The sequence below is a fragment of the Phyllobates terribilis genome, unplaced genomic scaffold, assembly GCF_046119375.1.
Source record: "Phyllobates terribilis strain yellow unplaced genomic scaffold, ASM4611937v1 Scaffold_175__1_contigs__length_3988992, whole genome shotgun sequence".
Classification (NCBI taxonomy): domain Eukaryota; kingdom Metazoa; phylum Chordata; class Amphibia; order Anura; family Dendrobatidae; genus Phyllobates; species Phyllobates terribilis.
The window spans coordinates 3851711-3923799 of record NW_027362935.1 but is presented as its reverse complement, the minus strand read 5'-3'; the positions used below and the strand labels follow the sequence as shown (position 1 = coordinate 3923799).

Below are 72089 nucleotides of genomic sequence, written 5' to 3'. Positions count from 1 at the left end.
CCAGGAAACAGCCCAGATCTCAATCCTATTGAGAATCTCTGGGCTCGGCTCAAAAGAGCGGTGTCAAAACAGCGGGCTTCACACAAGCAGGAACTCATTGCAGCCATCATCAAATCATGGCTTCATATCATCACACCATCTGATTTACACAAACTGGTAGATAGCATGCCAAGTAGATGCCAGGCAGTCATCAAGGCCGAGGGCTGTCCAACTGAGTATTAACATTTAGTGTTAGATATGAAAATAGGACAAATCAATGGCTTTTCTCCCACAGTCATCTGAGTGACAATAGTGTCCAATTTGTTGACAAATGAACAAATTTCCTGCTAATATTGTGTTTCTATATGAGATTTTATTTCTACTTAAAAACTTTACTGTGAAATCAAAAACATTCATGAAATTTGTATTTGTATTGGCAAAATGCTAAAAATTCATAAATCTTGGGGGTGTTGCCTCAATTTTGGCCACTAGTGTATAGAGTTCCTCAGTATATTTATATGTTATCCCCCATCACCTTTTTCATCTCTCCTTACAAGTATGCCTTGTATCTTAGCTAAAACATGGTAGTAAGTAGCATATTAAACCCTTTTATAATGGATAGTGTAGAATCGCTGCATATTTCAGGGTTATGCGCTCCTGAGGACTCATTAGTGCTGCCCTCCTCAGGCGAAACCTGGTTGTGATATAATATGGGGCTAGCCGGTCTCACCTACCAGTTTGGGTCACAAACCCTTTTTCGTTTGCTTTGATGTTTTACTCATTGTTTATTACGTTTACACCCCAAATCTCTCCTAATCCTGGAGATCAAACCTATGAAAGCAATTTATGAATGATCGTAACACCTCTATGAAGGGTAATTATCATCTCCTTCATAAATATACATTTATATGTATAAATACATATGTGGTCAATGCATAGTACTGGCACATGACTTATCACTTTCCAGGACCTTACAAAGCACCAGGAACATTTATAACAAGCGGAGGTGAAGTGATTCTGGCAACTTAATAGGAAAGGATTCTTTACAGTTAGAGCAGTCAGACTGTGGAATGCCAACCACAAGATATAGTAATGGCAGATAGCATAACAGCATTTATAGAAGGGCTGGATACTTTTTTAACAAAACATGACATTGTGGGTTATAAATAATCTAGTAATAGAAAATGTATAACTTTGGAGATAGACCAAGGACATTAAAGTTCAAACTTTTTCAACCTATGTAACTATGCAAGTATGCAGAATGCACATTAGGAAAATGCTTGAAATGCAATTCCCTATAATATTATTTTACAAGTAATTTCCTCTTAATTTTCTGCTTTGTAAAGTGCTAGTTATAAGCCCAATCTATGGATCTAAAAAGTGCAAAACACTCCTGAAACACTTGTACGTATGTTCTATAATCTTTATTTCTTATGGTGCCTAAGGGAAGCCGTAATGATAAGACTCCTGCTTGGTAACAAGTGCAGTTATTTGCCTCCATAATGAAAGTGAATTACCAATGATGAAAGGGTTAATACTTGGACCCTGCATCAGTAATAGCCCTTGTAGTAACCATGACAACTATTGTGAGGGCATAAACAAGTGTCATAAAGAAGATTCCATAAAAGAATGCCGTGCTGCCATGATCAGCGCCATTACTGATGATGCGCCTGAGGACCTTGAGCTTGACCACCCCACGTAATGTGCCAATGTTGGTGTAATTTGGAGGTTCTAGCAGGGAAAGGGGTTGTCTTCTTAGACACCCCGGGGGGAAGGGAAGGTAACAGAGGGGGGGTCCCCAAAACAGGATCCCCTTCTGTTACTATGTACAAAGAGCTGCTCTTCTTTGGGAGTTCATGGATGGATCCTTGACTTTAATGGGTGATAAATTGGGAGGGGGAGGGGATACTCATCCTATTAGGGGTTATCCATAATGAGCAACCCCTGTAACCAAGTACCCAACATCTTGAGAGACGGAGCTGGATCTGTAAGGGAGAAGTGGTAGATCCACCTGGGAAATCAGATCAACTAAATTCGTTCCAGCAATAAATGTGGTGACAGATATCGCAGCCAGATCTCTCCCACATCCAGTTTATCACATTAATAGTCTATATTTGTTATGTCGTTCTCTGTAAATATGTAGAAATTCTAAAACTCCGTCATATATCGGCACTAACTCTCTAAGCCCAAGGGAAGGGCAGCCCTCCAGCCATGGTTCCCTAGAGGTTTCCTCCACAGGGGGTTTTCCTCTCCTGAGCGCTGGAGGGTGACTCTTCGTGAGTCGAGGGTTGTGCCATTTTCGGTGTCATGTAAATTTAAATAAAGTTGAGAACGTTTGACACCTAATTGCAATGATTTGTGTATTTATTTTGTATGTGTCTGATTCATTTTGTTTGGGAGTCGGGGTCCATCACACATCACTGAGTCATACGTCTGGACATCTGCCGCCAGAAGTTTTGCTCCAGGGGTTGCCCCTGCTCTGGGGAGTTTGATGGAGCAGAGAAGACAAGAATTACAGAACTCATCCTCAGAATAAGGACTTCTATTACAGTACTACAAGCAGCTTCCTCGCCTCATTCACACAGTGAGTATTTTGGGCACTAATTTACATCAGTATTTGTAAGCTGAAAACCAGAGGGGAACAAACACAGAGAAAAATAGTAACTGAAACACTTTCACCTTTTCTGTTTTGGATCCACTCCTGGCGTCTGCAAACAAATACTGATGCAAAATATCGCCATGGAAGTTCCCTAAATTCTTACTGACTGATTTGACTGTTTGAGTAGCAGTCAAGCAACAGAGGTTGCAAGCGTTAAAGGAGTTTTCTGGTATCAAAAACCCCTGTCCCCCTTGCCATTTTTCTCTATCCTGAACCTGTGCTTCCTGCCCTGATCTCAGACTGTCTGACCTAGTCCTTGTCTTCGCTCTCCTGAGTCTGGTACCCTGGTACCTCCGGAATGCTGCTGCAGTCCCGGGAACTGCACTGAAGTGGTACCTGGTGTCTACCGGCGGCCCAGTCTATCCTCACCACCAGAGGTTCTAGTGGAGACCCAGTAGACACCTAGTCACAACCCTCCCGTGGGGCAGTGGGTCCATATCCACCAGGGTTACACCCACATAGCAAATGTGGTACCAATATTCAAGAAGGGGATAACATCTGAGCCTGGAATTTATAGGTCGGTAAGTTTAACTTGTACTGTGGGCAACAACTTTGAGGGTTTTCTAAGAGATACTAACCTGGAGCACCTCAATAAGAATAACCTAAACATGATTATGAGGGATCTGTCCTGCAAACTAATCTGAAAAGATTCTATGGGGAGGTAAGTTCAGGTTGGACCAGGGAAACTTAGTGGATGTTGTCTATCTGGACTTTTCAAAGGCATTTGATACGGTGCCATACAACAGGTTGGTACATAAAAATGTTCAATATATTATATGGTAAACTTGCTCCACGAAAGAACAAGTCCTTGTGTGGTCGATGGAAAAATCAAGGAAAAGATCAGTGATGCGGTCGTTACCTCTTGACAGCTCCATTTCGTACTTGTTCTCTAGTCCCTCCATGGCCACGGTGATAAAAAATTCCCTGAAAAGCTCATTATTCTAATAAAAAAAATACAAAGTAAGGAGCTGACACAAAGGAGAGCAGACAGCTCGTATGTCGGAATAAGCAATTGCAGTTACCGTAATTTTCTCAAAGAAGGTGCCATTAATCACTATGTCGTACGCCGAGCAGCCGCCTCTACCTGTAGGACAAAGTGCACCAGGACTTAGATCCTTTGCGGTGCCGACTCAATCCATTGACCTTAGTAGGGCTGCTATGAATAAGTGGTATAAGTTCTTAAAGGGGAATCCAAGTAGTGGACAATCCCTCTAAGTCCCAAATCTAAACCAAAAAAGTTCAAAAGTCAACAACAAGATGTCAAACTTTATTCCGCAGACTGGAAGTGGACCTACCAGAACCTGTGGAGATGGCACCTTTGACCATTGAGGATTAGTAAGTTGTAATACTTGCTATTTTAACCCCTTTAAGGATATCTCTGGACTATCCCTTTAAAAAGAGAAGCGCTGTATTAAAAAAAAACGTACTATTATCAACTTCAACGTGGAGCTCTCCAAGGCTCATGGGGACTCGATAGCCGGAGGGATCATCAGATTCCAGGATGCTGACTAACTCCTGCTCCGTCAGGTCCAGGGCCGCTGGGATCTGGTTCGACTTGCAGATGTTAATAAAGATTTTGGTATTTTTGGATGTGCGAGTTTTAATGCAGAAACCTAACACAGAAATAAAAACAAAAAGTGAACAAAAACACAATAAAATCGGCAAAAGCCAAGCAGCATTTACATGTAATCAACTGCATAAGAAATTATGTGACCCCCCACGTTGGTTGCATCATGTGACCGTTGCAGTCAATAAGACCCCACTGCCCCACTGTGGTATCTGTCACATAATATGCACAAAGTAATCTGGATAATAATCAGAGGACGCCCATCTCACCCGGCTGGGGTCTGATCTGTCTGCTTTCTGGTAAGTTCGGTATTCTGCTCTGCATCTCCTGTTTGGCCTGAAATGAGGCAACAAGTGAGAATCAGTGAGTAACATGAACAGGATGGTTCTGCAAACTGATTTTTCCTGCACCAAAATAGTACAACTGTGAGGGGTCTAAAGCCAACAATACACATTAGGTAAATGTTGGAGACTGCCGCGCCCCCGGCGGCTGACGGAGGAGACATTCACCCGGTGATTGCTGGCCTCTCCAATTCATCTTTCGTACCTTCATCAGCATCTGTTCATACAGCGCTTCCTCCATGTTTGTGTTCATTTCTGCAGACAGCAGCGACTTGTCAGACGCCATTTTTTCGGTCAAAGACAGAAGCTCATGAATCTTGTTTTATAAGAGAAAACCTGAAAAATGAAAATATGTATTAATTTTCTCCACAGACGACAAGGGGAGAGTGCGGGAGCCAGACAGCCCACGGCACGAGGGGGTGCGGGAGCCCGGCAGCCCACGACAAGAGGGGGTGCGGGAGCCTGGCAGCCCACGACAAGAGGGGGTGCGGGAGCCTGGCAGCCCACGACAAGAGGGGGTGCGGGAGCCTGGCAGCCCACGACAAGAGGGGGTGCGGGAGCCTGACAGCCCACGACACGAGGGGGTGCGGGAGCCTGACAGCCCACGACACGAGGGGGTGCGGGAGCCTGACAGCCCACGACACGAGGAGGTGCGGGAGCCTGACAGCCCACGACAAGACGGGGGGCGGGAGCCTGACAGCCCTCGACGCGAGGGGGTGCGGGAGCCTGGCAGCCCACGACACGAGGGGGTGCGGGAGCATGGCAGCCCACGACACGAGGGGGTGCGGGAGCCTGACAGCCCACGACACGAGGGGGTGCGGGAGCCCGATAGCCCACGGCACGAGGGGGTGCGGGAGCCTGACAGCCGACGACATGAGGGGGTGCGGGAGCCCGACAGCCCACGACACGAGGGGGTGCGGGAGCCTGGCAGCCCACGACAAGACAGGGGGCGGGAGCCTGACAGCCCTCGACGCGAGGGGGAGCGGGAGCCTGGCAGCCCACGACACGAGGGGGTGCAGGAGCATGGCAGCCCACGACACGAGGGGGTGCGGGAGCCTGGCAGCCCACGACACGAGGGGGTGCGGGAGCCTGGCAGCCCACGACACGAGGGGGTGCGGGAGCCTGACGGCCCTCGACACGAGGGGGTGCGGGAGCCTGACAGCCCACGACACGAGGGGGTGCGGGAGCCTGGCAGCCCACGACACGAGGGGGTGCGGGAGCCTGACAGCCCACGACACGAGGGGATGCGGGAGCCTGGCAGCCCACGACACGAGGGGGTGTGGGAGCCTGGCAGCCCACGACACGAGGGGGTGCGGGAGCCCGATAGCCCACGGCACGAGGGGGTGCGGGAGCCTGACAGCCGACGACATGAGGGGGTGCGGGAGCCCGACAGCCCACGACACGAGGGGGTGCGGGAGCCTGGCAGCCCACGATACGAGGGGGTGCGGGAGCCTGACAGCCCACGACAAGACGGGGGGCGGGAGCCTGACAGCCCTCGACGCGAGGGGGTGCGGGAGCCTGGCAGCCCACGACACGAGGGGGTGCGGGAGCATGGCAGCCCACGACACGAGGGGGTGTGGGAGCCTGACAGCCCACGACACGAGGGGGTGCGGGAGCCCGATAGCCCACGGCACGAGGGGGTGCGGGAGCCTGACAGCCGACGACATGAGGGGGTGCGGGAGCCCGACAGCCCACGACACGAGGGGGTGTGGGAGCCTGGCAGACCACGACACGAGGGGGTGCGGGAGCCTGACAGCCCACGACAAGACGGGGGCGGGAGCCTGACAGCCCTCGACGCGAGGGGGTGCGGGAGCCTGGCAGCCCACGACACGAGGGGGTGCGGGAGCATGGCAGCCCACGACACGAGGGGGTGCGGGAGCCTGACAGCCCACGACACGAGGGGGTGCGGGAGCCCGATAGCCCACGGCACGAGGGGGTGCGGGAGCCTGACAGCCGACGACATGAGGGGGTGCGGGAGCCCGACAGCCCACGACACGAGGGGGTGCGGGAGCCTGGCAGCCCACGACAAGACGGGGGGCGGGAGCCTGACAGCCCTCGACGCGAGGGGGTGCGGGAGCCTGGCAGCCCACGACACGAGGGGGTGCGGGAGCCTGGCAGCCCACGACAAGACGGGGGGCGGGAGCCTGACAGCCCTCGACGCGAGGGGGTGCGGGAGCCTGGCAGCCCACGACACGAGGGGGTGCGGGAGCATGGCAGCCCACGACACGAGGGGGTGTGGGAGCCTGACAGCCCACGACACGAGGGGGTGCGGGAGCCCGATAGCCCACGGCACGAGGGGGTGCGGGAGCCTGACAGCCGACGACATGAGGGGGTGCGGGATCCCGACAGCCCACGACACGAGGGGGTGCGGGAGCCTGGCAGCCCACGACACGAGGGGGTGCGGGAGCCTGACAGCCCACGACAAGACGGGGGCGGGAGCCTGACAGCCCTCGACGCGAGGGGGTGCGGGAGCCTGGCAGCCCACGACACGAGGGGGTGCGGGAGCCTGGCAGCCCACGACAAGACGGGGGGCGGGAGCCTGACAGCCCTCGACGCGAGGGGGTGCGGGAGCCTGGCAGCCCACGACACGAGGGGGTGCGGGAGCCTGGCAGCCCACGACAAGACGGGGGGCGGGAGCCTGACAGCCCTCGACGCGAGGGGGTGCGGGAGCCTGGCAGCCCACGACACGAGGGGGTGCGGGAGCCTGGCAGCCCACGACAAGACGGGGGGCGGGAGCCTGACAGCCCTCGACGCGAGGGGGTGCGGGAGCCTGGCAGCCCACGACACGAGGGGGTGCAGGAGCATGGCAGCCCACGACACGAGGGGGTGCGGGAGCCTGGCAGCCCACGACACGAGGGGGTGCGGGAGCCTGGCAGCCCACGACACGAGGGGGTGCGGGAGCCTGACGGCCCTCGACACGAGGGGGTGCGGGAGCCTGACAGCCCACGACACGAGTGGGTGCGGGAGCCTGGCAGCCCACGACACGAAGGGGTGCGGGAGCCTGACAGCCCACGACACGAGGGGATGCGGGAGCCTGGCAGCCTACGACACGAGGGGGTGTGGGAGCCTGGCAGCCCACGACACGAGGGGATGCGGGAGCCTGACAGCCCACGACATGAAGGGGTGCGGGAGCCTGACAGCCCACGACACGAGGGGGTGCGAGACCCTGACAATATTGGGAGTGGGATTCTGCACACCTACAGCTAGCTACTTATTGTCCTGTATGTAGTAATCACCTTGGCACATTCCCATCTTCTTACCTGTAGTACAGACGCCAAACACCACTACTCTGCCTGCAATCACCCAGCTACAGCGTCACCACGCCTCAGCAACAGCGGAGCGTCTAGATTGGAGTTGATTTCTTGAGGGGGAGGAGTGATTTCATGGAATCATGATGTCACCAGAAGGGGCGGGGCCTTCTCAGTCCAGTGGACACTATTCCACCTGCAGCTGCAGCAGTGCGCACATTGTGCCGGGACAGGAGGATGGTGATGAGGAGCTCGTGTTCTGCGTTGTGCTGTGAGGACTGAGGCGGGGAGAACACAATATTAATTATAATAATTTTTTTTAGGCTGTGTGCCCACTATGCGTTTTTTAAGCGTTTCCGCGGTGGCAATTCCGCTGCAGAAACGCTTAAAAACGCTTGGTAGAAGGTCTGCCATGTTCCCCAATGATAATCTGCATGTGCTGTGCACATGCTGTGTAAATTTCCGCTGCGGATTATCATTGCAGAAAAATCTGCTGCACTACCAATTATTTTGCGGAAGCACGGCGCTTTCGCCGCCATTGACTTGCATTAGAACACATGGAATCCGCATCACTGCATCTGTACATGCATAATCCATGCGCTTCAATGTGCGGATGGTACCCGGGTTTGGAGAAGAGGAGACTGTCCTCCGGACCCGGGTACCATAGAACCTGTAAAAAAAGAATAAAATAAAAAATAAATATTATATTTACCTTCTGATGGCCCCCGGTGTCTTTATCCGATGCGTCCTGGCTTGCCAGCAGCTCGCGATGGTCTGAAAAGGACCTGCCGTGACGTCATTTAGTCATGTGACGGGTCACGCGACCGCTGACGTCGGCAGGCCATCAGAATGTAATTATATATTTATTTTTTATCATTCTTTTATGGTCACACTATATAAATCCATGCCGGTTGCATGTATTTATATAGTGTGACCAAGTTGTCAAGCACTTTCCAAGTGATGCTAAAATCGCTTGGAAAGCGCTTGTCAACCCGCATGCGGAAATGCAAGTGAAGAACGCTTCACGTCAGCAAGTCCCAGGCAGGAAAAAAGCATGTACAATCCGCATGCGTTTTTTCTGCCAGGTAGATGCGGAAACGGTCAAAAAAAATCCGGAGCATTTCTGCATCGTGGGCACATAGCCTTACATTAATTGTATGACTCAATATTGAGCACACGTAACCATCTATACACAGCAGGAGGCTGCACGTAGCCATCTATACACAGCAGGAGGCCGCACGTAGCCATCTATACACAGCAGGAGGCCGCACGTAGCCATCTATACACAGCAGGAGGCCGCACGTAGCCATCTATACACAGCGGGAGGCCGCACGTAGCCATCTATACACAGCGGGAGGCCGCACGTAGCCATCTATACACAGCTGGAGGCCGCACGTAGCCATCTATACACAGCAGGAGGCCGCACGTAGCCATCTATACACAGCGGGAGGCCGCACGTAGCCATCTATACACAGCGGGAGGCCGCACGTAGCCATCTATACACAGCGGGAGGCCGCACGTAGCCATCTATACACAGCGGGAGGCCGCACGTAGCCATCTATACACAGCGGGAGGCCGCACGGCGCCATCTATACACAGCGGGAGGCCGCACGGCGCCATCTATACACAGCGGGAGGCCACACGGCGCCACCTAAACACAGTGGGAGGCCCACAGCGCTACCCCCAGAGAGAGCAGGAGGCCGCACGGCGCAATCTATACACAGCGGGAGGCCGCACAGCGCCCTTCCCACAGAGACAGCAGGAGGCCGCACGGCGCCATCTATACTCAGCAGGAGGCCGCACGGCGCCCCCGACCCCAAAGACAGCAGGAGGCCGCACGGCGCCATCTATACTCAGCAGGAGGCCGTACGGCGTCACCTATACACAGCGGGAGGCCGCACGGCGCCACCTATACACAGCGGGAGGCCGCACGGCGCCACCTATACACAGCGGGAGGCCGAACGGCGCCACCTATACACAGCGGGAGGCAGCACGGCGCAACTTATACACAGCGGGAGGCCGCACGGCGCCACCTATACACAGCGGGAGGCGCCACCTATACACAGCGGGAGGCCGCACGGCGCCACCTATGCACAGCGGGCGGTGCCACCTATACACAGCGGGAGGCCCCACGGCGCCACCTATAAACAGCGGAAGGCCGCACGATGCCATCTATACACAGGGGGCCGCACAATGCCATCTATACACAGCGGGAGGCCGCACGGCGCCATCTATACACAGCGGGAGGCTGGACGGCGCCATATATACACAGCGGGAGGCTGCACGGCGCGCCCCCCCCCAGAGACAGCAGTAGGCCGCACGGCGCCATCTATACACAGCGGGAGGCCGCACGGCGCCCCCCCCGAGACAGCAGGAGGCCGCACGGCGCCATCTATACACAGCGGGAGGCCGCACGGCGCCCCCCCAGAGACAGCAGGAGGCCGCACGGCGCCATATATACTCAGCAGGAAGCCGCACGCAGTCACGCATACACAAACATATACAGACATATACATACACGCATAAACACATTTGAAGCACAAAAATACATATAAACAGACATCACACAATGACATCTGCTTGCACACACACACACATACATACATACACACACACACACTCACCATCCCCCGACTCGGCTCCAGGTCTTTTCCGGTGCAGCACTGCAGGCCGGGTGCACACTGCGTGACGTCACAGCTAGGAGACACGGCCGCGCACAGGGCCGTGTCTCCTAGCAGAGACGCGGCCGGGCCAGCACAGGGAAGTTAACTGCTGCAGTGCTGGCCCGGCCGAAGAAGCAGCGGCTGTGTGCCGCTGCTGGGGGAGCGATCCTGCCCCCCCCCCCCCACTGCCTGCCGGTATGTGCCGTGGCGCCGCACATATAATGAGGACAATCTGACCATAGACACCCCGGAGCCCCGGGCCCCCTGGAGGTTCGGGGCCCCGGGCGGTAGCCCAGATCGTCCTCATTATAATCCGCCTATGCTTATATACATGTAACACTCACTACCCCCTATTCCTGTGTATTGCTGTAATATATAACCTATACTCGTTATCCATCATTATAAATTAAGAAGATTTTCCACTTTATCCGATATATCCACACTCAATCAGTAGATTAGATGTCTGCTGAAGAGGCAATACACATGAACGTCTCCACATCATCCTCCCCGACTGTATCTATATGTGCCCCGTGACCCCCGATCAAGTGTCTCCATCACGTGCTCGCAGCATCACAGGTCACATAGTTTCCTCGTAGCGTTGGTGCGCGTTGTGTATCGCGCCGCGCCTCCTCAGCACCCATTGGTTGGTGGAGACATACCTCCATCCTGATTGGCTATAGTTGGCCGTTTAACTTTTAGCTCTTTCCGAATGATGCCACCCCCTGACGAAGACAAGAAGCCGAAACATACATCGGGTGGACGCCAATCAGGAGTGGGATCTGCATCTGCTATAGCGTGAGTACAATGCACATGTGGTCACCTTTTTTAAAAACGCTTAAAGTGGATACAAATATATATCTGTCAACAGCACATATGCCCAAGTCCAGGGCCGGCTCCAGGTTTTTCTGGGCCCCGGGCGAAAGAGTCTCAGTGGGCCCCTTTAACACATACCACGATTCATGATGCAGAGATACGGCGGAGAAATATATATATATAGTACAATGCAAAGATTTCACTTCATGAGTGATATCTATTGTAAATTCCACAATAGCTCAGAAACCGGTGAATCGCTCCACACAGAATAGTGGCCACCATATAAGGCTCCATACGGAATACTGGTCCCCATATAACGCTTCATACGGAATACTGGCCCCCATATAAGGCCCCATACGGAATACTTGCCCCCATATAAGGCCCCATACGGAATACTGGCCCCCATATAAGGCCCCATACGGAATACTGGCCCCCATATAAGGCCCCATACGGAATACTGGCCCCCATATAAGACCCCATACGGAATACTGGCCCCCATATAAGGCCCCATATGGAATACTGGCCCCCATATAAGACCCCATACGGAATACTGGCCCCCATATAAGACCCCATACGGAATACTGGCCCCCATATAAGACCCCATACGGAATACTGGCCCCCATATAAGACCCCATACGGAATACTGGCCCCCATATAAGGCCCCATACGGAATACTGGCCCCCATATAAGGCCCCATACGGAATACTGACCCCCATATAAGGCTCCATGCGGAATACTGACCCCCATATAAGGCTCCATGCGGAATACTGACCCCCATATAAGGCTCCATGCGGAATACTGACCCCCATATAAGGCTCCATGCGGAATACTGACCCCCATATAAGGCTCCATGCAGAATACTGGCCCCCATATAAGGCTCCATACGGAATACTGGCCCCCATATAAGGCTCCATACGGAATACTGGCCCCCATATAAGGCCCCATATGGAATACTGGCCCCTATATAAGGCTCCATATGGAATACTGGCCCCCATATAAGGCTCCATAAGGAATACTGGCCCCCATATAAGGCTCCATACGGAATACTGGCCCCCATATAAGGCTCCATACGGAATACTGGCCCCCATATAAGGCTCCATACGGAATACTGGCTTCCATATAAGGCTCCATACGGAATACTGGCCCCCATATAAGGCTCCATACAGAATACTGGCCCCCATATAACGCTCCATACAGGATAGTGGCCCCCATATAACGCTCCATACAGGATACCGGTCCCCATATAATGCTGCATGCAGGCTGTTACCCCCCACATAATGCCCCATACAGGCTGTCCCCCCCTTATAATGCTCCATGCAGGCTGTTACCCCCCACATAATGCCCCATACAGGCTGTCCCCCCCTTATAATGCTCCATGCAGGCTGTTACCCCCCACATAATGCCCCATACAGGCCCCTCCCTTTTAATGCTCCATGCAGGCTGTTACCCCCCACATAATGCCCCATACAGGCTGCCCCCCCCTTATAATGCTCCATGCAGGCTGTCCCCCCCCACATAATGCCCCATACAGGCCCCCCCTTTTAATGCTCCATGCAGGCTGTTACCCCCCACATAATGCCCCATACAGGCTGCCCCCCCCCTTATAATGCTCCATGCAGGCTGTCCCCCCCCACATAATGCCCCATACAGGCCCCCCCCTTTTACTGCTCCATGCAGGCTGTTACCCCCCACATAATGCCCCATACAGGCTGCCCCCCCTCTTTATAAAGCCCCATGCAGGCTGTCACCCCTCCTCTTTATAATGCTCCATGCAGGCTGTCACCCCTCCTCTTTATACTGCCCCATGCAGGCTGTCACCCCTCCTCTTTATAATGCCCCATGCAGGATGTCCCCCCCTCTCTTTATAATGCCCCGTGCAGGCTGTTCCCCACCTTATAATGCCCCATGCAGGCTGGTCCCCACCTTATAATGCCCCATGCAGGCTGTCACCCCTCCTCATTATAATGCCCCAAGCAGGAATCCCCCCCTCTTTATAATGCCCCATGCAGGCTGTTCCCCACCTTATAATGCCCCATGCAGGCTGTCACCCCTCCTCTTTATACTGCCCCATGCAGGCTGTCACCCCTCCTCTTTATAATGCCCCATGCAGGCTGTCACCCCTCCTCTTTATACTGCCCCATGCAGGCTGTCACCCCTCCTCTTTATAATGCCCCATGCAGGATGTCACCCCTCCTCTTTATAATGCTCCATGGAGGATGCCCCCCCTCCCCTCTTTATAATGCTCCATGCAGGCTGTTCCCCCCCACATAATGCCCCATACAGGCCCCCCCCTTTTAATGCTCCATGCAGGCTGTTACCCCCCACATAATGCCCCATACAGGCTGCCCCCCCTCTTTATAATGCCCCATGCAGGCTGTCACCCCTCCTCTTTATAATGCTCCATGCAGGCTGTCACCCCTCCTCTTTATACTGCCCCATGCAGGCTGTCACCCCTCCTCTTTATAATGCCCCATGCAGGATGTCCCCCCCTCTCTTTATAATGCCCCGTGCAGGCTGTTCCCCACCTTATAATGTCCCATGCAGGCTGGTCCCCACCTTATAATGCCCCATGCAGGCTGTCACCCCTCCTCATTATAATGCCCCAAGCAGGAATCCCCCCCTCTTTATAATGCCCCATGCAGGCTGTTCCCCACCTTATAATGCCCCATGCAGGCTGTCACCCCTCCTCTTTATAATGCTCCATGCAGGATGCCCCCCCTCCCCTCTTTATAATGCCCCATGCCTCCATACATTAAAAAAAAAAAAAAAAAATCAAATACTCACCTCCTTTCTCCTCACCTGCTACCTGCTGCCCGCTGCCTGCTGCCCGCCGCTCGCTGCTCGGCTCCGAACTCCAGCGTTGTCGGCGTCTTCCCGCTCAGCGCTCCCTGTGACGGCTCAGGGGAGGGCGCGGTGTAAAGACGTCACCGCGCCCTCTGACCTGAGACGTCACAGGGAGCGCAGAGCAGGAAGACAGCTGATCTGCGGAGGCACGGGGAGAGGTAAGTATCGGGCTGCCGGGGCCCTGAGCAAGCGGCGGAGAAGGGCGGGCGCTGACACCGCTCTCCTCCGCCCATAGCCCAGCGGGGTGCGCGACCGCCAGTGGGCCCCTCTGCCTGCTCAGGGCCCCGGCATTTGCCCGGGTGCGCTGGGTGCTGACGCCGGCCCTGCTCAAGTCAGTGCACTACTCTCTACAGGATTCACACCGACATCCAAATAATAAGGGACCAGCCCTTGTATATATACATACACAGGTGCATCTCACTAAATTAGAATATCATCAAAAAGTTACTTTATTTCAGTTCTTCAATACAAAAAAGTGAAACTCGTATAGCCATAATCATCAGCATTAACAGAAATAAACAATAACTGTTTGATTATATTCTAATTTAGTGAGAAACACCTGTATTTGTTCACATATGAGATATATAATTTATGTAGATTTATTCTTTGGAGGCACTTGCACTTTATGTAAAGTTTATGATAATTAAACAATCATATGTACAGATATATCTAACTAATGATATGTATATATATTTTTATATACTGGATTAATTTGTGGCTTGATTCTCTGTATTCTCCCTTTGCTGTTCTAATCATGATCCATTCCCACTGGTGTTAATTGTAATTCCTGTCTCGACGTCCCCTTTGCGTATAGTTTTTAATTCCCCCCTTCTTTTGCATTTCCTCCTCTTCCACCTGGTTATCAATATAATAATTATTAGCATCACCCACATGCCTGGACTCTTCTGGTCGATGTCTCCTTTCTGCTATACACTAGAGTGGTATACTATGTGCACAGATACATGGAGAGCCATATACTTCTCAGGAGGTGCGCAGCGTCCACCTCCTCACCGCACAGGCCCACAAGCTCCTCTCCGGCAGGAAGAAGATGCATTCAGGCGGCTCCTACCACTGCAGCAGACGGCAGTGCACAAGTATACAGGGTGCAGTGTGGATGTGTCTGCACCACTGGGATGTGGCCGACCTGCATGTATACATATGCCCCTCTGCAGGGGGGACTGGCCCACCGGAGGATCGGGAAAACCCCCGGGTCCCGATGGCCACTCCACAAGCCCCGCCCCTCTACACCTCCTGGGCCCTGTACAGAGAACAGAGGGCCCCCCCCCGGTTCGCAGCACTGCCGATATGATTAGTGATGGGCCCTCTGCCTCCTCTGCGCAGCGCGACACTGCCGGCGCGTGCGCAGGAGGTCAGTCTCAGGGTGATGACGTCATCGCCCTGGGACTGCTTCCTGTGCGCGCTGTGGAGTACGGACCCTGCGTCGCTCCAGGCAGCGGCTGCAGCTCATCTCCACGCGTGAGTATGAAACGGGGAGGGGAGGGAGGAAGGGATAGGGGGGAGGGGTGACTGGGAGGACCCCTGGCCGAGGCTGGCAGTAAATACTACTGGACAATGGGCATGATTATCATCATGCCCATTGCCCAGCATGTCCTGCTGCCAGCCTCTGGTTACTGGTACTATGCCCAGCAGCATGTACTATCACCAGGGGCTGGCAGGACATAGTGGGTGGGCCTGATAGTACCAAGGAGGCTGGCAGGACATACTAGGCATGAATCATGCCCAGCATGTCCTGCCAGCCACTGGTGGTACCATCATGCATGCCCATTACCCAGCCACTGGTGGTACCATCATGCATGCCCATTACCCAGCCACTGGTGGTGTGGTACTATCATGCTAGTACTAACACCAGTGGCAGGCTGGCAGGACATGCCATGTGAGCTTGAATGCTAATACCACAGAGGCTGGCAGTACATACTGGGCAATGGGCATGATAGTACCACCAGTAGACTGACTAGGCGGTCTCCAGGGCTCCGTCTCCCCTTCTCGCTGCTGTTAGGCTGGGTTAACATTGCGTTTATGCTGTGCGTTACAACGGATCCGTTGTAAATCAGCGCAGACGCAATGTACCGTAGACTTGCATAGCAAAAATAGGCATGTGTTTGAAAGTATGCATTATTTGCAACGCACAGCAAAACATGGTCGGCGGCTGGAGGCCAGCTGAGCACTTCTCTGACAACTGGGTTCTAGTGTTATTCTGTGCCTGCTCATCTCTGTCAGCAGGCATATTTGTCTGATGGCAAAGATGTAGCAGAGCTGGAGACAGAAGATCCGTGGATTACGTCAGAGCAAGGGTTTTGTTTTTAATTAAAGATGGAGTCCCTACATGTGTTTTGTGTTTTATTTTTATTAAAAAAAAAATTCTGTGTTGTGTTTTTTTCTGTTTACTAGAGATTCATTGTGGCCATGTCTAGTTTGGCGTGACTCCATGAATTTCAGGCTTAGTGCCAGCTGATAATACAAAGCTGGTATTAACTCCATTATTACCCAGCGTGCCACCCCCCACCAGGGCCGTTGGAAGAGCCGGATAAAGTGCCTGGAAATGGCGCTACGATGAATGCGCCAATTCCAGGGGTGGCTGCAGGCTGCCATTTTCAGCGTGGGGGGCCCAGAATGCTTGGGCCTTACCATGCTGAGAATCCCAGCCCCCAGCCCCCCCGATCAAAATATGGCGGGAGCCCACGCATTTTTTTTTTTTAATTATTTTTTTAAATAATTTAAAAAAAACATTGGGCTTTCCTGACTTTTGATCGCCAGTCAAGGTAAAACCAGGCAGATAAAGCAGACAGCTACGGGCTGCCACCTCTATCTGCGCTGAGAATCAAAATTTCTGCAGAGTGCTATGTCATTTTTGTTTTATTATTTATTTATTTTCACACTTCTATATGTGTGACAGTCCCAACAGCCAATCACAGACGCTGACACAGAGAATGGGCATCTGTGACTGGCTGCTTGAGTAACCTGAAAGCAGCCCATACATAGTACCATACTAGAATGTATGGGCTGATTGTACATTACTCAAACAGCCAATCACAGACGCCCATCCTCTTTGACCGCATCTGCGATTGACTGTTGGGTCTGTCACATATAAAAGTGTGAAAAGAAAATTTTAAAAATGAATTTTTGATTCTCACCGCAGATAAAGCAGACAGCTACGTACTGCCACCCCCAGCTGCCTGGCTTTACCTTGGCTGGCGATCAAAAGACAGAGAAGCCGAATATTTGTTTTAAACTTAACTTTTTTTTTTCCCGCCATATGTTAATCGCTAGCCAGATAAAACCAGGCAGCTGGGGGCTGGGATTCGCAGCATGGTAAGGCCCAAGCGTTCTTGGCCCTCCACGCTGAAAATCGCAGCCCACAGCCACCCCTGAAAATGGCGCATTCATCATGGCACCATTTCCAAGTGCTTTACCCGGCTCTTCCAGCGGCCCTGGTGGTGAGTGGCACCCTGGGTAATAATAGGGTTAGTACCAGGCCATCTTTGCCTTATCAGCTGGTACTAAGCCCGAAATTCATGGTTTCACGCCAAATTAGACATAGCCACCATCAATTTCTAGTAAACAGAAAAAAAAAAGACAGAACTTTTTTTTTTTTATTATTATTAAAAATAAAACACATTTAGGGACTCCATCTTTAATAAAGAAAAATCCTCACTCCCAACGGAATCCATAGGTCTTCTGTCTTCATCTCTCTTAGATCTTTGCCATCAGACAAATATGTCTGCTGACAGATGAGCAGGCACAGAATGACACTGGAGCACTGTTACTGTGTAGTGCAGTGCTATGTTTCTTTTTTTGTCATTTCATGCAGTGTAGAAATCTTGGGAAAAGTGTGGATTGTGCTCTGGAAGTGATCAGTTATAGCTAACTATGTTATTTTCTGCAGAGATAAGTCCTGTATAGAAGATGTGATATATCGGTCTGCAGTTAAAGAACTTCACCTAGAGACATCACTGGTGAGTATGTGTATTACCTATACACACACACACTGACACTATATACAGAGCTCCTGTGCATAATGTCACTGGTGATCACTGTATTACCTGTACACTGACACTATATACAGAGCTCCTGTGTATAATGTCACTGGTGATCACTGTATTACCTGTACACTGACACTATATACAGAGCTCCTGTGTATAATGTCACTGGTGATCCCTGTATTTCCTGTACACACACACACTGACACTATATACAAAGCTGTGCATAATGTCACTGGTGATCCCTGTATTACCTGTACACTGACACCATACACAGAGCTCCTGTGTATAATGTCACTGGTGATCACTATATTACCTGTACACTGACACTATATACAGAGCTCCTGTGTATAATGTCACTGGTGATCACTATATTACCTGTACACTCACACTATATACAGAGCTCCTGTGCATAATGTCACTGGTGATCACTATATTACCTGTACACTGACACTATATACAGAGCTCCTATGCATAATGTCACTGGTGATCACTATATTACCTGTACACTGACACTATATACAGAGCTCCTATGCATAATGTCACTGGTGATCCCTGTATTTCCTGTACACTGACACTATATACAGAGCTCCTATGTGTAATGTCACTGGTGATCACTGTATTACCTGTACACTGACACTATATACAGAGCTCCTGTGTATAATGTCACTGATGATCACTGTATTACCTCTACACTGACACTATACACAGAGCTCCTGTGTATAATGTCACTGATAATCTCTACATTATCTGTACGCTGACTCTATATACAGAGCTTTTTTACATTTTCATTATCAGTCACTATCTGGTGCCATTATGAGCCATGGTCATGGCGTGGCGGTATTTGTCCCTTGTATGTGGTATTATTCAGACAGTCACTATGTTGTGGTAATATGTGGTCTTCTCATGGTGTGGCAGTATATATACCTTGTACTTGGTAGTATTTGATCACTATGTGGTGGTATGTGTTCTGGTCATGGTGTGGCGGTATTTCTCTCTTCTATATGGTATTATTAGTCTAGGTATAGTGGATGGTTGTCAGTCATTTGTTTTTTCGGATATTAAGAATGGGAACATTCTTTATTTGCAATACATATTAAATACTTGGATGTTTAACCTCTCCCTGTGTTGTGACTACTACACAGCAGCAGAGATTTATTGGTTAATAAAGTTGATTCATTTTGAAAGAGTTTGTGGACTTATGTTATTCCTATATACGGTAACTGCATGGTGCTGGTGGGCCCCAAGATTGATTTTTTCCTGGTGGGCCCCAGGTACTCCAGTCCGGCGCTGGTGCCAGACAGTTACCTCCTCATCTGTCCTGCTGCCGGCTGGGAGTCCTGTACAGTGCAGCATGTAGTGTGATGTGAATGCCACACTATGGAGATGCTGCTCCTACTACTGCCAAGTGAGGATCTCACCTCGCCAGTATGGTGCCCTCAGGAGCTCCCACAGGGCATCACAGGCCTTAGTATGAAGCAATTCCACAAGTCTTTTAGTATTGCTTCGTACTAAGGCCTGTGATGTCCTGTGAGACCTCCCTGAGGTCACCATACTGGGGAGGTGTGAGCCTCACCTCATGGGGCCCCATGATCTCTATGTACGATCCCTGACTGGGCCCCATGATCTCTATGTACGCCGCTGACTGGGCCCCATGATCTCTGTGTACGCCGCTGACTGGGCCCCATGATCTCTATGTACACCTCTGACGGGGCCTCATGATCTCTATGTACGCCGATGACTGGGCCCCATGATCTCTATGTACACCTCTGACTGGGCCCCATGATCTCTATGTACGCCGCTGACTGGGCCCCATGATCTCTATGTACACCTCTGACTGGGCCCCATGATCTCTATGTACGCCGCTGACTGGGCCCCATGATCTTTATGTACGCCGCTGACTGGGCCCCATGATCTCTAGGTACACCGCTGACGGGGCCTCATGATCTCTAGGTACACCGCTGACGGGGCCTCATGTTCTCTATGTACGCCGCTGACTGGGCCCCATGATCTTTATGTACTCCGCTGACTGGGCCCCATGATCTCTATGTACGCCGCTGAGGAGGCCCCATGTTCTCTATGTACACCCCTAACCTGATTGGCCCCATGATCTCTATGTACGCCGCTGACTGGGCCCCATGATCTCTATGTACGACTTTGACTGGGCCCCATGATCTCTATGTACGCCGCTGACTCGGCCCCATGATCTCTATGTACGCCGCTGACTGGGCCCCATGATCTCTATGTACGATCCCTGACTGGGCCCCATGATCTCTATGTACTCCGCTGACTGGGCCCCATGATCTCTATGTACGCCGCTGACTGGGCCCCATGATCTCTTTGTACGCCGCTGACTGGGCCCCATGATCTCTATGTACACCGCTGACTGGGCCCCATGATCTCTATGTATGCCGCTGACTGGGCTCCATGATCTCTATGTACTCCGCTGACTGGGCCCCATGATCTCTATGTACGCCGCTGAGGGGGCCCCATGATCTCTATGTACACCCCTAACCTGATTGGCCCCATGATCTCTATGTACGCCGCTGACTGGGCCCCATGATCTCTATGTACGCCGCTGACTGGGCCCCATGATCTCTATGTACACCCCTAACCTGATTGGCCCCATGATCTCTATGTACGCCGCTGACTGGGCCCCATGATCTCTATGTACGATCCCTGACTGGGCCCCATGATCTCTATGTACGCCGCTGACTGGGCCCCATGATCTCTATGTACGCCGCTGACTGGGCCCCATGATCTCTTTGTACGCCGCTGACTGGGCCCCATGATCTCTATGTACACCGCTGACTGGGCCCCATGATCTCTATGTATGCCGCTGACTGGGCTCCATGATCTCTATGTACTCCGCTGACTGGGCCCCATGATCTCTATGTACGCCGCTGAGGGGGCCCCATGATCTCTATGTACACCCCTAACCTGATTGGCCCCATGATCTCTATGTACGCCGCTGACTGAGCCACATGATTTCTATGTACGATCCCTGACTGGGCCCCATAATCTCTGATCTCTCATGATGTTTTTTTTTTATTAAAGATGGAGTCCCTAAATGTATTTTGTGTTTTATTTTTACTGTGTAGTGCGGCACTATGTTGCATTTTGTCATTTCATGCAGTGTAGAAATCTTGGGAAAAGTGTGGCTTGTGCTCTGGAAGTGATCAGTTATAGCTAACTGTTATTTTCTGCAGAGATAAGTCCGCATAGAAGATGTGATATATCGGTCTGCAGATAAAGAATTTCACCTAGAGACATCACTGGTGAGTATGTGTATTACCTATACACACACACTGACACTATATACAGAGCTCCTGTGCATAATGTCACTGGTGATCACTGTATTACCTGTACACTGACACTATATACAGAGCTCCTGTGTATAATATCAATGGTGATCATTGCATTACCTGTACACTGACACTATATACAGAGCTTCTGTGTATAATGTCACTGGTGATGACTGTATAACCTGTACACTATATACAGAGCTCCTGTGCATAATGTCACTGGTGATCACTGTATAACCTGTACACTGACCCAATATACTGAGCTTTTTTACATTTTTATTATTTTAGCATTATTTGTCACTATGTGGTGGCATTATGTGCTTTGGTCATGACATGACGATATTTGTCCCTTCTATGTGGTATTATTCAGTCACTATGTGGTGGTAATATGTGGTCTCATGGTGTGTCAGTATTTATACCTTGTATCTGGTAGCATTTGATCACTATGTGGTGATATTATGTGCTTTGGTCATGGTGTGGCGGTATTTGTGCCTTGTATGTGGCATTATTTGGGCACTATGTGGTGGTAATATGTGATCTGGTCACGGTGTGGTGGTATTTCTGCCTTCTATCTGGTAATATTGGTCTTGGTAGAGTGGATTGTGGTTGGTCATTTGTTTTATCTGATATCAATAAGGGGAAACCTCTTTATTTCCAATAGATATTAAATACTTGGATGTTTAACCCCTCCCTGTCCTGTGACTATTACACAGCAGCAGAGATGCAGTTACAGAGGTTCACCAGAGAAAGCAAGTTGGCATTTGGTGAGATTTTCACCTCTGTATTTATAAGACAAAACCAGGAGTGGGTGAGAAATGCATAAAACATGACCTCGGATTGCTCCACTCCTGGTTTTGTCTTATAAATACTGAGGTAAAAATCTCACCAAATACTCAAAGTGCCACAATCTTCTGACAGTGCGGATTCCACCAATAAATAAGTGATCCCCTTCCCAACCTGTGCATCGCTGAGAACTTGTTTTCACCAATAAAAACCCTTTAATGCAAACTACAGTAATTGTACATCGCAGTTCTGGTGAGCGCACAGTGATGGGCAGGAGCCCTGGAGTCAATGTCCCTGGTGGGCCCCAGACACCCCAGTCCGGCTCTGCCCCCGACCCAGCCCGCCCCTGATTTGTCACGCACGGACCCGAAGCGACTGTGCACTGCGATACACAAATCCTGTTGAAATTTCTGCTGGTGTTTACAAGCCCCAACCCCCCCTGGGCCCGGTCGCAGTGATTGCCACTGCGACCGCGGACATTACGCCCCTGGCTACGTGAATCATATGTCCCATTTTGGTGCTCCTCACCATTTGCATGGCACAGTCATGCATGCTTCTCTATCACCATAGCATGCTGCAAACAATCAGGATGGCTTCTGCTACATCTCTATATAAAAAGATAGTACATCTGTATTTCTATGATACGTAGAGTGGATGGAAATCATACATCTTGCTAATATTTATTATATTACATTCATCTGATGCTCTGTAGTAACAATGTAAATTAAATTGGCGACTTAGTGCAGTTCTATTACTATTAGTAAATGTGGCACCTTGTGTTCCACAGAATATCTGAATATTACCTGAATATTTAATCTCAGCTAATGTTCATTTATCTCTTAAATATCATTGGTCAGATGCTGATCACATGACCAGTGGTGGTGCATGCATGATGATTCCATATGAAATGCACTGAGTGACAGTTGGAAGTGACAGTTGGAATTGACCAACAACAGTGGAGGAGATGTCGGCTAACTCTAAGCAAAGCAATAATATGGATATAAAAGAGGAGGAGATTGTGGTGAGCAGAGAAAGAGTGAAGACACGAAGACCTTCCCATGACACATCTGATGATGAGAAGAAGTCTTCAGTCAACAGGACAAAACCACCAGTCCAGAAGAAAGAAGAAGTAGAGGAGAACGTGGTGAGGAGAGAAGGAGCGAAGAGACTAAGACCTTCCCATGACACATCTGATGATGAGAGGAAGTCTTCAGTCAACAGGACAAAACCACCAGTCCAGAAGAAAGAAGAAGTGGAAGAAAAGGAGAAGGTAGAAAGTCAGAAGATGGGAGCCAAGAAGAGAGGAGCCATCTTCATCTCATCAGGGGACAAAAAGGAGAAGAAAAGAAGAAGGATTACATTAGGACAGAAACCCATGGATCTAAAGCAGAAGGCTGAAGAAGCTGAAGGAAGCAGCGGTGTTCGGCCAACCGGCTCCAAAAGCACAGTCTCTGATACCATCAAGAGGAGATTATTATTCCATCAAGTGCTTGGCCGGGGATGCTATGGAACGGTCCTGCTGGCGGAAGATTCATCTACCCGCAAACATTTTGCTGTTAAGATCATCTGCAAAAGAGCCCTGCTTGCTGACGGTGATGAGCGTGTGATGGTGGAGCGACGGGTTTTACAGCTGGCATCTGGGAGCCCCTTCCTTGTCCACGCAGACTTTGCATTCCAGACCAAGGTACAGTATTGATTGCTCGATATTAGGAAATGTCACACGTACCACACACTGCTCTGCCTCATGGACCCCACTGATATCATCTTACATTTCAATATAGCATGTCCCAAGGTAACCGCTGACAATAAGATGAATGTGATGACTATACACATGGGATATTGTGGCCCCTACTGTAATCAATAACATTTATGGCGGGGCTTGGTACATTGGGAATCATTTATTAAAACAGCCTTTTTACTTATCCCAGCCAATCACAGAACAGCTTTTACTTTTCCAGGTCAGTTAAAACAACCTTAGCTGAGCTCTAATTGGTTAGTATGGGCTACTAGTTTTCTAGTGAGCAGATTTATTAATGAGGCCCAATGTACCCCGCTCTATAAATGATTGAAAATATTAGATGTCATCATAGAGGTCAATGAACTGTAGAAAATCACTTGCCCGGACCTCATGTGTCTAATTGGGTGACTGGTAATATTTGTATCATTTGCAGCATTCGCTGGGCATTATCTTGTTTGGAGGCATCATCGCCATGTAGTAGTCTCTAGCTCATTTCTTTGACACTGTAGAATTTTACATATAATTATCTTGTATAGACATGGGATTTCAGAATAGATTAAATGTATTTGTTATTTTTTGTTATTTCCTGGATGACATTGTATTTTGTGTATACCATGTGGGGGACCCTGTGTACACTATATGTCAGGGCTATTGACTTTTGTGCACTTTATATACAATTTGAGAATGTGTTAATATTTTTGTATACAAGTATTATCTGTATCTTAAAGGCTTTTTTTAATTAATGTTGGGACATTTTTATGCACGTGCATCTACTTGTTTTTCATTGCCATGTTTTCTATGTATAAATATACTGGAATAAAGTACAAAATCCACTGTCTTGGAGTGAAATTTCTTCTAACCTCACCAGCTAATGAAAAAGATGGTATCATATTGACCAGGGGCGAGGTGGGCCAGAGGGGCACATGCCCTCCAAGCCGGTGGCCAAGCAGCTGCTTCTTTACAGACTGCAGGGCGGCCCTGTATCTTTCATTGTGTACATGTGCCAGCTGGGCATCTGCAGCCCAGAACAGCAGGCACAGGCCACGTTCTTATGCCTGCCGGAGAGAAGCTTCAGCCGCTGAGCAGTACGAGAGGGCAGACATCTTTGATTCTTGTAAGGCCACGACCACACTATCAGTATTTGGTCAGTATTCGGTCAGTATTTTATCACAGGAGTGGGAGACAAAACCAGGAGTTGGTGATAAATGCAGAATTGGTGACTTGTTTCTATTATACCTTTTCTCTGATTGTTACTGACCTGGTTTTGGCTCCCACTCCTGAGAAAATATACTGACCAAATACTGCTAGTGGGGCCGTGGCCTTAGCCTGAGCTCCGGATAGTGGTCAGGACAGGAGATTTATACTTTTTGTAGAGTGTGGAAGTGGCAGGATGCTGCTCACCTCCTGACAAGTCCAGGGCCAGATCCTGAATGTTATCTATGGTCGCTCTGCTGAGGATCAGAAAGATTTATTGTAGCAGATGGACCCTTCAAGCAGGTTGGGGTCGTGCTGTCAGTGTGAGATCATCGGCTCTCGATCTGTATGAATGTTCAAATCACATCGGACCTGAGATCGAGACACTTCAGACCTTACTATACAGACCCCTGCCCCAGACTGATCCTGCACCAGCTACAGGGCCAGAGCCGGCATAACCACCCATTGCACCAGGGCAAGTGCCAGGGCCCTGGGCAAGAGGGGGGCCCCACTCACAGTTGGGGACACTGGAACGCTATTGGGCCTGTGAGTTGGGGGGGCCCGGTGTAACCCCCCCCCCCCGTGCTTTACGGTGTTTGAAATACTCACCTCTCGTCATACCCTGCTGGCCGCAGGAAAAATCCGCATCATGGGCACAGTACATGCGGATTTCAATTGGGGAACATTGCTTCCCTTCTACCATGCGTTTTTCATGCTTTTCCGCGGCGTTTACGCAACTGCAAAAACGCCGCGGAAACGCACGAAAAACGCATCGTGTGAACTCAGCCTAATAGTTTGAATTATTTTTGTCCAGAAGGGCTTAATCAATGTACAGTTCCACCACATGTGGAGCATAGTGCCCACATCAGAAGAGCATCTCCAGCAGTTAGGATCAAGTCCTTTGTAACATTTCTGAAGTTTTGATGGAGTCATATACCACCTGGAGAGAACTTTATAGCCATTCTCTTGTACTCTAACACATCTAGAGGAGACTTTAGGTGCTAGTAGTAATCTTTTAATTTCAGATGGGGTGAAAGGCCTATTCAGATCCTGTTCCCACTTCATTACATATGGCAGTTTCTTAGGGGTTCTGGCTAGGCATAATTGTTTTTGTAGAGCTGATAACGTTCTTTTTTAGGGGTTTTTTGCAGCTATAAGTTTTTCAAAATCAGTCATTTCCCTAATATAATTTGGAGTTTTAAAGACTAGTTTTAAGTTAGACATAAATTTCTGGTACATAAAGGGGTGAAAAGAGATAGTATCTAGCATTTGATTGAGTTCTGCCAAGCAGGGCATGACCCCATTATCTGTAATTTTTTGGAGTGGTGTTATCAAGTTGCGAATTGAGTTGTGTATTGTGGCATTATGGGCTGGAGAAAGGAGAGAACTAGGTCTCTAACTTGTAGGAGAGGGGAGGGAAACGGGGAGCATATTTGTCTTATATGGGGATTGGACCAGATTTTAAAAGTAGTGGCGGTGAAAGGGTTTTTAATTGATGTATACCTAGTACTACTTGAGGGCGTGAGGATGAGCTGTCTAAGGGGGAATTTAAGGATTGTTTCTTCTACTTTAATCCATTGCTTCTGTGGTGGGAGCCTGATCCATCCACGACTCTTTGGAGATGAGTGGCTTGTTGAAGTATCTTTAGATCTGGCAGATCTATACCTCCTTCAGAGTGGGGGAGGGATAATATTTGTAAGGGAAGTCTGGGTTTTTGGTTGTGCCACAGAAAACGGCTGAGGAGTTTTCATATGTCAATGAAAAAAGAATTAGGTAGGTGGATTGGAAGGGCTTGCACTAGATAAGTTATTTTTGGCCATATCATACATTTAAGGAGATTTTTCCTACCCAACCAGGAGATGTATGAGATATTCCAGTTGGGGGTAAGTTTCTGGATTTTCTGCAATAGCGGTGGGAAGTTTAACTTATAAAGTTCTTGTAGGTTTGGAGAAATCTCAACTCCCAAGAAACGTATTGATGGGGGGGACCAGGTAAAGGGGGACCCGATTGCCATTTGTGTTTTTTGTGGTTCTGGGATATTTATATTTAAGACTTGAGATTTGCTAAGATTCACCTTAAAATTTGATAGTGCACCGTATTCCTTGAGTAATGTCAGGATAACTGGGACAGATATTCTCGGGTTAGAGGTCATGATCAGTAGATCGTCTGCGTATGCTGCGATTTTATGTTCAGAACCAGCTGATTTGATGCCAACGATCCTCCCCTCCTCTCTGAGCTTTTGTAGTAAAGGTTCTAGTGTAAGAATAAAAAGGAGAGGGGAAAGCGGGCATCCCTGCCTGGTGCCGTTAGAAATATTAAAAGATGAAGACATAACATGAGAGAGGATTAGATACACTGCTCAGCAGACAGTATCACACCGGATAGGATTAGATACACAGCTCAGCAGACAGTATCACACCGGATAGGATTAGATACACAGCTCAGCAGACAGTATCACACCGGATAGGATTAGATACACAGCTCAGCAGACAGTATCACACCGGATAGGATTAGATACACAGCTCAGCAGACAGTATCACACAGGAGAAGATTAGATACACAGCTCAGCAGACAGTATCACACAGGAGAAGATTAGATACACAGCTCAGCAGACAGTATCACACAGGAGAGGATTACATACACAGCTCAGCAGACAGTATCACACAGGATAGGATTAGATACACAGCTCAGCAGACAGTATCACACAGGAGAAGATTAGATACACGGCTCAGCAGATAGTATCACACCGGATAGGATTAGATACACAGCTCAGCAGACAGTATCACACAGGAGAAGATTAGATACACAGCTCAGCAGACAGTATCACACAGGAGAAGATTAGATACACAGCTCAGCAGACAGTATCACACAGGAGAGGATTAGATACACAGCTCAGCAGACAGTATCACACCGGATAGGATTAGATACACAGCTCAGCAGACAGTATCACACCGGATAGGATTAGATACACAGCTCAGCAGAGAGTATCACACCGGATAGGATTAGATACACGGCTCAGCAGACAGCATCACACCGGATAGGATTAGATACACAGCTCAGCAGACAGTATCACACCGGATAGGATTAGATACACAGCTCAGCAGACAGTATCACACCGGATAGGATTAGATACACAGCTCAGCAGACAGTATCACACAGGAGAAGATTAGATACACGGCTCAGCAGACAGTATCACACCGGATAGGATTAGATACACAGCTCAGCAGACAGTATCACACCGGATAGGATTAGATACACAGCTCAGCAGACAGTATCACACCGGATAGGATTAGATACACAGCTCAGCTGACAGTATCACACAGGAGAAGATTAGATACACGGCTCAGCAGACAGTATCACACAGGAGTGGATTAGATACACAGCTCAGCAGACAGTATCACACAGGAGAGGATTAGATACACAGCTCAGCAGACAGTATCACACAGGAGAAGATTAGATACACAGCTCAGCAGACAGTATCACACAGGAGAAGATTAGATACACTGCTCAGCAGACAGTATCACACCGGATAGGATTAGATACACAGCTCAGCAGACAGTATCACACAGGAGAAGATTAGATACACAGCTCAGCAGACAGTATCACACAGGAGAAGATTAGATACACAGCTCAGCTGACAGTATCACACAGGAGAGGATTAGATACACAGCTCAGCAGACAGTATCACACAGGAGAGGATTAGATACACAGCTCAGCAGACAGTATCACACAGGAGAAGATTAGATACACTGCTCAGCAGACAGTATCACACAGGAGAAGATTAGATACACAGCTCAGCTGACAGTATCACACAGGAGAGGATTAGATACACAGCTCAGCAGACAGTATCACACAGGAGAAGATTAGATACACTGCTCAGCAGACAGTATCACACCGGATAGGATTAGATACACAGCTCAGCAGACAGTATCACACAGGAGAAGATTAGATACACAGCTCAGCAGACAGTATCACACAGGAGAGGATTAGATACACGGCTCAGCAGACGGTATCACACAGGAGAGGATTAGATACACGGCTCAGCAGACAGTATCACACAGGAGAGGATTAGATACACGGCTCAGCAGACAGTATCACACAGGAGAGGATTAGACACACGGCTCAGCAGACAGTATCATACAGGAGAGGATTAGATACACAGCTCAGCAGACAGTATGACACAGGAGAGGATTAGATACACGGCTCAGCCGACAGTATCACACCGGATAGGATTAGATACAAAGCTCAGCAGACAGTATCACACAGGAGAGGATTAGATACACAGCTCAGCAGACAGTATCACACAGGAGAAGATTAGATACACTGCTCAGCAGACAGTATCACACCGGATAGGATTAGATACACAGCTCAGCAGACAGTATCACACAGGAGAAGATTAGATACACAGCTCAGCAGACAGTATCACACAGGAGAGGATTAGATACACGGCTCAGCAGACGGTATCACACAGGAGAGGATTAGATACACGGCTCAGCAGACAGTATCACACAGGAGAGGATTAGATACACGGCTCAGCAGACAGTATCACACAGGAGAGGATTAGACACACGGCTCAGCAGACAGTATCATACAGGAGAGGATTAGATACACAGCTCAGCAGACAGTATGACACAGGAGAGGATTAGATACACGGCTCAGCCGACAGTATCACACCGGATAGGATTAGATACAAAGCTCAGCAGACAGTATCACACAGGAGAGGATTAGATACACGGCTCAGCAGACAGTATCACACATGACAGGATTAGATACATAGCTCAGCAGACAATATCACACAGGGTAGGATTAGATACACAGCTCAGCAGACGGTATCACACAGGAGAGGATTAGATACACAGCTCAGCAGACATTATCACACAGGAGAGGATTAGATACACAGCTTAGCAGACATTATCACACAGGAGGGGATTAGATACATACACAGCTCAGCAAACAGTATCACACAGGACAGGATTAGATACATAGCTCAGCAGACGGTATCACACAGGAGAGGATTAGATACACGGCTCAGCAGACAGTATCACACAGGAGGGGATGAGATACACAGCTCAGCAGACAGTACCACACAGTATAAGATTAGATACACTGCTCAGCAGACAGTATCACACAGGAGAGGATTAGATACACAGCTCAGCAGACAGTATCACACAGTATAAGATTAGATACACTGCTCAGCAGATTATCACAGCATAGGATTAGATACACGGCTCAGCAGACAGTATCACACAGGAGAGGATTAGATACACAGCTCAGCAGACAGTATCACACAGGAGAGGATTAGATACACAGCTCAGCAGACAGTATCACACAGGAGAGGATTAGATACACAGCTCAGCAGACAGTATCACACAGTATAAGATTAGATACACTGCTCAGCAGACAGTATCACACAGGAGAGGATTAGATACACAGCTCAGCAGACAGTATCGCACAGGAGAGGATTAGATACACAGCTCAGCAGACGGTATCGCACAGGAGAGGATTAGATACACAGCTCAGCAGACAGTATCACACAGGAAAGGATTAGATACATAGCTCAGCAGACGGTATCACACAGGACAGGATTAGATGCACAGCTCAGCAGACAGTATCACACAGCAGAGGATTAGATACACAGCTCAGCTGACAGTATCACATAGGACAGGATTAGATACACAGTTCATCAGACAGTATCACACAGGAGTGGATTAGATACACGGCTCAGCAGACAGTATCACGAAAGATAGGATTAGATACACAGTTCATCAGACAGTATCACACAGGAGACGATTAGATACACAGCTCAGCAGACAGTATCACACATTACATGATTAGATACACAGCTCAGCAGACAGTATCACACAGGATGGGATTAGATACACGGCTCAGCAGACAGTATCTCACAGGAGAGGATTAGATACACGGCTCAGCAGACAGTATCACACAGGAGAGGATTAGATACACAGCTCAGCAGACAGTATCACACAGGAGAGGATTAGATACACAGCTCAGCAGACAGTATCACACAGGAGAGGATTAGATACACAGCTCAGCACACAGTATCACACAGGAGAGGATTAGATACACGGCTCAGCAGACCGTATCACACAGGAGAGGATTAGATACACAGCTCAGCAGACAGTATCACACAGGATAGGATTAGATACACTGCTCAGCAGATGGTATTACACAGTATAGGATTAGATACACAGCTCAGCAGACAGTATCACACAGGATAGGATTAGATACACGGCTCAGCAGACATTATCACACAGGAGATGATTAGATACACAGCATAGGATTAGATACACAGCTCAGCAGACAGTATCACACAGGACAGGATTAGATACACAGCTCACCAGACAGTATCACACAGCATAGGATTAGATACACAGGTCAGCAAACAGTATCACACAGGATAGGATTAGATACACGGCTCAGCAGACAGTATCACACAGGAGAGGATTAGATACACGGCTCAGTAGACAGTATCACACAGGAGAGGATTAGATACACAGCATAGGATAAGATACACATCTCAGCAGACAGTATCACACAGCATAGGATTAGGTACACGGCGCAGCAGACAGTATCACACAGGAGAGGATTAGATACACAGCTCAGCACACAGTATCACACAGGAGAGGATTAGAGACACAGCTCATCTGACAGTATCACACAGGAGGGGATTAGATACACAGCTCAGCAGACAGTATCACACAGGATAAGATTAGATACACTGCTCAGCAGACAGTATCACACAGGAGAGTATTAGATACACAGCTCAGCAGACAGTATCACACAGGAGAGGATTAGATACACGGCTCAACACACAGTATTACACAGAGGATTAGATACACGGCTCAGCAGACAGTATCACACAGGAGAGGATTAGATACATGGCTCAGAAGACAACATCACACAGTAGAGGATTAGATACACTGCTCTGCAGATAGTATCACACAGGAGAGGATTAGATACATGGCTCAGCAGACAGTATCACACAGGAGAGGATTAGAAACACAGCTCAGCAGACAGTATCACACAGGAGAGGATTAGATACACAGCTCAGCAGACAGTATCACACAGGAGAGGATTAGATACACAGCTCAGCAGACAGTATCACACAGGAGGGGATTAGATACACAGCTCAGCAGACAGTATCACACAGTATAAGATTAGATACACTGCTCAGCAGACTATCACACAGCATAGGATTAGATACACGGCTCAGCAGACAGTATCACACAGGAGATGATTAGATACACAGCTCAGCAGACAGTGTCACACAGGAGGGGATTAGATACACAGCTCAGGAGACAGTATCACAGAGTATAAGATTAGATACACTGCTCAGCAGACAGTATCACACAGGAGAGGATTAGATACACAGCTCAGCAGACAGTATCGCACAGGAAAGGATTAGACACACTGCTCAGCAGACAGTATCACACAGGAGAGGATTAGAGATACAGCTCAGCAGACAGTATCAAACAGGAAAGGATTAGATACATAGTTCAGCCGACGGTATCACACAGGACAGTATTAGATGCACAGCTCAGCAGACAGTATCACACAGGAGAGGATTAGATACACAGCTCAGCTGACAGTATCACATAGGACAGGATTAGATACACAGTTCATCAGACAGTATCACACAGGAGAGGATTAGATACACAGCTCAGTAGACAGTATCATACAGGGTAGGATTAGATACACAGCTCAGCAGACAGTATCACACAGGAGAGGATTAGATACACAGCTCAGCAGACGGTATCACACAGGAGAGTATTAGATACACTGCTCAGCAGACAGTATCACATAGGATAGGATTAGATACACAGCTCAGCACACAGTATCACACAGGAGAGGATTAGATACACAGCTCAGCAGTCAGTATCACACAAGATAGGATTAGATACACTGCTCAGCAGATGGTATTACACAGGATAGGATTAGATACACAGCTCAGCAGACAGTATCACACAGGATAGGATTAGATACACGGCTCAGCAGACATTATCACACAGGAGATGATTAGATACACAGCATAGGATTAGATACACAGCTCAGCAGACAGTATCACACAGCATAGGATTAGATACACGGCTCAGCAGACAGAATCATACAGGAGGGGATTAGATACACAGCTCAGCAGACAGTATCACAGGATAAGATTAGATACACTGCTCAGCAGACAGTATCACAAAGGAGAGGATTAGATAAACAGCTCAGCAGACAGCATCACACAGGAGAGGATTAGATACACAGTTCATCAGACAGTATCACACAGGAGTGGATGAGATACACGGCTCAGCAGACAGTATCGCACAGGGCGGGATTAGATACACGACTCAGCAGACGGTATCACACAAGATAGGATTAGATACACAGTTCATCAGACAGTATCACACAGGAGAGGATTAGATACACAGCTCAGCAGAGTGTATCACATGGGTGGATTAGATACACGGCTCAGCAGACAGTATCGCACAGGGCGGGATTAGATACACGGCTCAGCAGACAGTATCACACAGGATAGGATTAGATACACAGTTCATCAGACAGTATCACACAGGAGATAATTAGATACACAGCTCAGCAGACAGTATCACACAGGAGAGGATTAGATACATAGCTCAGTAGACAGTATCACACAGGAGAGGATAAGATACACAGCTCAGCACACAGTATCACACAGGATAGAATTAGATACACAGCTCAGTAGACAGTATCACACGGGACAGGATTAGATACACAGCTCAGCAGACAGTATCACACAGGAAAGGATTAGATACACGGCTCAGCAGACAGTATCACACAGGAGAGGATTAGATACACGGCTCAGCACACAGTATCACACAGGAGAGGATTAGATACACTGCTCAGCAGACGGTATCACACAGCATAGGATTAGATACACGGCTCAGCAGACAGAGTCACACAGGAGAGGATTAGATACACAGCTCATCAGACAGTATCACACAGGAGAGGATTAGATACACAGCTCAGCTGACAGTATCACACATGAGAGGATTAGATACACAGCTCAGCTGACAGTATCACACAGGAGAGGATTAGATACACAGCTCAGCAGACAGTATCACACAGGAGAGGATTAGATACACAGCTCAGCTGACAGTATCACACAGGACAGGATTAGATACACAGCTCATCAGACAGTATCACACAGAGGGTTACATACACAGCTCAGCACACAGTATCACACAGGAAAGGATTAGATACACAGCTCAGCAGACAGTATCACACAGGAGAGGATTAGATACACTGCTCAGCAGACGGTATCACACAGGAGAGGATTAGATACACTGCTCAGCAGACGGTATCACACAGGAGAGGATTAGATACACGGTTGAGCAGACAGTATCACACAGGGTAGGATTAGAGATACAGCTCAGCAGACATTATCACACAGCATAGGATTAGATACACAGCTCAGCAGACAGTATCACACAGCATAGGATTAGATACACGGCTCAGCAGACAGTATCACACAGGATAGGCTTAGATACACAGCTCAGCAGGCAGTATCACACAGGAGAGGATTAGATACATAGCTCAGCAGACAGTATCACACAGGAGAGGATTAGATACACAGCTCAGCAGATGGTATCACACAGGATAGGATTAGATACACAACTCAGCTGACAGTATCACACAGCACAGGATTAGATACAAAGCTCAGCAGATAGTATCACACAGGAGTGGATTAGATACACGGCTCAGCAGACAGTATCGCACAGGGCGGGATTAGATACACGGCTCAGCAGACAGTATCACACAGGAGAGGATTAGATACACGGCTCAGCAGACAGTATCACACAGGAGAGGATTAGATACACGGCTCAGCAGACAGTATCGCACAGGGCGGGATTAGATACACAGCTCAGCAGACAGTATCACACAGGAGTGGATTAGATACACGGCTCAGCAGACAGTATCACACAGGAGAGGATTAGATACACGGCTCAGCAGACAGTATCACACAGCACAGGATTAGATACAAAGCTCAGCAGATAGTATCACACATGAGTGGATTAGATACACGTCTCAGCAGACAGTATCGCACAGGGCGGGATTAGATACACAGCTCAGCAGACAGTATCACACAGGAGGGGATTAGATACACAGCTCAGCAGACAGTATCACACAGGAGAGGATTAGATACACGGCTCAGCAGACAGTATCGTACAGGGCGGGATTAGATACACGGCTCAGCAGACAGTATCACACAGGATAGGATTAGATACACTGCTCAGCAGATAGTATCACACAGGATAGGATTAGATGCACAGCTCAGCAGACAGTATCACACAGGAGAGGATTAGATACACAGCTCAGCAGACAGTATCACACAGGACAGGATTAGATACACAGCTCAGCAGACAGTATCACACAGGACAGGATTAGATACACAGCTCAGCAGATAGTATCACACAGTAGAGGATTAGATACACAGCTCAGCAGACAGTATCACACAGGAGAGGATTAGATACACTGCTCAGCAGATAGTATCACACAGGAGAGGATTAGATACACAGCTCAGCAGACAGTATCACAAAGGATAGGATTAGATACACAGCTCAGCAGCTGGTATCACACAGGATAGGTTTAGATACACGGCTCAGCAGATGGTATCACACAGGATATGATTAGATACAGGGCTCAGCAGACAGTATCACACAGGAGAGGATTAGTTACACGGCTCAGCAGATGGTATCACACAGGATAGGATTAGATACACATCTCAGTAGACAGTTTAGCACAGCATAGAATTAGATACAAAGCTCAGCAGACAGTATCACACAGGAGAGGATTAGATACACATCTCAGCAGATGGTATCACACAGGATAGGATTAGATACACGGCTCAGCAAACAGTATCACACAGGATAGGATTAGATACACGGCTCAGCAGACAGTATCACACAGGGCAGGATTAGATACACGGTTCAGCAGACAGTATCGCACAGGGTAGGATTAGATACACGGCTCAGCAGACAGTATCACACAGGAGAGGATTAGATACACAGCTCAGCAGACAGTATCACACAGGAGAGGATTAGATACACGGCTCAGCAGACAGTATCACACAGGAGAGGATTAGATACACTGCTCAGCAGATAGTATAACACAGGATAGGATTAGATGCACGGCTCAGCAGACAGTATCACACAGGAGAGGATTAGATACACAGCTCAGCAGACAGTATCACACAGGAGAGGATTAGATACACGGCTCAGCAGACAGTATCACACAGGAGAGGATTAGATACACTGCTCAGCAGATAGTGTCACACAGGATAGGATTAGATGCACAGCTCAGCAGATAGTATCACACAGGATAGGATTAGATACACGGCTCAGCAGACAGTATCACACAGGAGAGGATTAGATACACAGCTCAGCAGATAGTATCACACAGGATAGGATTAGATACACAGCTCAGCAGATAGTATCACACAGGATAGGATTAGATACACAGCTCAGCAGACAGTATCACACAGGAGAGGATTAGATACACGGCTCATCAGACAGTATCGCACAGGAGAGGATTAGATACACAGCTCATCAGACAGTATCACACAGGACAGGATTAGATACACAGCTCAGTAGACAGTATCACACAGCATAGGATTAGATACACGGCTCAGCAGACAGTATATAGACAAGTCCCCCACACACAGCATACGGTATATAGACAAGTCCCCCACACAGCATACAGTATATAGACAAGTCCCCCACACACAGCATACAGTATATAGACAAGTCCCCCACACACAGCATACAGTATATAGACAAGTCCCCCACACACAGCATACGGTATATACACAAGTCCCCCCCACACAGCATACGGTATATAGACAAGTCCCCCACACACAGCATACAGTAGAATCATAGAATCATAGAATCATAGAATGGTAGAGTTGGAAGGGACCTCCTGGGTCATCTGGTCCAACCCCCTGCTCAAAGCAGGATCATCTCAGACAGATGTCTGTCCAGCCTCTGTTTGAAGACGTCCATTGAAGGGGAACTCACCACCTCTCGTGGCAGCCTGTTCCACTCATTAATCACCCTAACTGTCAAAAAGTTTTTTCTAATATCTAATCTGTGTCTCCTCCCATTTAGTTTCATCCCATTGCTTCTAGTCTTTCCTTGTGCAAATGAGAATAAAGATGATCCTTCTACAATGTGACAGCCCTTGACATATTTGTAGACAGCTATTAAGTCTCCTCTCAGTCTTCTTTTTTGCAAGCTAAACATTCCCAAATCCTGCAACCGTTCCTCATAGGACATGGTTTGCAGACCAGTCACCATTCTGGTCGCTCTTCTCTGAACTTGCTCCAGTTTGTCTATGTCTTTTTTAAAATGTGGTGCCCAAAACTGTACACAGTATTCCAGATGAGGTCTGACCAAAGAGGAGTAAAGACCGATAATGACTTCACGTGATCTAGACTGTATGCTTCTGTTAATACATCCCAGAATTGTATTTGCCTTTTTTGCTGCTGCATCACACTGTTGACTCATGTTCAGTCTATGATCTATTAGTATACCTAAGTCTTTTTCACATGTACTGTTGCTTAGCTCTATTCCTCCCATTCTGTATATGCTTTTTTCATTTTTATTGCCCAGATGTAGTACTTTGCATTTTTCCCTGTTAAAAACCATTCTGTTGGTTGCTGCCCACTGCTCCAGTTTATTTAGGTCTTTTTGAATCCTCTCTCTCTCTTCTCTAGTGTTAGCTATCCCTCCTAGCTTTGTGTCATCAGCAAATTTAATCAGTTTACCCTCAATTCCTTCATCTAAATCATTGATAAAGATGTTGAACAATACAGGTCCCAGGACGGAGCCCTGTGGTACCCCACTTGAGACATTCATCCAGCTGGATGTGAAGCCATTTACAACCACCCTTTGAGTCCGATCACTAAGCCAGTTATGAATCCATCTAACAGTTGCCTGGTCCATTGCATACTTGGTCATTTTTTCAATAAGGATGGTGTGAGATACTTTGTCAAATGCTTTGCTGAAGTCAAGATATACTATATCTACAGCATTTCCCTGATCCACCCAGTCAGTGATTCTGTCATAGAAGGAAATTAAGTTAGTCTGACATGACTTGTTAGTTACAAACCCATGCTGACTCTGGTTAATCACTTCATTCTTATCCATGTACTTACATACATGTTGTTTAATAATTTGTTCAAAGATCTTTCCTGGTATAGAAGTCAGACTCACCGGCCTATAGTTCCCTGGGTCCACCTTCTTCCCCTTTTTGAAGATAGGAACAACATTTGCTCTTCTCCAGTCTTCTGGGACTTCTCCTGTTCTCCAAGAATTTTCAAAGATTATGGAGAGTGGTTCTAAAATTTCTTCTACGATCTCCTTCAGTACTCTGGGGTGTAATTCATCTGGACCTGGAGACTTGAACTCATTTATGTTAGCTAAATATTCCCTCACAATCTTTCGGTTTACAGATAACTTGGATTCCTCTATTCCTTTAAAAGGACAGTGAAGATCAGTTGATGTTACATTTTCTTTCTGAGAGAAAACAGATGCAAAATAGGAATTAAAAAGTTCGGCCTTCTCAACATCCTCTCTTACCATTTCTCCATTTTCATCCTGTAAAAATCCTATAGCATCTTTGACTTTTCTTTTACTTTTGACATACCCCCAAAATCCTTTTTTATTGCTTTTGACATCTCTTGCAAGCCTTAATTCATTGTCAGCTTTAGCTAACCTGATACGTGCCCTACAGGATCTGCAGACTGCATTATAATCTTCTTTAGATATGCCTCCCTCTTTCCATTTAATAAACATTTCTTTCTTTCTTTTTAGCATGTGTTTAAGTTCTGTGTTCATCCATCCTGGTTTCCTTAAATGCTTCCCATTCTTCCTACTTTTCGGGATTGTTAACGATTGTGCTTTGAGAATCTCATTTTTAAAAATTTCCCATCCTTCCTGGACATTTTTGTCCTTAAGGACATCCAGCCATTGGATCCCTCCTATTCTCTTTCTGAGTCTCTTAAAATCTGCCTTTCTAAAATCTAACCTTGAAGTTTGAGTCTTCACATGTCTTCCTCCTCTAGTTATCCAAAATTCTATAATAGCATGATCGCTGCCTCCTAGGGTCCCAGCCACCTTTACCTCCTCAACCATTTCCTCCCTGTTTATAAGGATTAGATCCAAAGTAGCAGATCCCCTTGTTTTCTCCCCTACCTTTTGGAAGATAAAGTTGTCAGCAAGAGAGGATAAGAATTTGCTTGACCTGTTAGTTTTACTTGAGAGAGATTCCCAACAAATGTCTGGATAGTTGAAATCTCCCATGACCACTACGTCATATTTTTTGGAGAACTTGGTCATTTGATACATAAAGAGTTCATCCATATCTTCAGCTTGCCCAGGTGGCCTGTAGTAAATGCCTACAATGGTGTCCTTTCCGTTGTTCTCTCCTTGTATTCTTACCCAAACAGTTTCCACAGAACTCCCAGTCTCTGAAGCTTCAATCTCTGTGCAGATATACGCTTTTCTAACATACAATGCAACACCTCCTCCTCGTTTATCAAGTCTGTTTCTTGCAAATAAGTTGTATCCTTTTAGCCTTTTAGTCCAATCATGTGTATCGTCCCACCAAGTTTCAGTGATTCCAATGACATCATATTCCTTTTCCTTCATTAGTAGTTCCAATTCTCCTTGTTTGTTGCCCATGCTTTGTGCATTTGTATAAAAACATTTTAGTTTGTGATTGGTTTCTCTTCCTCCCATATTTTTATTATTTAAATTGTTTTGTCTTTGTTCTTCTTTTCCACTTCCAGTAGCAGAGATCTCAATAGTATTTGTCAGCTGTATGGCTTTTTCTGGCCTTTTGCTTCCCTTCCCACATTGTTCTAGTTTAAAGCTCTTCTGATGAGTGTAGCAAGACGACTTCCAAATACATGTTTTCCAGTCTTCGTAAGGTGCACCCCATCTCTAGCAAGTAGTCCATCGTATAGGTAATTCATTCCGTGATCCAGAAATCCAAATCCTTGTTGACGGCACCATCGACGTAGCCAGTTGTTCACCTGTAGAATCTTATTCCACCTCATTGTTCCATGGCCATCCACTGGGAGGATGGATGAGAAGACCACCTGCGCTCCCAATTCTTTCACTTTCTTGCCTAAGTCTTCAAAGTCACTGCAGATGGTTTCCAGGTCCTTTCTTGCGGTGTCATTTGTCCCCACATGTATTAGCAGGAATGGGTAGTGATCTGTAGGTCTGAAGAGTCTTGATATCCTGTCAGACACATCTTTAATTTTTGCTCCTGGAAGACAGCACATTTCTCTTGAGGTTATGTCTGGTCTGCAGATAGCGGCCTCTGTTCCTCTTAACAGGGAATCCCCCATAACCACCACTCTCCGTTTTTTCTTCACAACATTCTTCTTTCTCCATCCAGGAGGATTCTGAGGGCTTACAAGGTTATTCATTGCTGGCAAAGTCTTATTTTGCTGTATTTCTTCATGGTTCTCCTGCGTGAGAGCCTGGTACTGGTTCCTGAGCAGTATGGGTGCTGACTGCCTCTCGATCCTCCTGCTTCTGTGGGTCACATGCTTCCATTTCTCTGTTTCGTCAGGTGCAGTTCGAATTTCTTCTCTTTCTGAATCATGAAGAGATAATTCTGCTCTGTCTAAGAACTCTTCACCTTCCTTAATGATTTTCAAGGTAGTTAACCTCTCTTCTAGATTTCGCAACTTTTCCTCCAACAGGGACACAAGCTTGCATTTCTGGCATGTGAAGTTTGGCTTTTCCACTGGCAAGTCTGTGAACATGTAGCAGAATATGCAGCTCACCAAATGGCTCCTGGACTCTTCCATGTTCTTATTGTTAATGTTCTGAAAACAGTGAAAAAAGCTTAAAAAAAAAAAAGCTGCAAAATGCGCGCGCCGGTCGGCGCGCGGTTTACCGATGTCCTCTTTTCAGCTCCAACAGCCAAAATCCAGTGTTCTTTGAGCTCGCGGAGACTCTTCACTTACCCCAAAATGCAGTGGGAATATGCAAATTATCTCCTCAGGACTCCTCCCCTGGTTTACCGATGTCCTCTTTTCAGCTCCAACAGCCAAAATCCAGTGTTCTTTGAGCTCGCGGAGACTCTTCACTTACCCCAAAATGCAGTGGGAATATGCAAATTATCTCCTCAGGACTCCTCCCCTGGTTTACCGATGTCCTCTTTTCAGCTCCAACAGCCAAAATCCAGTGTTCTTTGAGCTCGCGGAGACTCTTCACTTACCCCAAAATGCAGTGGGAATATGCAAATTATCTCCTCAGGACTCCTCCCCTGGTTTACCGATGTCCTCTTTTCAGCTCCAACAGCCAAAATCCAGTGTTCTTTGAGCTCGCGGAGACTCTTCACTTACCCCAAAATGCAGTGGGAATATGCAAATTATCTCCTCAGGACTCCTCCCCTGGTTTACCGATGTCCTCTTTTCAGCTCCAACAGCCAAAATCCAGTGTTCTTTGAGCTCGCGGAGACTCTTCACTTACCCCAAAATGCAGTGGGAATATGCAAATTATCTCCTCAGGACTCCTCCCCTGGTTTACCGATGTCCTCTTTTCAGCTCCAACAGCCAAAATCCAGTGTTCTTTGAGCTCGCGGAGACTCTTCACTTACCCCAAAATGCAGTGGGAATATGCAAATTATCTCCTCAGGACTCCTCCCCTGGTTTACCGATGTCCTCTTTTCAGCTCCAACAGCCAAAATCCAGTGTTCTTTGAGCTCGCGGAGACTCTTCACTTACCCCAAAATGCAGTGGGAATATGCAAATTATCTCCTCAGGACTCCTCCCCTGGTTTACCGATGTCCTCTTTTCAGCTCCAACAGCCAAAATCCAGTGTTCTTTGAGCTCGCGGAGACTCTTCACTTACCCCAAAATGCAGTGGGAATATGCAAATTATCTCCTCAGGACTCCTCCCCTGGTTTACCGATGTCCTCTTTTCAGCTCCAACAGCCAAAATCCAGTGTTCTTTGAGCTCGCGGAGACTCTTCACTTACCCCAAAATGCAGTGGGAATATGCAAATTATCTCCTCAGGACTCCTCCCCTGGTTTACCGATGTCCTCTTTTCAGCTCCAACAGCCAAAATCCAGTGTTCTTTGAGCTCGCGGAGACTCTTCACTTACCCCAAAATGCAGTGGGAATATGCAAATTATCTCCTCAGGACTCCTCCCCTGGTTTACCGATGTCCTCTTTTCAGCTCCAACAGCCAAAATCCAGTGTTCTTTGAGCTCGCGGAGACTCTTCACTTACCCCAAAATGCAGTGGGAATATGCAAATTATCTCCTCAGGACTCCTCCCCTGGTTTACCGATGTCCTCTTTTCAGCTCCAACAGCCAAAATCCAGTGTTCTTTGAGCTCGCGGAGACTCTTCACTTACCCCAAAATGCAGTGGGAATATGCAAATTATCTCCTCAGGACTCCTCCCCTGGTTTACCGATGTCCTCTTTTCAGCTCCAACAGCCAAAATCCAGTGTTCTTTGAGCTCGCGGAGACTCTTCACTTACCCCAAAATGCAGTGGGAATATGCAAATTATCTCCTCAGGACTCCTCCCCTGGTTTACCGATGTCCTCTTTTCAGCTCCAACAGCCAAAATCCAGTGTTCTTTGAGCTCGCGGAGACTCTTCACTTACCCCAAAATGCAGTGGGAATATGCAAATTATCTCCTCAGGACTCCTCCCCTGGTTTACCGATGTCCTCTTTTCAGCTCCAACAGCCAAAATCCAGTGTTCTTTGAGCTCGCGGAGACTCTTCACTTACCCCAAAATGCAGTGGGAATATGCAAATTATCTCCTCAGGACTCCTCCCCTGGTTTACCGATGTCCTCTTTTCAGCTCCAACAGCCAAAATCCAGTGTTCTTTGAGCTCGCGGAGACTCTTCACTTACCCCAAAATGCAGTGGGAATATGCAAATTATCTCCTCAGGACTCCTCCCCTGGTTTACCGATGTCCTCTTTTCAGCTCCAACAGCCAAAATCCAGTGTTCTTTGAGCTCGCGGAGACTCTTCACTTACCCCAAAATGCAGTGGGAATATGCAAATTATCTCCTCAGGACTCCTCCCCTGGTTTACCGATGTCCTCTTTTCAGCTCCAACAGCCAAAATCCAGTGTTCTTTGAGCTCGCGGAGACTCTTCACTTACCCCAAAATGCAGTGGGAATATGCAAATTATCTCCTCAGGACTCCTCCCCTGGTTTACCGATGTCCTCTTTTCAGCTCCAACAGCCAAAATCCAGTGTTCTTTGAGCTCGCGGAGACTCTTCACTTACCCCAAAATGCAGTGGGAATATGCAAATTATCTCCTCAGGACTCCTCCCCTGGTTTACCGATGTCCTCTTTTCAGCTCCAACAGCCAAAATCCAGTGTTCTTTGAGCTCGCGGAGACTCTTCACTTACCCCAAAATGCAGTGGGAATATGCAAATTATCTCCTCAGGACTCCTCCCCTGGTTTACCGATGTCCTCTTTTCAGCTCCAACAGCCAAAATCCAGTGTTCTTTGAGCTCGCGGAGACTCTTCACTTACCCCAAAATGCAGTGGGAATATGCAAATTATCTCCTCAGGACTCCTCCCCTGGTTTACCGATGTCCTCTTTTCAGCTCCAACAGCCAAAATCCAGTGTTCTTTGAGCTCGCGGAGACTCTTCACTTATATACACAAGTCCCCCCCACACAGCATACAGTATATAGACAAGTCCCCACACACAGCATACGGTATATAGACAAGTCCCCCACACACAGCATACGGTATATAGACAAGTCCCCCACACACAGCATACAGTATATAGACTAGTCCCCCACACACATAGCATACAGTATATACACAAGTCCCCCCCACACAGCATACGGTATATAGACAAGTCCCCCACACACAGCATACAGTATATAGACAAGTCCCCCATACACAGCTTACGGTATATAGACAAGTCCCCCCCATACGGTATATAGACAAGTCCCCCCCACACAGCATACGGTATATAGACAAGTCCCCCCACACAGCATACAGTATATAGACAAGTCCTCCTCACACAGCATACGGTATATAGACAAGTCCCCCCCACACAGCATACGGTATATAGACAAGTCCCCCTCACACAGCATACGGTATATAGACAAGTCCCCCACATACAGTATATAGACAAGTCCCCCACACACAGCATACGGTATATAGACAAGTCCCCCCCACACAGCATACGGTATATAGACAAGTCCCCCCCACACAGCATACGGTATATAGACAAGTCCCCCCCACACAGCATACGGTATATAGACAAGTCCCCCCCACACAGCATACGGTATATAGACAAGTCCCCCCCACACAGCATACAGTATATAGACAAGTCCCCCTCACACAGCATACAGTATATAGACAAGTCCCCCACACACAGCATACGGTATATAGACAAGTCCCCCACACACAGCATACGGTATATAGACAAGTCCACCACACACAGCATACGGTATATAGACAAGTCCCCCCCACACAGCATACAGTATATAGACAAGTCCCCCCCACACAGCATACGGTATATAGACAAGTCCCCCCCACACAGCATACGGTATATAGGCACGTCCCCCCCACACAGCATACGGTATATAGACAAGTCCCCCACATTGCATACGGTATATAGACAAGTCCCCCACACAGCATACAGTATATAGACAAGTCCCCCATACACAGCATACAGTATATAGACAAGTCCCCCACACACAGCATACGGTATATAGACAAGTCCCCCCCACACAGCATACGGTATATAGACAAGTCCCCCACACACAGCATACGGTATATAGACAAGTCCTCCACACACAGCATACGGTATATAGACAAGTCCCCCACATAGCATACGGTATATAGACAAGTCCCCCACACACAGCATACGGTATATAGACAAGTCCCCCACATAGCATACGGTATATAGACAAGTCCCCCACACAGCATACAGTATATAGACAAGTCCCCCATACACAGCATACAGTATATAGACAAGTCCCCCACACACAGCATACGGTATATAGACAAGTCCCCCACACACAGCATACGGTATATAGACAAGTCCCCCACACACAGCATACGGTATATAGACAAGTCCCCCACACACAGCATACGGTATATAGACAAGTCCCCCACACACAGCATACGGTATATAGACAAGTCCCCCACACACAGCATACGGTATATAGACAAGTCCCCCATACACAGCATACAGTATATAGACAAGTCCCCCACACAGCATACGGTATATAGACAAGTCCCCCCTACACAGCATACAGTATATAGACAAGTCCCCCACACACAGCATACGGTATATAGACAAGTCCCCCACACACAGCATACGGTATATAGACAAGTCCCCCGTACACAGCATACAGTATATAGACAAGTCCCCCACACACAGCATACTGTATATAGACAAGTCCCCCACACACAGCATACGGTATATAGACAAGTCCCCCATACACAGCATACAGTATATAGACAAGTCCCCCACACAGCATACGGTATATAGACAAGTCCCCCCTGCACAGCATACAGTATATAGACAAGTCCCCCACACACAGCATACGGTATATAGACAAGTCCCCCACACACAGCATACGGTATATAGACAAGTCCCCCGTACACAGCATACAGTATATAGACAAGTCCCCCACACACAGCATACTGTATATAGACAAGTCCCCCATACACAGCATACAGTATATAGACAAGTCCCCCCCACACAGCATACGGTACATAGACAAATCCCCCACACACAGCATACAGTATATAGACAAGTCCCCCACACACAGCATACGGTATATAGACAAGCCCCCCCCCACACACACAGCATACGGTATATAGACAAGTCCCCCCCCACACACACAGCATACAGTATATAGACAAGTCCCCCCCACACACAGCATACGGTATATAGACAAGTCAAACCACACCCCCCCACACACACAGCATACGATGTATAGACAAGTGCATAGCTGTGCTAGGGTAGGAGTGGGAGGAGCCTTCCTTCTCTTGTCAGTGCTGGCCCTGCAGTGGGACCCACCGGGGAATTCCCCAGCAGGCCAGTCCGAGCCTGGTCACATGCTGACTAGAGTCTCAGACACCTCTCTGAGTAGCCCACTGATAGAAGTGGATGAGAATCTAGTCGGCATTTGACCTCAACTATTACATCATAACACCGGCTTTATCTTTTTAAAGCTTTGTAACCTTTACTCACTTTATGAATCAGCCATAGATAAAACTCAATAAGGATGGGTTGCTACTGTGTGCAATTTGCCAGCCAGCCCAGAACAGCGGTGACCTGAGCCGACAGCAGCGACTTGAGTAGACTGTGGCCACCTGAGCCAACAGCGGCATTTATATTGAGCTATCGCCAGGAAATGGATGACAATGGCAGTCAGGGGAATGGTGAAGGCCTGCATGGCTGCCATCTTGGTACTCCTGTGAAGTTCATCCACAGTCTGGACTTAATCTTATAAACTGTATACTGCATTACTAGAGGATTACTGTATATAGAATAAGCAGTCAAGAGATGGCAGGTTAAAGTGCCCTAAGGGGACATAAAAAAATAAAGTAAAAATGGAAAAAAAAGAAAAAAGTTTTATAAAAGAAAAAAAATAAACAAAAATGTTAAATCACCCCTATTTTCCGAGGTAAAAAAAAAGAAATTAAAAAAGAAACATTTTATATTGTCGTGTCTGTAAAAGTCCGACCTATCAAAGCCCAAATTATTTAAACCGCACGTTAAATAGCGGAAAAATAAATTAAGAAGCCAGAATTGCCGTATTATGGTGTCACCAAACAGTAATAAATAACCCGGTATTGTGTCACCATTTTGTGAGACCCAGCATTTGTTCCATGTTTCTGCTGATGAATCTGGGCGAGGTTCGCTTTCTGCTCGCCGACCTGCGGGGGTTATTGATGCCATTCTCTGCTGTCTACAAACTTTTCATCTCTTTTTGATGCATTTTTTGGGAGGTAAAATTACCCAAAAAGAAAAAAAAATTGGGTGTTTAGATTATCTTTGCTGTTGGGCATTTGCTGTAGGGGTTAATATATTTATGATTTGATAGATCGGACTTTTTGTCAGTTTGTCAATACTAAATAAATAAATATATATATATAATCGTTTAGTCTTGCTTTGTATTGACAAATGGAGGTAGGAAATTTCAAAGGATTTTTTTTATATATATTTAAATTTCAATTTTAATCCTTTTCTATCACATTATTTTTTGCTCCCGTTGGGCAACTTGAACCAAAAATCCACAACTCATTGGAATTGCGACACTTAAATTCTGTGGATGTCGGGAAGGGGATAAAGAGAATAAAGTAACTTTGCAGAATGCTTCCGTTTTGTGTACACAGCTCCTGTGCTGACTTAGTGTTCTCTTTGGTTACACCACACACCGATTCTGTGTCCGGCCCCCACAGATCGCCATCTCCATATATATATGGGGGGATTTCCTCATGTGACGACCCCTCTGCCGATGTATACAGATCACATGTGGCTTCACCTTCAGCTTTGATCTCCGCAGTCTTCAGTTCCGGATCCTCCAGGATGAGGGATAAATCTTTCTTGCTCTTCATTCCCCTCCGTGGCTGATACAGCAGCTCCACCGCGCCGACGTTCCCCTCATAGGGAGGAATCGCTCTGCAAAGACCGTTCTCAGCCACAGGACGATCCGCCGGATACAGGAGGAAAGTTCTCCTCTCTGCAATGAAGGATTATTCAACTTTTCTGCCATTTGTAAGATCTCTGCTTGTTGTCTGAGAATAAAATCATTCTTGTTAATATCCAGAACCTGAAAAAAATCTAATCCTGACAGCAGCGGAGCATTTATTACAATGGTATTCAGTGTAGACAATCCCCCTCCTGTCCTGACCGTTTGCTACAATGTATCAGTGCAGGGAAAATCTATCAGTTCGGACTTGGTTTCCCTTACAGAGGATTGTCCAGGCCAGACACCATTGTACCCAGTGGCGTCCCGCCAATGGCGGCAGGCCACGCGACTGCTATGGGGCCCGTGAGCTGGGGGGGCCCCATAGCAGTCGCCTGCACTGTGTACCCCCGCATCGGGTCCCCCTCCTGCACCCAGGCAAGAGGCGGGGCCCTGAGCAGGCGGGGGGCTTACTCGCCGTCGGGCATCCCGGCGCGCCATGGGCCCCCCCTCCTGCTCAGGGCCCCGGCCGGCACAATACTTACCTCTTCCCGTGCCCTAGACGCTAGAATGTATGGGATCCTTCCAGGTATGATGTCATTTCCGGGGGCGTGTTCTAGTTCAGCACCAGACGCCAGAGTCTCATGCAGAGACAGAGCTGCCGGTGAAGCTGCAGGAGGAGGTCAGTATCCTAAGCTGAGAAACAGGAGATTGTTCTATTAATTGCAGGTCTGATGTCTTTTCTTCTTGTTGTTTTTGGGGTGAGGGGGCTTGATACTTGCGAGTGAGGGATTTGGGGGGGTTAATGCTGGAGGGCAGTCTGGTGGGGTTAATTAATGCTTGTGGAGATCTTAGGGGCTCTGGGGAATAATGCAGGGATAATGTGTGCTTGTGGGGGCCCTAAGGGGATGCTGTGGGCTTGTGAGGGATCTGGGGGGGATGCTGCGGGCTTGTGGGGGCCCTAAGGGGGATTTTGCGGTCTTGCGGGGGCTCTGGGGGGGATGCTGCGAGCTTGTGTGGCCCTGGGGGAGATGCTGCGGGCTTGTGGGGCCCTGGAGGGGATGCTGTGGGCTTGTGGGTGCTCTGGGGGGGATTCTGCGGGCTTGTGGGGCCCTGGGGGGGATGCTGTGGGCTTGTGGGGGCCCTGGGGGGGATGCTGTGGGCTTCTGGGGCCCTGGGGGGGATGCTGTGGGTTTGTGGGGGCCCTTGGGGGGATACTGTGGGCTTGTGGGTGCCCTGGGTGGGATGCTGCGGGCTTGTGGGGCCCTGGGAGGGATGCTGTGGGCTTGTGGGTGCTCTGGGGGGGGGTGCTGCAGGCTTGTGGGTGCTCTGGGGGGGATGCTGTGGGCTTGTGGGTGCTCTGGGGGGGGATCCTGCGGGCTTGTGGGTGCTCCGGGGGGATGCTGCGGGCTTGTGGGGGCTCTGGGGGGGATGCTGCAGGCTTCTGGGTCCTCTGGGGGGGGGGGTGCTGCAGGCTTGTGGGGGCCCCTGGGGGATGCAGCCGGCTTGTGGGCGCCCCGGGGAGGATGCAGCGGGCTTGTGGGGCCTCTGTATGGGGTCCAGTCTGCATATGGCATTACATGGGGACCAGGCAGTATTCTCTATGGTGAATTATATGGGATCCAGTATTTTGTATGGAGCATTATATGGGGCTCATAATACTGTATGGAGGACTATGTGGTACCCATAATATTGTATGGAGGACTATGTGGTGCAATTACACTGTATGGAGGACTATACTGTCCGGACTGCACTGTGCGCTGTCAGGATTCACCGGTTTCTGAGCTATTGTAGAATTTACAATAGATATCACTCATGAAATGTAAGAAGTCAGTGAAATGTTTGGCATTGTACTATATCTATATCTATAATTTCTCTGCTGTATCTGTGCATCATGAATGGTTGGATGTGTTAAAGGGGCCACTGAGACTCTTTCGCCCGGGGCCCACGAAAACCTGGAGGAGGAAGCATCATGTGACACTCCCTCTCCCATCATTCCTCCTCTGCGTCTGACGCAGCAGCATGATGACGCGCCACGCTGTGTCAGACAGTGGAGCTGGCAGCTGCTGAGGTGATCAGGTGCAGAGACTGAAGCAGCGGGGAACGAGGAGCGGTAAGTATGTATTTATTTTTTAAATCATTGTGTACTGATAATACTGGAGGACTGGGGCTGCATTTTACCCTACGGGTGGGGGGGGCTGCATTTTACCCTATGGGGGGCTGCATTATACTGCGTACAGGACCATAGGGGAATGCATTATACTGTGTGGAGAACCATGGCGAGTGTCTTATACTGTGTGGAGGACCATGGGGGAGTGCATTATACTGTGTGGAGGACCATGGGGGAGTGCATTGTACTGTGTGGAGGACCATGGGGGAGTGCATTGTACTGTGTGGAGGACCATGGGGGAGTGCATTATACTGTGTGGAGGACCACGGGGAGTGCATTGTACTGTGTGGAGGACCACGTGGGAGTGCATTATACTGCGTGGAGGACCACGAGGGAGTGCATTATACAGCGTGGAGGACCACGAGAGAGTGCATTATACTGCGTGGAGGACCATGGGGACTGTATTATACTGCGTGGAGGACCATGGCGAGTGCCTTATACTGTGTGGAGGACCATGGCAAGAGTCTTATACTGTGTGGAGGACCATGGGGGAATGCATTGTACTGTGTGGAGGACCATGGGGGAGTGCATTGTACTGTGTGGAGGACCATGGGGGAGTGCATTGTACTGTGTGGAGGGCCATGGGGGAGTGCATTGTACTGTGTGGAGGACCATGGGGGAGTGCATTGTACTGTGTGGAGGACCATGGGGGAGTGCATTGTACTGTGTGGAGGACCACGTGGGAGTGCATTATACTGCGTGGAGGACCACGAGGGAATGCATTATACTGTGTGGAGGACCACGAGGGAGTGCATTATACTGCGTGGAGGACCATGGGGACTGTATTATACTGCGTGGAGGACCATGGCGAGTGCCTTATACTGTGTGGAGGACCATGGCGAGTGCCTTATACTGTGTGGAGGACCATGGCGAGTGCATTGTACTCTATGGAGTATGTAGAGGTGTGGGGCGGTTGGGGGATCATACTGTGTTGGTGTCATCATACTTTACCCTGGGAGTTGAGGTGGGGTACAGTAGGGTCATTATACTGTGCATATGGAGGAATTCACCATGGGGGTATCATACCGTGTTTGGGGGGCACTTTTGTTGGCACCACACTTTATGGGCAATGAAAAAGGGATCTAGGACTTCAGCAGGAGGAAAATTACTATGTAAAGGCTGGAAGGTTGTGAGATCTGCTCTTCTGTGACTCCGACAATTATTTACATTTTTAAATTTTTTTTTGGGGGGGGGCCCAATTAGAACTTCTGCTATGGGGCCCCATGATTCCTATGTACGCCCCTAATTATACCAAATCCTCAGCTGTGCTGGTACTAAGGATATGGACACTCAGACATTTTGGGCTAAATATATACATACAAATATTTTTTCAATAACGTTTCATAAACAATTTGGCTTTTTTATTTCCTTTGCATTGCTAGTTGCAGAATGAGCTCACTGAGAATTTATCAGTGAGCTCATTCTGACCTTCTCTGTGCTGATTATGTTCACAGACCAGCATGAAAGTTGGGCTGATCTCTGATGCAGTCATAAATCATCGCAGAAATAAAAGCGCTGGAAACTCCACATCATAAGGAGCTCACTGACTGAATCTCAAGTTAACTCATTCTGCAGCCATCAATGTGCTGCTGGGAAACAAAAAGCTGGTAAAGGCCGAACAGAGCAAATATTACATGAAGAGAAATAGTAAAAAGTCTTTTTAGAGCAATATACATGTATTTAAAGGGATTGTCCGGTGTGAAGCTGAAGGCTGCAGTCATCTGTGTGACTCTCTGTGACTGCAGACTTGTAATCCTCACATCATGTAGACTGCGCGCTGCCAGCATTATTCTCAGCCCAGAGATGGCAGAAGCCCCTGTATCATGTGTACAGGAATTGTGCCCCCTCTCCCCGAGGAGCAGCAGTGCCTCGTCCTCCAGATACATGAGGGTCCCATCGGGGAGATCCGCATGTACCGGCCATGATGTCATCTCCATGGATACGGCATCAATGTGCAGAGCAGAAGACCCCTGTAAGGGAGAGCTCAGACGTGGGGGGATTGATGTGGATGTGAGGAGCAGATCCCCCCATATTCACAGATTATCGCACAATACATGTGGCCTTGCACAGGAAAAACTGTGAGGAAAGAAGAAATCAGATTTCTTACAATATAGAATAATGTCCTCCTGCCCTCGCTCATGTCCAGTATTATTTATCCCCTGACCTTTTGGGTGGGGAACCCCTCCTGAGCCCCCTCCATTATATAGGAGCCATATATCTGCTCCATTACTGGCAGAAGGTAAGGAGCCAATCACACTGCACGGCTTCTACTTCCTGCTCTAAGCCCCGCCCACCTGCCTTCCCTTGAGATCTCCATGACAACCCTTGTGTGACTACAGTGACAGGCCACGCCCCCGAGGATTCTGATCAGTGCGGATGTCTCCATATTGCTGAGGACTGTGAGCGGCTGATGGGCGGAGCCAGCAGCGATGTGAGGGGCAGAGCCAGCAGCGATATGAGGGGCGGAGCCAGCAGCGACATGAGGGGCGGAGCCAGCAGTGATATGAGATGCGGAGCCAGCAGCGATGTGAGGGGCGGAGCCAGCAGCGATATGAGGGGCGGAGCCAGCAGCGATATGAGGGGCGGAGCCAGCAGCGATGTGAGGGGCGGAGCCAGCAGCGATATGAGGAGCGCTCACAGCACTGACAGGAGCAGGTGTGTGTGCAGCCAGTTCCTCTGCTGTGGGTGTTGTGTTGTGTGAGCTTCGCCGTGTATATATTATACACATTATATATATATATATATATATATATATATATATATATATATATATATATATATATATATATATACAGAGTTGAAATCAGAAGTTTCCATACACTGTATAAATAGACACATCTGCATGTTTTTCTCAATATCTGACATGAAATCAGAATAAACCTTTCCCATTTTAGGTCAATTAGGATTACCATCATTTTTAATATTTGCCAAATGCCAGAATAATGAGCGTCTCTTGTAAGGGGCATTAAAACCGTCTTGTTATACCACTCTGACCTCCACGTGTCTTGTAAGGGGCATTAAAACCGTCTTGTTATACCACTCTGACCTCCACGTGTCTTGTAAGGGGCATTAAAACCGTCTTGTTATACCACTCTGACCCCCACGTCTCTTCAGAGGGGCATTAAAACCGTCTTGTTATACCACTCTGACCTCCACGTCTCTTCTGAGGGGCATTAAAACCATCTTGTTATACCACTCTGACCTCCACGTCTCTTGTAAGGGGCATTAAAACCGTCTTGTTATACCACTCTGACCTCCACGTCTCTTCTGAGGGGCATTAAAAGCGTCTTGTTATACCACTCTGACCTCCACGTGTCTTGTAAGGGGCATTAAAACCGTCTTGTTATGCCACTCTGACCTCCACGTCTCTTCTGAGGGGCATTAAAAGCGTCTTGTTAAGCTACTGGGACCTCCACGACTCTTCGAACGGGCATTGCATTTCCTCATAATTTTTGGAAGCTTTTGCTTGGAAGGCATAAGCAAATACTATGGGAGACCCACTCCCCAATAATGGGAATAATGTTTTTAAGATGCTGTACTGTATGGCTCTTGTAAGGGGCATTAAAACCGTCTTGTTAAGCTACTGTGACCTCCACGTCTCTTCAAAGGGGCATTAAAAGCATCTTCTTAAGCCACTCTGAACTCCACAGCTCTTCCAAGGGGCATTGAAATGTTGTTTTTAATTACCTTACCTCTAATCTCCATGACTCTTCCAACGGGCATTGCATTTCCTCCTAATTTTAGTCAGCTTTTGCTTTTCAATGCAAAGGTGAAAACTAAGGGAGACACACTCCCCATTAATGGGTAGAAGGTTTTTAGTACGCTGTAATCCACATCTGTTTCCAGGGGCATTGCAGTTCCTTATAATTTTTGGAAAGCCTTCCATTCACTGCTTAGGCCAACAGTGCACAGGAGACCCAGTTGCCATAAATGGAAAAAAAGGTTTAGTTAAGGCCCTCTGACCTCCATGTCATTTCCAAGGGGCATTGGAGTGCCTCAAAAGTTTTGGTAGGCATTGCACTCACTGTATGCCCTATAACTGTGTAGCCAAACCGCTCCTTTTGTTACAGAAACATATCCTACAAGACATATGTGGTTGACTGGCCTGATATTGATGTGAATGGTCCCTGTTCCTCCTGCTCTTTCTCCTTTGCCACTACCTCATCCATCATTTATCACTTGAAGCTTTGTTTTAACGAGAGTCATAGAACTTGGATAGTAGCAGGAAAACATCCAGCAATCCTCGGAGGAGGTAGGATATGCGCCAAAACGCTGACCACCTCAGGCCTAACCGCTACTACATACATGCGCTTGCATTCCTTGAAAACAAAGCAGATGCTAACTTCTATCATCCTCATCATGCTCCTCACCTTGGCACTCTCAACTCCCCTGATAAAGAAGCCAGGGCCCACCGGAGAAGTCGGGTTCTTTGGTGGGCTCGTCCAATGCTGCCCTAAAGCAGGCCAGTCTAAGAAAAGTGTGTGGGGATGTTCCGCGGAGAAATCGGGGCGGCTTGGAACCGTTTATGGACACCTGGCCGCGGGGCGGCTGGGGACCGAGTGTGGACACCCGGCCGCCCCCTGGCGGCTGGGGACCGAGCATGGACACCCGGCCGCCGGGCGGCTGGGGACTGAGTATCGATACCTCGCTGCCGAAGCACCCATGAGGTAGTAGCCAGCTCTGGCCTCCACATGCCTAAAAGGCCCAATTTCAAGTGCACGCATGCTAGCAGTATGGTATTGCAGCCTCGGGGTGGGTTGGTGGCAGGTTGCACACTTATGCTTGCATTCCAACAAAACAAAGCAAATGCTAACTTCTGTCATCATCATGCTCCTCACCTTGGCATTCTCACCTCCCCTGATGGAGTCGGTTTCTCTAGTGGGCTTGTCCAATGCTGCCCTAAAGCAGGCCAGTCTAAGAAAAGTGTGTCGGGATGTTCCGCGGAGAAATCGGGGTGGCTGGGGACCGTCTATGGACACCCCGCCGCCCCCAGGCGGCTGGGGACCAGGTGTGGACACCCGGCCGCCGGGCGGCTGGGGACTGAGTATGGATACCTCGCTGCCGAAGCAGCCATGAGGTAGTGGCCAGCTTCGGCCTCCTCAAAACTAAAAGGCCCAATTTCAAGTGCAAGCTAGCAGTATGGTATTGCAGCCTGGGGGTGGGTGGGTGGTTGGCTGCATATTTGCGCTTGCATTGCAAGGAATGGGGGAGGTATAATTGAACACTGCCCTGGGACAAGGACTTGCACGGGGATAGTTGCAAGTCTGCATCTTCTGATGCGGCAAGGATCACTTCTGATGGGCACACTTTTAGGCAGTGACCTGGGAGTCAGAGATCCTTCCAGGGGTCTTCCCCATGCTGTTCCCATGTCTTTTCAGCACTATATGCATGTGTCACACAGCACATGGCCAGATAAGGTTGTAAAATGTTAAAATGACATTTCCCGGTGAATGCATTTGTCACAGTTGAAAGCAATACAAAAGTGCAAAAACGCATAAAAAATGCTACTTGTGAACATAGCCCAAGGTGTGGAGGAGTATTTTTGTTTTTGGTTATTTATTTTACCTTATACACAAGTCATTACCCTGGAAAAGAAATTCCTTAACATATTTCACAGGAAAAAAGTTTCACTTTCGTTTTTGAACATTTTCTTATGAGCCTGTAAAAGTGGCTTAATACCTCTGACCACGTTGTTGACAACAGTGACCTGGGGGTCAGAAATGCTTCCTGGGGCGATCCCCATGCTGTCCCCATGTCATCTGAGCACTGTCACTATCATTTTGGGCACTTTTTAGGCTTTCTACAGACTGCCGGGGGTGCCTCCGCAAAAATGCTCGGGTCTCCCATAGACTAACATGGGCTCGTTGCTCAGGTCGAGCACCCGAGTATCACGGCGAGCTTGGGCCGAGCTTCGAGCACCCGAGCATTTTAGTGCTCGCTCAACACTATTTATAACGGGGGCACAAGCTAGTGACTGATTTATATTCTCAGTGGAGCAGACTTCATTGCGGTGAATGATATACTCATGGGCACAGTGTGGCACATATTTGCATTTGGTGGCACAGTGGGCGGCATTATTTATTTAAGTCGCTTATATTTGTAACATTTTTGTTTTTCAGGAGTGCGGTGATCTGCTGAAAAGTGCGGAGCAGCCGAAACCTGGACAGCAAACTGCAAAGACGAATCATGGCGGGAAGTCGTCACGAAAGACTGGACTAGGTAAAGAAGAGAAGAAAGAGAGCGACTGCAGTGTATAAACTGGAGGGTTAGGTGGGGCCCATTATATTATAATAAATCTATGTGGGGCCCATCATATTATAATAAATCTATGTGGGGTCCATAATATTAAAGGGACGGATATGTGGGGCCCATTATATAATAATAAAATCTATGTGGGGTCCATAATATTATAATAAATCTATGTGGGGTCCATAATATTATAATAAATCTATGTGGGACCCATTATATAATAATAAATCTATGTGGGGCCCATTATATTATAATAAATCTATGTGGGGCCCATTATATTATAATAAATCTATGTGGGGTCCATAATATTATAATAAATCTATGTGGGGCCCATTATATTATAATAAATCTATGTGGGGCCCATTATATTATAATAAATCTATGTGGGGTCCATAATATTATAATAAATCTATGTGGGGTCCATAATATTATAATAAATCTATGTGGGGTCCATAATATTAAAGGGATGGATATGTGGGGCCCATTATATTATAATAAATCTATGTGGTGCCCATTATATTAAAGGGAAAGCTATGTGGGGCCAATTATATTAAAGGGAAAGCTATGTGGGGCCAATTATATTAAGGGGAAAGCTATGTGGGGCCTTTTATATTAAAGGGAAAGCTATGTGGGGCCCATTATATTAAAGAGAAAGCTATGTGGGGCCCATTATATTAAAGAGAAAGCTATGTGGGGCCCATTATATTAAAGAGAAAGCTATGTGGGGCCCATTATATTAAAGAGAAAGCTATGTGGGGCCCATTATATTAAAGAGAAAGCTATGTGGGGCCCATTATATTAAAGAGAAAGCTATGTGGGGCCCATTATATTAAAGAGAAAGCTATGTGGGGCCAATTATATTAAAGGGAAAGCTATGTGGGGCCCATTATGTTAAAGAGAAAGCTATGTGGGGCCCATTATATTAAAGAGAAAGCTATGTGGGGCCCATTATATTAAAGAGAAAGCTGTGTGGGGCCCATTATATTAAAGAGAAAGCTATATGGGGCCCATTATATTAAAGAGAAAGCTATATGGGGCCCATTATATTAAAGAGAAAGCTATGTGGGGCCCATTATATTAAAGAGAAAGCTATGTGGGGCCCATTATATTAAAGAGAAAGCTATGTGGGGCCCATTATATTAAAGAGAAAGCTATGTGGGGCCCATTATATTAAAGAGAAAGCTATGTGCGGCCCATTATATTAAAGAGAAAGCTATGTGGGGCCCATTATATTAAAGAGAAAGCTATGTGGGGCCCATTATATTAAAGAAAAAGTTATGTGGGACCCATTATATTAAAGGGAAAGCTATGTGGGGCCCATTATATTAAAGGGAAAGCTATGTGGGGCCCATTATATTAAAGGGAAAGCTATGTGCGGCCCATTATATTAAAGAGAAAGCTATGTGGGGCCCATTTTATTAAAGAGAAAGCTATGTGGGGCCCATTATATTAAAGAGAAAGCTATGTGGGGCCCATTATATTAAAGGGAATGCTATGTGGGGCCCATTATATAATAATAAAATCAATGTGGTGCACATTATATTAAAGGGAAAGCTATGTGGGGCCCATTATATTAAAGAGAAAGCTATGTGGGGCCCATTATATTAAAGGGAAAGCTATGTGGGGCCCATTATATTAAAGGGAAAGCTATGTGGGGCCCGTTATCTTAAAGGGACATCTACGTATATGATAAATTCTATATGGGGCCCATGATATTTAATGGAAGGCTATGTGAGGCCCATTATATTAAATAGAGGACTATGTGGGGACCAATACATTAAAAAGAAAGCTATATTGGGGCCCACTATGTTATCTGGAAGGTTTTGTGGGGCCCTCTGTATTAAATTGAGGGCTATGTGAGGCCTATTAAATTAAATGGAAAGCGTTGCGGGGCCCATAATATTATATGGAGGGCTATGTGAGGCGCATTTATCAAATAAAGGGCTATGTAGCGCCAATTATATTAAATGGAAGCCTGTGTTTTGTCCATTATATTAAATAGAGATGTATCTTGGCTCCATTATAATAAATGGAAGGCAATGTGGGGACCATTATATTAAATGGAGGGTTATGTGGGGCCCATTATATTAAATGGAAGCCTATATGGAGCCCAGTAAATTAAATGTAAAGCTATGTGGGGCCCAATATTTTAAATGGAAGGTTAAGTGGGGCCAATTGTATTAAATAGAGGGCTATGTGGTGCCCAATATAAAACATGGAAGGCTTTTTGGTGCCCATTATATTAAATAGAGGGATATTTTGGCCCCATTTTATTAAATGGAAGGCTATGTCAGGTCCAATATATTAAATGGAGTCCAGTGCGGCCTATTATATTAAATTGACGGTTATGTGGGGTTCAATAAATTAAATGAAAAGCTATGTGGAGCCCAATAAATTAAATTATAGTACATGGAAGGCAATGTGCGGCTCATTATACTATATAGAGGGCTATGTGGGGGCCATTATACTTTATAGAATTCTATGTGGGGGTCCATTATACTTTTTCCAATGGCAAATTGTGTGTTCCGGTGGCACTCCAAAGGTAAAGGGTGTGCTCCGGTGGCACTCCAACGTCATAGGGTGTGCTCTGGTGGCACACCAATGGCAAAAAGGCCAAAGAGTAGACTCTGGTGGCAGACTGAGCAGCCCTAGAGTGCGCCCCAGTGATAAGCAATAAGGCCAAAGAATGTACCCTGGTGGTAGGCTAAAAAGCCCTAGAGTGCGCCCCAGTGGTAAGCAATAAGGCCAAAAAGTGCACCCCGGTGGCAGGCTAAAAAAGCCTAAAATGAGTGCCCCGGTGGTAAGCAAAATGGTCAGAGTGTACCCCGGTCGCAGTTAAAAAGCCCAAGTTGGGTGCCCCGGTGGTAAGCTAAAAGGCCAAAGAGTGCACCCCGGTGGAAGCTAAAAAGCCCAAGATGGGTGCCCCGGTGGTAAGCAAAAAAGGTCACATATTGGGCCCCTCTGGTAGGCCTACGGGAAATAGAGTTCTCCGATGGCACACCAACGGTAAAGGGTGTGCCCGATGGTACTCCAATGGTAAAGGGTGTGCTTCAGTGGCATGCCAGTGGCAAAAAGTGTACTCCGGTGGCATGCTAATGGTGAAAGGTGTGCTCTTTTGGCACCCCAACTGTAAAGAGTGTGTTCCAGTGGCACCCCAGCAGCCAATGGTGTACTTCGGTGGCAGACCATCGGGAAATGGTGTGATATGTAAGGCTCATCATAACAAAAGGGAGGGCTATGTGGGACCCATTATTTTATATGGAAAGCAAGGTGGGGCCCATTATATTAATTAGGGGCTTATGTGGGGCTCTTTATATTAAATAAAAACATATGTGGGCCCCATTAAATAAAATGGAAGGCTATGTGGACCCCATTAAATTAAATGGAAGGCTATGTGGACCCCATTAAATTAAATGGAAGGCTATGTGGGGCCCATTATATTAAATGGAAGCCTATATGGGGCCCAATAAATTAAATGAAAAGCTACAGTATGTACAGCAATAATAAAAATGGTAATAATACAGGGTGGGCTATTTATATGGATACACCTAAATTAAATGGAATGGTTGGTGATGTCAACTTCCTGTTTATGGCACATTAGTATATGGGAGGGGGAAACTTTTCCAGATGGGTGGTGACTATGGCGGCCATTTTGAAGTCGGCCATTTTGGATCTAACTTTATTTTTTTCAATGGGAAGAGGGTGATGTGACACATCAAACTCATTGAGAATTTCATAAGAAAATACAATGGTGTGCTTGGTTTTAACATAACTTTATTCTTTCATGAATTTTTTACAAGTTTATGACCACTTATAAAATGTGTTTAAAGTGCTGCCCATTGTGTTGGATTGTCAATGCAACCCTCTTCTCCCACTCTTGACACACTGATAGCAACACCGCAGAAGAAATGCTAGCACAGGCTTTCAGTATCCGTTGTTTCAGATGCTAAAAGGTTATATGGTGCCTATTAAAATAAATGGAAGACTATGCAGGACCTCTTGTAATAACTAGAAGGCAATTTGTGGCCCATTATATTAAACTAGATGGTGGCCCGATTCTAACTCATCGGGTATTCTAGAATATGTATGCGGCCGGCCGCGACCAATCAGCGAACCGTGTTAGTGAGGACCGGAGAGCATGTTTAAATTTGGCGCCAAAACCGGTGATTGGTCACGGCTGGCGGCCGCGACCAATCAGCGAATCGTATTAGTGAGAACCGGGGAGCGGGTACTTCCACTGTGAGCAGCCGGGAGATGACCGGCTGCTCGCAGCAGAAGTATCCCAACCAGCGGCGCCGCTCCCCGGTCCTCCCTTCACACTTGCCGTCGGGAGATCAGCGGCCCTAGCCGCTGATCTAGCGAAGGTAGCCGCATGAAGGTCAGCGGCGCCGCAGGTCGGGGTACTTCTGCTGCGAGCAGCCGGGAGATGACCGGCTGCATCGCCACTGACCTCTGTGCAGAGCGGTGTTTAAATTTGGAGCCAATATCGCTGATTGGTCGTGGCCGCCGAATCGTATTAGTGAGGACAGGGGAGCGGCGCTGCCTGTGCGGGTACTTCCACTGCGAGCAGCCGGGAAATGACCGGCTGCTCGCAGCAGAAGTATCCCGACCGGTGGCGCCGCTCCCCGGTCCTCCCTTCACACTTTCCGTCGGAAGATCAGCGGCCCTAACCGCTGATCTCCCGACGGTAGCCGCATGGAGGTCAGCGGCGCCGCTGGTCGGGGTACTTCTGCTGCTAGCGCCGGTCATCTCCCGGCTACATCGCCGCTGACCTCCGTGCGGTAGATGAGCTGCTAATGGCCGCCATCTTTTTCTGAAATCCCACGTAGCTGATTGACCACGGTCGGACCAATCAGCGACGCAGGACTTCCTGGACAGAAGGACAGACAGACATGATAAGACGATTATATATATTAAATGTAAGGTTATGTAGGGCCCAATATATTCAATGAAAAACTATATGGACCCATTATATAAAAGAAAAAGCTAAGTGTGGCCCATTTTATTAAATGGATGATGGCGTGCTCCCTTAGCAAGCCAGCGGGAAAGTGGGGTGCTTCCGGTGGCAAGCCAGCGGGACAGTGGCGTGCTCCGGTGGCAAGCCAGCGGGAAAGTGGCGTGCTCCGGTGGCAAGCCAGCGGGAAAGTGGCGTGCTCCGGTGGCAAGCCAACGGGAAAGTGGCGTGCTCCGGTGGCAAGCCAACGGAAAAGTGGCGTGCTCCGGTGGCAAGCCAACGGGAAAGTGGCGTGCTCCGGTGGCAAGCCAACGGAAAAGTGGCGTGCTCCGGTGACAAGCCAACGAGAAAGTGGCGTGCTCCGGTGGCAAGCCAACGGGAAAGTGGCGTGCTCCGGTGGCAAGCCAACGGGAAAGTGGCGTGCTCCGGTGGCAAGCCAACGGGAAAGTGGCGTGCTCCGGTGGCAAGCCAACGGGAAAGTGGCGTGCTCCGGTGGCAAGCCAACGGGAAAGTGGCGTGCTCCGGTGGCAAGCCAACGGGAAAGTGGCGTGCTCCGGTGGCAAGCCAACGGGACTGTGGCGTGCTCCGGTGGCAAGCCAACGGGAAAGTGGCGTGCTCCGGTGGCAAGCCAACGGGAAAGTGGCGTGCTCCGGTGGCAAGCCAATGGGAAAGTGGCGTGCTCCGGTGGCAAGCCAACGGGAAAGTGGCGTGCTCCGGTGGCAAGCCAACGGGAAAGTGGCGTGCTCCGGTGGCAAGCCAACGGGAAAGTGGCGTGCTCCGGTGGCAAGCCAGCGAGAAAGTGGCGTGCTCCGGTGGCAAGCCAACGGGAAAGTGGCGTGCTCCTGTGGCAAGCCAACGGGAAAGTGGCGTGCTCCGGTGGCAAGCCAACGGGAAAGTGGCGTGCTCCGGTGACAAGCCAACGGGACTGTGGCGTGCTCCGGTGGCAAGCCAACGGGAAAGTGGCGTGCTCCGGTGGCAAGCCAACGGGAAAGTGGCGTGCTCCGTTGCCAAGCCAACGGTAAAGTGGCGTGCTTCGGTGGCAAGCCAACGGGAAAATGGCGTGCTCTGGTGGCAAGCCAACGGGAAAGTGGCGTGCTCCGGTGGCAAGCCAACGGGAAAGTGGCGTGCTCCGGTGGCAAGCCAACGGGAAAGTGGCGTGCTCCGGTGGCAAGCCAACGGGAAAGTGGCGTGCTCCGGTGGCAAGCCAACGGGACTGTGGCGTGCTCCGGTGGCAAGCCAACGGGAAAGTGGCGTGCTCCGGTGGCAAGCCAACGGGAAAGTGGCGTGCTCCGGTGGCAAGCCAACGGGAAAGTGGCGTGCTCCGGTGGCAAGCCAACGGGACAGTGGCGTGCTCCGGTGGCAAGCCAACGGGACAGTGGCGTGCTCCGGTGGCAAGCCAACGGGACAGTGGCGTGCTCCGGTGGCAAGCCAACGGGACAGTGGCGTGCTCCGGTGGCAAGCCAACGGGACAGTGGCGTGCTCCGGTGGCAAGCCAACGGGACAGTGGCGTGCTCCGGTGGCAAGCCAACGGGAAAGTGGCGTGCTCCGGTGGCAAGCCAACGGGAAAGTGGCGTGCTCCGGTGGCAAGCCAACGGGAAAGTGGCGTGTTCCGGTGGCAAGCCAACGGGAAAGTGGCGTGCTCCGGTGGCAAGCCAACGGGACTGTGGCGTGCTCCGGTGGCAAGCCAACGGGACTGTGGCGTGCTCCGGTGGCAAGCCAACGGGAAAGTGGCGTGCTCCGGTGGCAAGCCAACGGGAAAGTGGCGTGCTCCGGTGGCAAGCCAACGGGACTGTGGCTTGCTCCGGTGGCAAGCCAACGGGAATGTGGCGTGCTCCGGTGGCAAGCCAACGGGACTGTGGCGTGCTCCGGTGGCAAGCCAACGGGAAAGTGGCGTGCTCCGGTGGCAAGCCAACGGGAAAGTGGCGTGCTCCGGTGGCAAGCTAACGGGAAAGTGGCGTCCTCCGGTGGCAAGCCAACGGGAAAGTGGCGTGCTCCGGTGGCAAGCCAACGGGAAAGTGGCGTGCTCCGGTGGCAAGCCAACGGGACTGTGGCGTGCTCCGGTGGCAAGCCAACGGGACTGTGGCGTGCTCCGGTGGCAAGCCAACGGGACTGTGGCGTGCTACGGTGGCAAGCCAACGGGACAGTGGCGTGCTCCGGTGGCAAGCCAACGGGAAAGTGGCGTGCTCCGGTGGCAAGCCAACGGGAAAGTGGCGTGCTCCGGTGGCAAGCCAACGGGAAAGTGGCGTGCTCCGGTGGCAAGCCAACGGGAAAGTGGCGTGCTCCGGTGGGAAGCCAACGGTTAAGTGGCGTGCTCCGGTGGCAAGCCAACGGGAAAGTGGCGTGCTCCGGTGGCAAGCCAACGGAAAAGTGGCGTGCTCCGGTGGCAAGCCAACGGGAAAGTGGCGTGCTCCGGTGGCAAGCCAACGAGAAAGTGGCGTGCTCCGGTGGCAAGCCAACGGGAAAGTGGCGTGCTCCGGTGGCAAGCCAACGGGAAAGTGGCGTGCTCCGGTGGCAAGCCAACGTGAAAGTGGCGTGCTCCGGTGGCAAGCCAACGTGAAAGTGGCGTGCTCCGGTGGCAAGCCAACGGGAGAGTGGCGTGCTCCGGTGGCAAGCCAACGGGAGAGTGGCGTGCTCCGTTGGCAAGCCAACGGGAAAGTGGCGTGCTCCGGTGGCAAGCCAACGGGAAAGTGGCGTGCTCCGGTGGCAAGCCAACGGGAAAGTGGCGTGCTTCGGTGGCAAGCCAACGGGAAAGTGGCGTGCTCCGGTGGCAAGCCAACTGGAAAGTGGCGTGCTCCGGTGGCAAGCCAACGGGACTGTGGCGTGCTCCGGTGGCAAGCCAACGGGAAAGTGGCGTGCTCCGGTGGCAAGCCAACGGGAAAGTGGCGTGCTCCGGTGGCAAGACAACGGGAAAGTGGCGTGCTCCGGTGGCAAGCCAACGTGAAAGTGGCGTGCTCCGGTGGCAAGCCAACGTGAAAGTGGCGTGCTCCGGTGGCAAGCCAACGGGAGAGTGGCGTGCTCCGGTGGCAAGCCAACGGGAAAGTGGCGTGCTCCGGTGGCAAGCCAACGGGAAAGTGGCGTGCTCCGGTGGCAAGCCAACGGGAAAGTGGCGTGCTTCGGTGGCAAGCCAACGGGAAAGTGGCGTGCTCCGGTGGCAAGCCAACGGGAAAGTGGCGTGCTCCGGTGGCAAGCCAACGGGAAAGTGGCGTGCTCCGGTGGCAAGCCAACAGGACTGTGGCGTGCTCTGGTGGCAAGCCAACGGGAAAGTGGCGTGCTCCGGTGGCAAGCCAACGGGAAAGTGGCGTGCTCCGGTGGCAAGACAACGGGAAAGTGGCGTGCTCCGGTGGCAAGACAACGGGAAAGTGGCGTGCTCCGGTGGCAAGCCAACGTGAAAGTGGCGTGCTCCGGTGGCAAGCCAACGGGAGAGTGGCGTGCTCCGGTGGCAAGCCAACGGGAAAGTGGCGTGCTCCGGTGGCAAGCCAACGGGAAAGTGGCGTGCTCCGGTGGCAAGCCAACGGGAAAGTGGCGTGCTTCGGTGGCAAGCCAACGGGAAAGTGGCGTGCTCCGGTGGCAAGCCAACGGGAAAGTGGCGTGCTCCGGTGGCAAGCCAACGGGAAAGTGGCGTGCTCCGGTGGCAAGCCAACGGGAAAGTGGCGTGCTCCGGTGGCAAGCCAACGGGAAAGTGGCGTGCTCCGGTGGCAAGCCAACGGGACTGTGGCGTGCTTCGGTGGCAAGCCAGCGGGAAAGTGGCGTGCTCCGGTGGCAAGCCAACGGGAAAGTGGCGTGCTCCGGTGGCAAGCCAACGGGAAAGTGGCGTGCTCCGGTGGCAAGCCAACGGGAAAGTGGCGTGCTCCGGTGGCAAGCCAACGGGACTGTGGCGTGCTCCGGTGGCAAGCCAACGGGACTGTGGCGTGCTTCGGTGGCAAGCCAGCGGGAAAGTGGCGTGCTCCGGTGGCAAGCCAACGGTAAAAGGTGTGCTCCGGTGGCATGCTAATGGTAAAGGTGTGCTCCAGTGGCATTCTAACGGTAAAGGTGTTCTGCGGTCACATGCTAATGGTAAAGGCGTGCTCCGGTGGCAAGCCAACGGGAAAGTGGCGTGCTCCGGTGGCAAGCCAATGGGAAAGTGGCGTGCTCCGGTGGCAAGCCAACGGGAAAGTGGCGTGCTCCGGTGGCAAGCCAACGGGAAAGTGGCGTGCTCCGGTGGCAAGCCAACGGGACTGTGGCGTGCTCCGGTGGCAAGCCAACGGGACTGTGGCGTGCTTCGGTGGCAAGCCAGCGGGAAAGTGGCGTGCTCCGGTGGCAAGCCAACGGGAAAGTGGCGTGCTCCGGTGGCAAGCCAACGGGAAAGTGGCGTGCTCGGGTGGCAAGCCAACGGGACTGTGGCGTGCTCCGGTGGCAAGCCAACGGGACTGTGGCGTGCTTCGGTGGCAAGCCAGCGGGAAAGTGGCGTGCTCCGGTGGCAAGCCAACGGTAAAAGGTGTGCTCCGGTGGCATGCTAATGGTAAAGGTGTGCTCCAGTGGCATTCTAACGGTAAAGGTGTTCTGCGGTCACATGCTAATGGTAAAGGTGTGCTCCGGTGGCATGCTAACGGGAATAGGTGTGCTCCGATGGCATGCTAACTGGAATAGGTGTGCCCGGTGGCATACTAACAGGAAAAGGAGTGCTACGGTGGCATGCTAGCTGGAAATGGTGTGCTTTGGTGGCATGATAACGAGAAAAGGGGTACTCCATTGGCACCACAATGGTCAAGGGACTTGGAAATGTCACATGTGAAGTCATACTCGCATAGTGTCTGTTGTTGCAGGGATCAAAAGAGCGACCCGGTGGAACAAGATGTGGACACTGTGCGGCAGATGGTGGTTTAAGGACAGCAAACAGCAAAATAAGACCAAGCAACAGCAAGAAAACAATCCAAGAATTACCGCAGCAGACAAGTAAGTGATTGTGATTCTTTTAAACGGTGATGTACGATCAGATGAAGTGGAATGCAGTAAGTTTGGAAATATGATTAACATGTTAATAAAGTGTCTGAAATGTATGAGCGAGAAAGAGAAAAAGGTGGATTGTTACAGGGGGACAGCTGAGAGTAGGGAGTTGCAGAGAAAGTCCTTGTGACAGGTTTAGGATGTATACGGCTGTTTATTGCCTCCTCCACATACAAAGGCAGGAGATGAGACTATCAAACTATTGAACTTGGAGTTGTCAGTAATGTTGGAGGTGAAATTAATAAAGCAAGTAAAATGGGAAAGAAAAAAAGGGGTTGTATGTTTGCCTGGTCAGAGGGATGTTTGCCTGGTCATGGGGATGTTTGTCTGGTCAGAGGGATGTTTGCCTGGTCAGAGGGATGTTTGCCTGGTCAGGGGGATGTTTGCCTGGTCAGGGGGATGTTTGTCTGGTCAGGGGGATGTTTGTCTGGTCAGAGGGATGTTTGCTTCACGTTGGGGAAGAGGGAAAGGACTGAATGATCCGGCACCTGTCCTATCCACAGGATGGTCAGCTAGTGCCGCCATTGGGAAAGAGCTGACCTAGTGTCACTATCAATCATCAGAGTCTGCAGTACAACTGATTAGGGGTCCAGCAGGGGGGCGCTGATGACACAGGTGGACCTTGGGCGGTTTTCCGGTTGCGGACGCTGCACCTAGAGGGTTTTCTTCATGTAATTATCCTCCTCACATTGCAGACTTGTGAACTTTATAAATTTTCTTCATTTGCTTATTTTCTTCCTTCTCTCCCAAACACGTTGCTGAAGTGCTGTCTCACCCCCACTGCCCCCATCCAGAAGCTTCTTGTGGCTGCTGTTCAGTGAGATTTGTCCTCTATATACCAGCAGTCTGTGTATGGGCCTGTCCCTGTCTGATCCTCTCTGCTCTCCACCCCTGCACTCAGACATGGGAAACCCTGTACTCGGATTACTTCACATCTTGGTGAACAACAGCTGAAAGGACCCTATAAAGGAGCCTGTACCAGGCAGGTGACAGCGGTGCAGCATTGTGCTTGTGGGGGCAATCGGGCGGTGGAGTCAGAAATTGGGGAATACTTGGGTGCTCTCTGGGTGGACAATATTAGTGCTGCAGTAATTTCCCACAAGTTTTTGCACAGAGAGGCCACTAATATAGAATAAAGTAAAACAATTGTGCCCTGTAAATAATGGCTGTGCTTTGCTACAAATGCTTCATGTTCGCAGGAGGTTTTTTTTTCTTTAATAAATTTTATTTAGTTTATAATTGATTTTTTCTCTTTCTGTTAGATATCAGGACATGATAGAGGCCGTACGGGACTGGTATAAGAAGTTCTTGGCTGAGAAGGAAAGAAGCTTCATTCCTCCATGAGCTGCAGTTCTTTGTGTCCAGTCGGGAACTCTATTAGTAAGTAGATTTTATCACCGGCGCAGACATTTCCGGGAAGGTTCCAATTGGCCGAATACAAGACGTTCATTAAACTCTTCATTTGAAATAAACGTCTGGTTATCATCCACAATACTTAATACCGGTCACTTGTCACAAATTTGTATATTTTTTACCTGTTATAAAATGCTGCTGATCCCTTGAATCTTTTCTTTTTTTTTGTCATTTTAGACAAAACATTACATATTTCTGACAAGTCGCAGGTCTTTTCACACCACTCGTTTTGCAGGTTCTTTAATGCTACAGCACTTATGTTATTGGGGTCATTTTTGTGCAGTTTGCAGTTACATGATTTTTTATACATGTTTTTTTTTAGGTTTGTCTTGTTATTACATCACATTCATCTTTTTCCTCTCTTGCTTTCCTGGACTGAAGGAAACATATCTCCAAGTCACTCTGAGCTGCCGGCAGGAGAGATGGACCCTCAGGAGCCTCCTAGTCTTCAGAATCCACATGAAGGAGAAGTCCAAGAACAAGAAAGGCCTCCGACAGCAGAGCAACCTGTCCGCCAAAAAGTCCCAGAAGAAGAAGCGATGGTCCCGCAGCTCATCTGTGTTTTTCCTAAATGTGGATTATACTTTTACTGATTGTAATTTTCTTGGTCGATACCAGATAAAGTTTTGGATGACAACTGTCTGAACTTGTGTCTTATTTTACATTTCTCCTTTTTTCTTCTTGCTTCCCCTCCAGTGAGATCTGGCTTAGGTGATAAAAGCCTTTCTCTATCCGGTATTTTTGCAGCAGGCTGGAGAATGACTTTCTGGATGATAACTTGCCTTAGTCTCAGATGCCCATACACTAGTTAGCTTTAGACCGGACGCTTGTCCACACAACACATCCCGACTCCCCCATATACATGAATGTGGTTATATGTGTGGGGGAGATGGCCCCATACACAGCACATGGTCGGCTGCTCCAGCAAAAATCCTTGGGTTTGACCTACCTTCCTGTAATATATATGGGGGGCCATTAGTTGGATGTTTGCAGGACCCCTCTTTGTCCGACAGCTTCCCTCCCCCACACATAGCAAGCAGTGTACAGACAAGCTCCCTTCCCGCACATACAGCATATATATCATATAAAGAAAAAACCTAGAAGTCTGAACTGAAACATAAATTGATGTGCATGCAAAATGTAAATGCATGTTCACACACGGCCACTAGACAAAGAAAAACCAAAGACAAGCAAAATACCCAAGTAACTGGAAGTAAATGGGTAAATCGCACAGTGCAAAAATAATAAATAATGAAGGGTATTTAGTTAACATAATTTTGATCAAAATAATGTAAAAGCTATCCCGCCACGTCATAGCAACCCTTATGGGACAGTCCTAACTCTAATATTAAAACCTTACCATTTGTCAAGTGACGTACATATGGATAAGGGCAGAGAGACTGACCCCCTAGTAGAAGCATAGACCTGAGGCAGAATAAACATTTCAGCTCAGACAAAGGGTGGCCACACCCTAATATGTACTAAAGCACACTGAACTACAAAGAAAAAACCTAGAATTCTGAACTGAAACATAAATTGATGTGCATGCAAAATGTAAATGCATGTTCACACAAGGACACTAGACAAAGAAAAACCAAAGGCAAGCAAAATACCCAAGTAACTAGAAGTAAATGGGTAAATCGCAAAGTGCAAAAATAATAAATAATGAAGGGTATTTAGTAGTGAAGAGCGAGCACTAAAATGCTCGGGTGCTCAAAGCTCGGGCCGAGCTCGCCATGATACTCGGTTGCTCGACCTGAGCCACGAGCCCAATGTTAGTGTTATGTTCTGCTACCAAAGCTAAGGAAAGAGAGGAGATCTGTCCCTACTATAGGACTCAGCTGAATCCCTACGATGTAACAGGGAACCTGATCCTGCGATCAGACCTGCTAAAGTCCTAATCTAGTCTGTACGAAGACCTATAGATGTGGGGAGGGAATCCCTACAAGTACTAAGGACTGGGAGGAATATGGGACACCTCCTAACAGAAATGGTAGCAGACAGACGAACAAACAAAATAGATAGAACATAGAGGTCCGTAGACCAAGCAAACTAACAGAGTAGATACAGAGCACAGGCTAGCTAGAAAGTAGATATACAATGAAGTCCAGCAAAGCCAGAAGGGCGGAGCAGGATTAAATAGGCCAACAAGGTCATGTGACCAGCAAAGGAAAAAAAACCTAACAGCAAGGTTCTAACAGTTAGTCTATGGGAGACCCGAGCATTTTCGCGGCGGCATCCCCGGCTGTCTTTTAAAAGCCTAACAAGTGCCCAAAACGATAGTGACAGTGCTCAAATGACATGGGGACAGCATGGGGATCGCCCCAGGAAGCATTTCTGACCCCCAGGTCACTTCTGTCAACAACGTGGTCAGAGGTATTAAGCCACTTTTAAGGGCTCACAATAAAACGTTCAAAAACTAAACTGAAACTGCTTTCCTGTGAAATATGTTAAGGAAGTTCCTTTCCAGGGTAAAGACTTGTGTATAAGGTAAAATAAATAACAAAAAAAATAAAAAATACTCCTCCACACCTTGGGCTATGTTCACAAGTAGCATTTTTAATGCGTTTTTGCACTTTAGTATTGCTTCAACCGTGACAAATGCATTCACCGGGAAATGTCATTTTAACATTTTACAACCTTATCTGGCCATGTGCTGTGTGACACATGCATACAGTGCTGAAAAGACATGGAGACAGCATGGGGAAGACCCCTGGAAGCATCTCTGACTCCCCGGTCACTGCCTAAAAGTGTGCCCATCAGAAGTCATCCTTGCCGCATCAGAAGATGCAGACTTGCAACTATCCCCGTGCAAGTTCTTGTCCCAGGGCAGGGTTCAATTGTACCTCCCCCATTCCTTGCAATGCAAGCGCAAATATGCAGCCAACCACCCACCCACCCCCAGACTGCAATACCATACTGCTTGCTTGCACTTGAAATTGGGCCTTTTAGGCATGTGGAGGCGGAATTTGGCCACCATGTCATGGCAGCGTTGGCGGCCTGGTATCCATACTCAGTCCCCAGCCGCCCGGGGGCGGGGTGTCCACACTCGGTCCCCAACCGCCAGGGGGCGGCCGGGTGTCCATAATCGGTCGCCAGCCGCCTGGGGGCAGCCGGGTGTCCATAAACGGTCCCCAGCCGCCCCTATTTCTCCTTGGAACATCCCCCCACACACTTTTCTTAGCCTGGCCTGCTTTAGGGCAGCATTGGACGAGCCCACCAGAGAACCAGACTCCTCCGGTGGGCCCTGGCTTCTCCATCAGGGGAGTTGAGAGTGCCAAGGTGAGGACCATGATGATGATACAAGTTAGCATCTGCTTTGTTTTGTTGGAATGCAAGCGCATGTATGTAGTAGCGGCAAGGCCTGAGGTGGTCAGCGTTTTGGCGCATATCCTACCTCCTCCGAGGATTGCTGGATGTTTTCCTGCTACTATCCCAGTTCTATGACTCCCGTTAAAACAAAGCTTCAGGTGATGAATGATGGATGAGGTGGTGGCAAAGGAGAGCAGGTGGAACAGGGACCATTCACATCAATATCAGGCCAGTCAACCACATATGTCTTGTAGGATATGTTTCTGTAACAAAAGGAGCGGTTTGGCTACACAGTTATAGGGCATACAGTGAGTGCAATGCCTACCAAAAATTTCGAGGCACTCCAATGTACCTTGGAAATGACATGGAGGTCAGAGGGCCTTAACTAAACAGTTTTTTTCATTTATAGCAACTGGGTCTCCTGTACACTGTTGGCCTAAACAGTGAATGGAAGGCTTTCCAAAAATTATGAGGAACTGCAATGCCCCTTGAAACAGACGTGGATTACAGCGTACTAAAAACCTTCTACCCACTATTGGGGAGTGGGTCTCCCTTAGTATTCGCCTTTGCATTGAAAAGCAAAAGCTGACTAAAATTAGGAGGAAATGCAATGTCCGTTGGAAGAGTTGTGGAGGTTAGAGATAATTAAAAACAACATTTCAATGCCCCTAGGAAGAGCTGTGGAGTTCAGAGTGGCTTAAGAAGACTGTTTTAATGTCCCTTTGAAGAGACATGGAGGTCACAGTAGCTTAACAAGATGGTTTTAATGCCCCTCGGAAAAGACGTGGAGGTCCCAGTAGCTTAACCAGACGGTTTGAATGCCCCTCGGAAGAGGGGCTTTTAATGCCCCTTCCAAGAGCCATACAGTACAGCATAGTACAAACATTATTCCCATTATTGGGGAGTGTGTATCCCATAGTCATTGCTTATGCCTTCCAAGCAAAAGCTGCCAAAAATTGGGACGGAGGAACTTGCAATGCCCCTTACAAGAGCCATGCAGTACAGCATATTCCAAACATTATTCCCATTATTGGGGAGTGGGTCTCCCATAGTCTTTGCTTATGCCTTCCAAGCAAAAGCTGCCAAAAATTAGGACGAAGGAGCTTGCAATGCCCCTTACAAGAGCCATGCAGTACAGCATATTACAAACATTATTCCCATTATTGGGGAGTGGGT

The 72089-nt window shown here is 48.7% G+C and overlaps 1 long non-coding RNA gene across 1 annotated transcript; it reads left to right on the top strand.

Annotated features, from left to right (window-relative positions):
- The first annotated feature begins 18016 nt into the window (after positions 1–18016).
- On the top strand, positions 18017–56235 carry LOC141212409 (uncharacterized). The gene is made up of 3 exons (XR_012282170.1): positions 18017–18088; positions 21322–21390; positions 56122–56235. It is a non-coding gene; the product is annotated as an uncharacterized lncRNA (long non-coding RNA).
- Positions 56236–72089: the final 15854 nt, after the last annotated feature.